This window comes from Diceros bicornis, chromosome 37, assembly GCF_020826845.1.
Source record: "Diceros bicornis minor isolate mBicDic1 chromosome 37, mDicBic1.mat.cur, whole genome shotgun sequence".
NCBI lineage: Eukaryota > Metazoa > Chordata > Mammalia > Perissodactyla > Rhinocerotidae > Diceros > Diceros bicornis.
In genome coordinates, this window is record NC_080776.1 from 29,730,456 (window position 1) to 29,802,544 (window position 72,089).

General features: G+C 44.1%; 1 long non-coding RNA gene across 1 annotated transcript; it reads left to right on the forward strand.

Annotated features, from left to right (window-relative positions):
- The first annotated feature begins 40,089 nt into the window (after positions 1 to 40,089).
- LOC131399212 (uncharacterized) lies at positions 40,090 to 41,251 on the forward strand. Its single transcript, XR_009217074.1, has 3 exons — positions 40,090 to 40,102; positions 40,990 to 41,049; positions 41,221 to 41,251. It is a non-coding gene; the product is annotated as an uncharacterized LOC131399212 (long non-coding RNA).
- The last annotated feature ends 30,838 nt before the right edge of the window (positions 41,252 to 72,089 follow it).

Below are 72,089 nucleotides of genomic sequence, written 5' to 3' on the forward strand. Positions count from 1 at the left end.
GTTTTGTGCTCCCCAGCACCAGAGAGGGCCCTGCCATTTGCACCCACCCCTTCTCTGGCCTACCAACTCCCAAAACCTTTCAAGGCCATATGCGACATGAACCTACACCCTCTTTGATCATAAAATGACTCATTTTCTATCTGGGTTCACACGGCAAGCTCTATTATGGCACCAATCACACTCTACCACAGTCAGATCTTAAGGGTAGAAACTTCCATCTCTTTACTGCCTATCTTAGAGCCTGATGTCCATTCATTCATCAAGCCCTTACAGAGTACCTACTATGTGCGAGGCAGAAGGGACAGAGTGATAAAGGACACCTCTGCTTTCAAGGAGGTCCCACCAGGCCGGGTGGGGGACAGAGATTCGAGGAGCTGGCTCTGACGTGGCATGCTGAGGATGGGAAAGCCGTGGGAGCAGGGGCCACGGAGCACATTCTGGGTTGAGAGTCCCCAGGAGGAGGCATTCAAGCTTGGTAGGATTCCACCAAGCAGGGAGGTGTGGGGGTGGCAGGGGCACTCCAAACAGAAGCCCCAGCTTGTGCAAAGGCCAAGAGGTGCACAGCTCATGACCAGGGAGCACTGGCTGGAGCCCCGAGTGAAGGGGAAGAGGACCCTGGGGAAGAGGCAGTTAGTGAACGAGTGAATGAGTGAGTGAATGATACGTGGACACCCTTGATCATGAAGCCACTAACCTTGTGCTGGTCCCTAGACCTATTCCCTGGTCCCTAACAAGGACTCAGCTTGGTTTCAGGGATATGTGTAGGGCTAGTATAGATCTCAGAATGAACCAGATGGTTTAGACATGGGACAAGTCCCCACCCTAGGAGCCATGTGAGAAGAGGCTACGAGTAGAGTGGGAAGCCTGGCAAGTAGACATGCAGACCTGGGTTCTAGTCCTGGCTCTGTCACCTCCCAGCTGTGTGAGCTTGGGCAGGTGACTTGAGTTCTCTGAGCCTGCTTCCTCGTTCAATCTTATGAGGATGGTTATGGGGACTGACTAAGGAAGCATGTCTGAGAGTGCTTGGCAACAGCACCATAAAGTGGAATTGGCAACTTCAGATCTTTGAACATTCCAGCTGCTCGCTCCCCACACATTGACACCCAAGAACCCATGACCTCGTCTACCCTCTGTCTAGGAGAAAATGGGTTGAGTCAGCCAGGAAGACTCACATCTCACCGAGAGTCACCTTCCACCCTCTGCAGGGGCCTAGCTGTAGGTGCAGTAAGAGTGGGTGCAGTGTACTCCCAATGGTGTCTCAGGGCAGGGCAAGGAAACAATGCCTGGGCACTAGGTGGGTGACTCAGCATGGGCATCTTGCCCACCCCTCATCTAGGTACCAAGTGTATCATAGCACAGAGGTTAGAGGAGGTTGGAGGTTGAAATTTTGGGGTCGCCTCTCTGCCATGGGTGGGTTGGTGGGCTGTGAGAAGGGGAGATCGACTTCCCCGACTCCACCTAGGGCCTTGCATTTTTCCCTTGCATCAGGCCCTACAAATCATGCATCCGACCCTCGTTAGAATCTATTGTTCCATTTTCCCGTCTTCAGCTCAGAGTCCATAGTCCTTGTGTGACGTGGCCAAATGGCTCTGAGCATCTGGTGAGCACTGGTGAGATGAGCGGAGAGAGGCAATCAGATCTTCTGGTGCTGGGGTAGACAGCTGGTGAGGGGCATCTAAGGGACAGAGAGCCAGCGCCTCCCAAGCTTTAATGTAAATGACAATCAACTGGGATGTTCTGAAAGTGCAGATTCTGATTCCGGAGGTCTGGGCAGGGCCTGAGATTCTGCATTTCTAACATGCTCTTGCTTCATGGACCACAGTTTGAGTATTGAAATTCTAGAAGGCTTAACCTAGGAACAGTGTGGCCTCCAGACTGATACTCAGTGGGCCCCAGTAGGAGCTCTTATGACAGGCAGAGGATTGGTTCTGTCCAACTATTGCTTGGAACCGAGCCAGGAGTCCACACTATGATGACCTACCAGGGACTCTGTGTCCCTGGACTCTTCAGCTGATAATGTGGAAACGCTTAGTCAATGTGGTCATCAGCAGAGTAACTAAAGACTACCCGTAAATAACCTCACTCAATCCTCACAACCTTGTTAGGCAAGTATAAAAAAGCTGTTTTCTAGATTAAGGAGTGGAGGCATAGGGGATGGGAGGACATACTGCAGGTTGCAACTGTCAAGTGGCAGAGGTAGGATCTGAACTCAGATCTGACTAAGGCCCTTCTCACTCTGCCAGCATCACTAAATTTAAGTTTGGAGACTGGCCTAGCTGTGGCCGGAAGCTGGTCCCCCTGCACATCATGTGTCCCCCCGATCCTGCAGGAGCCTGGAGTGGAAAGTGTTGGGCCTGTGCCCTGGGCCCCCCGGCCAGCCTCCTCTGCACCCCTAGCCAGCAGTCTTCTCTGCCTTCAGCCGCTCCATATTGATCTCCCCATCCTCAATCTGCTGCCGTTGCTGCTTGGCCACTGTCTTCTCATCTCCACGATCTGCAGCAGGTGCAGGTACTCCTGCATCAGCGCCTCACACTCCCTGGCCAGGGTCTGGTAGCTGTGGACAGACAGTCGTGGTAAGACACTGTCTTCTTGTCCCCCAGAGATCCAAGCAGAAGTGGGGATCCCCCACTGACTGCAATTAGAAGGTCCTGACTCCCAGACATGGTGCACAGGGCCTTGACCTGGCTGCTGTGCTGTTACCGACTGCTCTGGCCCCTTCTCCAACTCCTGTCTCACACTCTGACCTCTGGTTCCTCTAACTGATCCTGTTCTCTCCTCTCTCCCTCCAATCCACCCCCTGGGCCTTTGTACAGGTTCACTCTCTTGTTAGACGTAATGCATCCGGTGACTTTAAGTTAAAGTCAACGCTCAAATGACACAACAAAGCCTGGATGACAGCGCATCTGGTTACAACATGGTTCACTGAATATTTTGAGCCCACTATTGAGATCTACCACTCAGAGAAAGAGATTCCATTCAAAATATAACTGCTCACTGGCAAGTGCTGTGGTTCCCATGGAGAGACTGATGCTGGTGTGTGCCCCCATCCACACACACACACAGAAGTTAGGAAAAGTCCTATGACTCACATAATAGAGGTCTCCAAGGAGAGCAGGGCCAGAATCTCAAGCAGCTCTGAAATGGCTTGAGAGAGCAAGGAAAGAAGCCTGGCCTGGGTTTTTATTGTGGTTGGGAGTTTTAAATAAAAAATATTCAATGACACTTTCAAAGATGGTAAGGCATATTTTATTCAGAACCACTGTGATACGTAGAGACCACCATGATGGGATTCACACCAGGGGAGAAATGAGATTGGGCTAGACTCTGAATGCAGCATAGGCAAGTGGGAATTCACAGCCAGGCAGCATGGTGGAGATTAGGGGATGGAAAATTACTAAGAGAAAAAACAAGTGTTGGGGTTTCTGGCTAACCTGACCTAACAGGAGTCTTACCGAAGACAGGCCAGAGTGATCAGACATCACCTGAGGGATGGTGGAGGAGGAGGAGGAGCCTGAGCAGATCTCGAGGGTGATCAGACATACAGGTGTGGGTTCTGGTTAAACCAATTTAGCAAGGTTCTTTCTAAAACTGGATTCTACAAGGAAGTGGACAGACAGGCCTACAAGAAGATTCAGGAGCATAACTAAAGTTTGGTCAAAGTGAGAAATCTTTGCCTTGAGAGACCAAGGCTAGAGTTCTGCACACAGACAGGAGATTGTGTGGTTGGATCCGAAGCCAATGCCAGAGAAGGGAGCCTCTGGACTTTCTCCTCACCTTGTCCAGGTGTGGACATGAAGGGAAAAGGGAGAGGAGAGGTATAAGCTGTCAGCACACATCAAATTGCGGAGTCTGACCCCTCACTGCAAGGACAAACATGCATAGAAAAATATGCATTCCCAATGGCTTGTTTTAATATAAAGAAACACCAACAGGAAGCTCAAGAATGATGAAAACTGTGTACTGGGGGTGGCTGGAGTAACAACGTTGGAGGGGACCCAGAAATGTTGGCAGTGACTCTTCTGAGGCTAGACCTTTCTATCTTACAGATTTACCTAATATCAACAGAAATTTACACATACTATGTTTTCCAATATAATAGTTTTTTTTTTATTTTAACTTTTTACATAGGAAACCATTCTAAGATTTAATTCCTTTAGCACACTAACGGTTACAAAAGAGTAACCATATGAAATGATATTTTCATATCTCTTGCTAACTAAAAGGACAAGCTACATCCTAGTTTGTCCTTCCACTGTGTCTCACACAGGCAGGATTTTCAGAAATCAGTGGCATATTATAATGCAATAGGGGTTTGGGATTAGCTCCTTAAATGTAGTAGGATTAGTTTGATTAGTTTTCTTGACATCAATTAAAACAGAAATTCCATTGCTTTAGCTTTTTAAATCTCAATGTTCTCTAGGGACACACACACGCAAACACTGATGTAAAAATGAAAACTGCACCTGAAAACTTCAACACCTTCATTTCACATCTTGAGATTCTCTTGCATAAAAAGAACAAAAATTCTATTTAGTTCCACAATTTATATTATATCTTTCCATCAATTCACATTTTTAAGCCCAAGAAACTCAAAATGTTATTTCTCATACAGGAAATAAAATTACAAAGAGCTAAGGGAAACCAGAAGCACAGGACTGCAGTGTTCAGTCGATACAGGAATCCAAAGGAAAGAAACACAAATATTGGGATCAGCACAGATAAGCAGCCTGCTTCCGACAGGACAGAAGGAAAGCCACATGCAGAAAGTTAAACATTCTAAACTATCCTGTGGAGACAGAAGCCCTGGAGTGGGTCAGTCCCTGGTGCAGAAGGGTGGGGACAACTGAACAGCCACAGGAATGGACTCTGGGAGCTCACACACCCTCCTCTGCCTGGGGAGGAAGAGAAGGGCTCCCTCTCTCAGCTTCCACTCTCACAAGTGAGGAGACTCTCAGCAGGATGCAGTTTAAGGTTGTGACTCAAATGAACCCTAAATTCATAAACCCTAATCCAGACACATAACTCCTGACTGTCACAGACTTTCTCAATGTGCACAAGTTACACTCTGCGGGCACCTACACTGTGTGTGCAAAACTCCACCCTGTGTGTAGACATAGGCCCAAGGGGAGCACAGGGATGACCTCAGGAAGGGCAGCAATCCCCACCCCCTGTGCAGGTGCCTTCCCAGCTTTCCAGGGCTCTGTAGCTTCTCTCAGCAGAAAGGTTCCTTCTGCAGTGGGTATGAGCAGGGACGACACCCAGGAAGAATGTGTGGGCCCTCAAGTACTTCCCTATGCAGGGTCAAGGGGGGGTTAGCTTAGAGCCCTGACCCCAGGCCTCTGCTCTCAGTCACGTTGCTTTGGACCACAGTGATCTTGTAAATGGCACAACCCAGTGTTTGAAGAATCCAGCAAATTCACACGAACCTACAGTTTACGTGGAAAGGAGGGAAGAAAGTTGTAACGCATTTTTCTAGTTCAACAAGAAAAGCCACATGTATTTATTACTTTCAGAAAACAATGTTAATTGTTATTTCCATGGCAAGACCCTGTTTTATAAACAATTAATCACAGTTAACACTTGCTGTTCAAGTGTAAGCCCTGGAATTCCATTTGAAAACACTGCATCCCAAAGAAAAGAACAGAACTAACAGTATGGCTACACACGCTCAGGGGAGGCAGAAAGGGAAACAAGAATTTTTTACACATTCAATGTAATACTAGAATCTTTTATTTTTTTCTGAAATTTGCCTATTTCTTGCCTCTTTGGAAATATTTTATACTGCTTTTCAAGCCCACTGATTACATTAACTTTTGAAAACCTGAGGCTCAACTAAGTGAGTAAATCTTTTCAAGGTGACAAACCCAAGGAGGGGCAGTGCTGACAGGCCAGAACACCCAAGAAAGTTTGCACAGAGGAGCCTCCACTCCAAGGCCTTCCCGTAGGATGTCTGTGCCAGGAGAGAGCCTGGGAGGGGCACAGGGACTTCATATGAAGGATTCCAGGTGGCCATTCTCTGCTCTCCTCTCATGGAAAAGAGCCACAGACAAAATATAAATCTCACAGTCAACTCAGCCAAAACCAAACTCCCAACAGCTCCCCACCAAGCAAGACCTCCCCTAGTCTCCCCAGCTGAGTCTCTTATTTCTTAGCTCAGGACATAAACTCAGCACCGACTTCAACTCCTCCCTCCCCAACCCCACCCCTCACCACTTCCCATCTGTACACGGTCCTACTGTCTTGACCTCCAAACACACCCAGAATTCAACCTCCTCTCCCCACCCTGACCTAAGCCTCCAAGTCCTATTGCCTGGCTTCTTGCAACAGCCTCCTAACTGGTCTCCTGCCCTCTGCCCCAGCCCCTCTGTGGTATATCCTCAGCAGAGCAGCCAGATGGAGTCTGCTAAACATATGCCTGGTCATGTTACTCCTCCTTTCAAAACATCCAAAGGGTCAACATCTCATTCGGAGTAAAAAAACGCCTGAGTCCTCAATATGACCAACAAGGCCCCACGATTGGGCCCAAGTCACCACTCTGCCTTCAGCTCCTGCTGCCCTCACCGGCTGTGCCCTGGCCACACTGGCCTCCTTGCTGCTCCCAGAGCAGGCCACTTGCCCTTCCTCCCGCAGTGCTTTTGGGCCTTGTTCAAAACCTACCTCTGTGGTGAGACTTTTCCTGGTCCTCCTGGCTACAACTCCACCCCCCTTCAGCCTGGCACATCACTCTCCCACATGAGCCACACCATTGGTGTCACATCCAGAATGTCACCGAGGGCATGCTTTTTGTGTTTTCTTCACTTCTCTGGCCCCAGGGTTTAGAACAATGCGTGACACAAACCTTGCGCTCAATAAGAAATGCGGCTTAATGAATGGATGACTATAAAAACAACCAGGAACAGCCTAACCCTTGGGCAAGGAAGGCCGAATCTGTAAGAACACCAGGGGTCGGGGAGGCTGGTCCATTAATCAGCTCTAAAAGGACTTACAGCATCATGTTAGAAAGAAAGCTCACCACCACATCCTACAAATACCATACATGTTCTTATCAGCATCAATAGAGACCTTCAACTGCCAACACCTTTTCTACTTTCAAGCAGCCTTCAGTGTCCCATTAACACTCATCACATGCCAACTCCTAACTTGAACATGATGACTTTTACATGTAAGGTAATATGACTGACATTAAACTATGTTTTCTACCTCAACCAAGTCTCTCCTGGGAATAGTCATAGGTATGCAAGTAGTAATAACCTGAGAACAGGTGGAGAAATAAATAATTCTATTCCTCCCCCCACCTTCGGCCCCCAGCAAACAGTACATCACTGTTTGATTCTTTTTCTTTTTTAAACAAACTTCACCAGAAATACATCTGCTGAACATGCTCCTTTGGAAGTCAGGGCTACTGTTTCCTCCAGCCACTTAACACATATAAGTGGCCAGATGACACAAACCATTGAAATATTGCCTACATGTCTACCGTACAGTTCCCAATCTGAAATTTCAGTAAACTTATGTTGCAGCTGCCAGGAAAAGAAAAAGGAGGCAAAAACAATGCCATCCTCAATGACAGGTGGAATTAAACCAAATGAAAGTCTTCCTTTACAGGTACAGAGATACTTGAAAGCAAATCACTCCTTACAAGGAATGAGGGAACTAAAATTGCTGTGGGAAGAAAAAGAGAGCCCATGTACAAATGCTTTCAAAGCAACTTGCAAAATTCCAAAATATCCTGCCAGCAGAAATTAATGAACTGTCTCCTCTGGAGCAGAAGCATGTTAATGATGGTGCTCAGGGCAGGCCACCCCAAGATGCACCACTCTGGTATGTGGATTATTTCAAGCTGAAGACAATAAAGACTCAGAACTCTCAGGAAGAACATTTGAGTTTCCCCTCCCAAACTACCTAAAGAATTTAACATAGAAGACCTGTTTCAGGAAAGATCCCATCTCATATGATGGCTGTAATATAATATAAAATAGATGTTACACTAGCAAAGGTACCAACAAGCCCATTTTATCAAAAGGTCTGTCTCTCCCTGGCCACAGTCTCTATAGCTTGCCCTGAAAAGAGTTGTCAGACAAACATTTGCATTTCTATCTCCATGTGAATTGTCTTCTTCCCCTCTGAAATCCCAAACCACTACTCCTCCAACACCTTCCATGCCTTTATCTACAATACAATACTTAAGCAAGCAGCTTAGACAGAATAACGAGCTGCTCATTTCCGAGTTTCTCCCATGTATACATGTTATTAAACTTGGTATTATTTTCTGCTGCTAACCTGTCTTTTAATTATTTGGGCAGCCATAAGAACCTTAAGGGAAAGGGCAGAGGTGGATTCTCCCTCTTCCCCGACACTAGCATTGACCAAAGCACCAATACCCGACCCCTGCCCCCCAACACATTGTATTAGGACCCCAAGAAGTTAAGACCCGACGAGATGGATTCAGTTTCTCTTTTTCATCACAGAAAAAGAAGCTTGAATGATCTATCAGTCACTGAATAATAGAAAAACATGCCCGTGTTGTGAGCATTGTAGTACGTTCCTCCCCTCCAGCCTGCAACATAACTTCACAGGAGTTACAGAGCTTCCACTGCTTAACTCCTGGAGGGGAAGGAAAAAGCCTCCCAAGAACTGACAACAAAGCCCCGCCAGCACCCCTCCCTCCCCTCCCGGATGCCCTGCTGCCCCTCCCACCCCAGCTGCTGTGGGCCTGCCAGGCCAGTGGCCCAGCCCCTCCAGGCCCCACCTTCCCTCCCTGATGCCCCGCTGCCCCTCCCACTCCAGCAGCCAGACAGGAAAAGCCTCCAGACCTGCAGGGACTGGGCTGTCAGGTGCACCGGTCTCACCATGGGTGCTGCCCCCGTCCACTCTGCCTGAGGGCCCTGCTCCGCCCCACGGCCCTGCCCCAAACTGCACCTGCGAGTCCCCACAGCCGAGGGCTCAGGTGAGTGCAGCCTCCCAGGCCACCCCAGGCGGGCATGCCCTCACCCGCATCCCTCTTCCGGCTGCCCGGGAGAATGAGCGCAATGTCATGGGCAGCCGCCGAGTCCAATCTGGCCGAGCAAAGCAGGCGGGGCTGGAAGTGTGGACCGATGTGCATCGGTCGCCATCTTTGCATATGGAGGGTCCGCTCATGGAGGGCTGGGCTGCACTTTTGGCTCCCCCATGGTCTGGGTCGTTTGCTCTGAACACTGTAGCAGTGACCCATTGGGCAGCAGAACAGAAGTGTTTAGGCAGCGTGACCCCAGGATGCGCATGGCAGCAGGCATTTTGCCAGGCCCGCAGGCGTGGCCATCTGGCTTTACGGAAGACAGGTGGTCACATGCCTCCATCTTGCTGTCCTGCGGGCCACGGGGACCAGTTCCACATCCCATAGAGTGTTGCCCAGAGCTCTACCCTCGTGGTGGTCCCGCTTGGGGGTGGTGAGGAGGGGGACGGAGCCTTGTGGTGCGACAGCCTGAGGCCTGGGATGGTGATCACTGCGCGGCCACGAACTGCTCCCATTGGCCAGACAATGAGGAGAAACCACCGTCTCCTTCCACAGGTAACTGGCCACCACTGCCCAGTCAGCCCCCCGTGAGGTCCAAACCGAGGTGGGCAGCACTTTGTGCTCAGGGCATGTCCAGCAGGTGAGTCAGTGCTGGGCTCTGTGTTGCCTTGGTCTGTGCCACCGTCTCAGCTCAAGGCGCATCGGGCCACCATGGCCACCCCACAGCCACCAGCACCCACCTTATGGCCTCCACCACTCTCTCACCCCCACCCGCAGCCACCCTGCTCTCCATTGATTTGGGCTGGGGCCAACAATGTCAAGTAACAGAATAGCCTGGAAACGCTCTTCCTTAGGTCACTATCTTCTTGGATTTGCTCTGACTTTTCAGCTCTTTTGATGACAGGGAGCCTGCCTTGATCTCTGCGATCAGGAATGTGGCTGAGCAAATGCAGCTTGTACCTGCTGGATGGATACACCTCCCAGATGCTCTGCTGCTAGAAGGTTCCTGGCAGTGCAGGGAAAGGTGGCTCTGCACGTGGAGGTGAGTCCTGGAGAGGCATCTGACAGCATCCTGGGCAGATCTGGGCATAGTGGGTCAAGGCCCACTCCTCACGGGGAGGCTGACCCTGCAGACTGGGCATCTGACAGCATCCTGGGAGAACAGGGCACAGTCCACTCCTCATAGGGAGGCTGACCATGTGGACTCGGACTCTGCATCTGACAGCATCCTGGGTGGAGGAGGGCACGGCCCACTCCTCACTGGGAGGCTTACCTTAGGGACTCGGGGAAGGGGCTTCTCTCTACAGATCTTCCTTGGACTCCCACAGCAGGGTGAGGGGTTTGCCTTCCCCCTGACCTGGCTCCCTTCATGAGGGCTTCTGGAATTCAGCTAGTTCAATGAGTCCTTTCCTGAGGACTCCGCATTGGAGGTCCCAGAACAGTGCACTGAAGACATTCTACTTTGAAAACCTCCCGGCAGATCATTTTGTTTCATGTTGCAGGTTGTTACTGAATTTTGAAAGACCTGAATGCCACTTATTGTCTGTAGTCTTATTGAAGGTTTACAGTGGTTTGTTCTAAGTCAGAAGTTGTTACAATCTATCCAAAGAACTAGTAACATGAGCTTGTTACTGAGGTCAGCCACCATGATTTCTTGACGGTTTCCTTCAGAGCCTGTGTCCCAAAAATTTTGTTACGGTTTTTGAGAATAAGACAAAGCCTTGCAGAGAAGGTTGTTCTTGCCATGTGTCATGGTCTAACATGGTCTGGGGGCAAGGGAGGTGCGGGTCCTTTGGTAACTAGTCACAAAACATTGAGAAAGGTTAGAAGGTCATGTTGCTTGGAACACCCTGAGGACCTAGTATCCACCTGGTCTGGTCCACAGCGGCCTCAGGGTGTTAGATGACCTTAAGTGGAACAGAAAGCCCTCGGGAGAGACCCCCCAACCCCCACGTGCACAGTTTGGTCTAAATAGAGATTTTATCTTAATGAGGAGAAGAGATTATGAAATGTCTTGGTCAGTACCTTGCAGGGGCTGGTTGCTTTGTACAGGGAGCAGCTTTCCTCCTGGTAGTGGGAGGACAGGAGGAATACAGATCCACAGCTCTTGGGGCTGACCTCCCCTTGGTGGTGGTCTCGCATCCTCAGCTGCTTGAGCAGAGCTGGGGCCAGGCAGCCTGCTGAGTGCCTGGGAGGCTCTGCTGGCTGACACCTGGCCTGGCTTTGAAATAGGGGGACCAACCATCCCCGTTTTAGCACCCAAAGTCTTGCATCCCAGGGACAGCAGGAGGGTTGGGCAGCCATGAGCTTCTAGGAACTATTTCCAAGGCTTCCTGTAGCCTTTCCTGTTGTCTTGATGACATCCTGTGCTATCTGCCAGAGCGTCTGTGTCCCTACAGGGCACTTACCACAACCTGGGAGGAGGTCCTCACCTTCCTTCCTTCTCTGCCCTACAGATGGTCACCTCCTTAAGGTAGACAGTGGGTCTTTCATCTTTCTATTCCAGTAATAAGTTGCAAGCAGAAGGTGTTCCTTAAATCTTTACTAAAGGTTTAAATGGGCAAAGTGGCTACAGGTGTGGGTGTTCCCAAAAACACTTGTTTTGTTTTTATAGTTGGTTATTTTAGGGGGAAACATTTAATTCTTTCTTTCTAATTACTTTTTCATTTATCCTTGCAGGCTCCTGCATAAAGAGCTCAAAACGTCTGGTTCAGTGGTTAAAAGCTGTTCACAGGGATGACTGGACCCCACTAACCATTCTTTCATCTGTAGTGAACAGTTCACCAAAAAAACCTCTTGGAAAGGCTGGAGGATCAGTACTAGGTACTCCAGCCATGGCCAGGCCCTCCATCTTCCACCTGACTGATAAGGGGGAGCTGAAGGCCATGGCCACTCCAAGAGAAAGGACACCAGGAAGGCCGCCGGGGGCCTGAGGAACATGCGAGTGAAGCAGATGGGAAAGGAGCTGCAGGTTCATTGTGGTCCTTGAGGGAAAACCTGAGGCACCAGCCGGAGTCCCGCAAGTTGAAGTAAGCTGCTCTGCAGGGTGAACCCACACCCAGTGCCGCCCAGGAAGCTGCCAGTCAGGATTGGGCGCAGAGTCTCTGGAAGGAACTCCAGGAGAGGGTGTGGCCTCCACAGCATAATGCAGCCAGGGAGATGCAAGCACATCTGCTGTAGGTGCTGGCAATGAGAACCCCTCTTCCCAGCCAGGGCCTGCTGGGTAAGAGTGGCATTTCCGTGGGTGACTTTATCTCTCAGAATCTGGGGCGTGCAGATTTATTGGCTGGCTTCCTTCTTACAGTTTCTTCTCAGAGCACACTCGAGAGAGGTCATCTGTCCCTTGAGAGGCTGTTGACCAAAAGAGGCTGAAGAGAGATGTGGAGCCCAGCTGCAGCGGGACCAGCCTGGGGCCGGTTTAGGGCTTGACCCCGAATCCCCAAGTTCATCATTCACAATGATGCCTCAGAAACCCTCCCAGAGCCCCTCCACCCTCCAACAGATGTCACCTTGAAGCCAGCCGCAGAAGCTGTGCGGGGCGAGCACAGCGACACTGGCCCCACGTCCCTCAACAGGGTCATCCTGTCAGCACTGGGGCCCAAGACGTCCTCGACTCGCTGCGCTCCTACTGTTTCTGCTCCCGGGGGAACAGGAGCACGAGTGCCGCCTGCAGGAGCGGGTGGATAGAACGGCGAGCTGAAGATGGGCAGCCGCCGACAGCCAGGTGCACACGCTGCAGGAGGAGCTGCACGAACTGAAGGGAGGGGACTCCCTACCTGAGCAGCCTGCTGCCCCCAGCCGAGGTCAGTCCTGGGGCTCGGGGCTCCCCCACTGCCTGCTCATCATGAGGGGTTCCCTGCTCCGCAGCAGACGGCCCCTGAGCACTTCTGTGTGCAGCATGCCTGCTGCTGTCCTGGGAGAAGGCTCTGCTGGTAGCCGCCCCTCGCACACAGGGAGCCCAGGCTGCAGAGCTCACCCCCCTTGCTCTAGGGTGCTCGAGTGGCAGCGGTAGTTGTCAGGGTTTAGCAGGTGGGGAAGGAGGCATTGCAGGTCAGCTGGGAGAGCCAGACCTACACAATGAATGGTGCCTGGATGGTTGGTTTTGCACTTGAACAGGAGAAAGTCAGCTTCTGTTGCATCCCTCACACAAATGTAAATTCCAATGAGTTAGGATCTAAATGTGAAATAAAATCGACACAGTAAACTATTAGAAAAGTTATAGGAGACTCTTAAAGTCATGGGGGGGTTCTTCCATTCATGTTTTAATGAATATCCTTGAACTGAAGTCATTTTGAACATTTTAATAATTTCTTTAAAATTTGAAACATCTTTTTGAGTAGAATACATTCTCTTTTGTAAAAATTAAAACACTAGAGAAATACATAAGCTAAGAAGTGGTAAAAACTCCTATTTCTCACCTACCTCCCAACTTTTATTCCTTGTCAGTAGTAAAATTTGGTGTGTAATCTCCTCCACTGTTTCCTGTGCTTTACCTACATATTTCTTCACCTGTAGAAATAGGTTGGATATATTTTTGGTGTGTTTATTGGCTATGTTTCTGATTTTCCTGCGTTTTTACAGTTTAGTCCTTGTAAACATTGGTTTCTCTATATTCCTTATGTATTGAGGGTACCATCTTTTGCCTGTTATATACCCATGGAAAACATTTCCCTACCACATTTTTCATTTAATCTGGATCAGTGCTTGTCTTCCCAGATGTCAGTAACACTTCAGGAGGGAAACGGCTTTACGTGACAGGCTGTTCAGGACCTTCTGGACCCCCAGGGCAACAACCATTAAGAAAACACAAAGCAAGAAACACAACCCATCCCGCGTGTTTCCAGATGCATCCTGGGGGAAGGACAGCTCCAGTTGAAGACCGCTGATGTCTTGGTCAGAGTTATCCCCTATGTTCTCCTATCACATTAAAGCTGTTTCTGTAGTTTCTCGTACCTGATGGTACAGTTTGGTGCCTTTGTCTGTTCCTCTTGGTCAGACTGCACAAGGTTTCTCACTGGTACAGGTCTTTCCAGACAGCCAGCCCTTGACTCCATTGCTCAGGTCTACGTTGTTGTTCCTGCCTCGTGAATCCTCACTTCATTCTGCTGTTGTTGGTTTTATTGTGGTGTTGTTCTGGCTCCTGGAGGGAAGTGCTCAGCTTCTTCGTGTACAGGTGATATTCCCTGATACCTGCAGTGGCGGCTGTGTCCCTTCTTCTGTCCCTTTGTCCCCACGCCATAGATTTGCCTCATGCTGCTCTCATTGCTGTTCATTTCTAAAGAGTTTCTCCTGTCTGTCTGGATTCCCTCTTTAACCTGAGAGATATAGAAGCATGTGGATAGATTTTCAAGTGGATATGTTGGGGGAGGGGAACCAATATTTTGTGATTATTTTTTACTTTTATTGCTTTAAGTTCCAGTAATATGGTCACTTAGGGATTTCTGCTTTTTGGACTCTTTAGAGATTTCATTGTGGCTTAGCACACAGTCCTTTGTGATGACTGTTTCATTGTGGTTTGAGGAGAATGTATCCTCTCCACTAGTTGCTTATGTTGTTGTCCCTTGGGCTGAGTCTAGATCTAGCTTTTTTGTGTTCATCAGCAGTTCTGTTTCCTAACTTACTGTATCACTTGACCTGTGGATTTCTAAGAGAGGTAAGGCAGGTTTCCCTGTGATTCTGGAGGTGCCTGTGTCTTCTCGTTTGTCCAGTTTTGCTTTATGTTTCAAGACCATATTGTTAGGTGCATAAGTGTTCCTGACAGTTATCAACACAGAGAACCCCTTTTTTTCCCATTTAAATTCTTATTTCTGGGCCGGCCCCGTGGCTTAGCAGTTAAGTGCGCGCGCTCTGCTGCTGGCAGCCCGGGTTCGGATCCCAGACGCGCACCGATGTACCGTTTCTCCGGCCATGCTGAGGCCGCGTCCCACGTACAGCAACTAGAAGGATATGCAGCAACTAGAAGGATGTGCCTCTATGACATACAACTATCTACTGGGGCTTTGGGGGAAAAAATAAAATTAAAAAAAAATAAAATAAAAAATAAAGTCTTATTTCTTTATCTCCTTATTTTCAACCATATTATATCCCTTTATTTTATAACTATATTTTAACTCAAGAGCCTTCATCTTTTTATAGAGCAATTTGATCCATTTACAGTTGTGATTATTGATAAATTGGAATTTGAGTCTACCATTTAATTTAACTTTTAATTTGTTAGGCTTTCTCATGATTTTCCTATTCTTCTAGTGGGTGTCTTTCAGCTTTTAGGAACAACGATTTCTGCCTCTCTTTCAGTAAATGCTTAGAGTTGATCAGTTCCTGTGTTCTACACTCCTAACTCCTCACCTTCCACTCCCCAGCTCGAGACTGTCTGATCTTAGTTCTGTGTTCTTATTTTCCCCATCAAGCAACGATGGTTGGATGCAAGTATACGTTTTATTGGTTACTTTGTTCACTACTATTTATTGTATCCAAATTTTTCCTCCTTTTTGGAAATATTTGATGCTATTTTGGAACTCATATGACAGTAAAATTTTGAGAGGAATCGAGTCTGAATCACTCCTTAGGTGCTGATGCTGGGAAGCTAGCACCTAACCTCTTAAAGTTGCATCAGTGTGCCTGCAGAGTCAGGATGAGGTCAGAGATGTTTAAAACCATGGAATTGAATGAGGTTTCCTGGAGACACTGCAGCTGTAGAAGAGACCAGGGCCCAGCCTAGGAACAGGCAGTGTTTGCAGAGGTGCAGCTGAAGATGGTCCAGGAAAGTGGACTGAAACGGTGGAGCATGGAGTCGCAGGAGCCATGAGGGGAAAAGGCCATTGCAGAAAGGAAGGGTGCTCAGCTGGGTCGGATACAGCTGTGATCAGAATGGAAAAATGATGGCTGGACTCAGCCACATGGGATCACTGGTGACCTCAGTCTCCTTGAGAGGGTGGAAATGAAGCTGGGTCTAGAGTGGGTGAAGCGGGGCCATGGGAGGGCAGTAGGGATGAGGCATTTTACTTAAAAGGTTTAGCCATGAAGGGGAGTCAGGAAAGTGGACAGTAGCCGAAAAGGAGCATGCGTCCAAGGGAGAGTTTTGTTTGTACGGTGGAGGTGAGCTAGTAGGTGCTGCAGGTAGGACCAATGGAGAGGAGGAGCCTGAGGGCCTGGGAGGAATGTGCTGGGCCCTGAGGAGGTGCAGGCTTGGCTCTGCCGCCTGGGGAGGTGCAGAGAGCAAGAGGACAGATGTGCTGGTGGAAAGGGCGCCCTGTGCCTCTGCTCCTGTATTCCTGGAGAGTGATGTGGGCAGTGGCTGGGAGTGGAGGGGCGATGCAGGAGGTGTTAGGTGAGCGGCAGGGGCAGGAGGAGGAGAGAGAGAGGGCGCCCTGGCTTGGTTTCCATGGCCCACCCGGAGCTCCCCACTGGGGTCCCTGGGCACCAGCTGCTGTCTCTCTTTGATATCTTCCTCAAAATGTCAGCTCTCTTGATGGTTCCCAGGGCTATTATGCATTTGTCCATCAATCAAGGAATCTTTGGGTTATTTTTTAGGGATTTTATGTCAAGGGGGCTCTACATGTGTTTATTCAGTCCATCATCTTTACCCAATACCTTTGGTTTTGGACAGATTCTGTACAACAAAACAGCTGGGACAGTGGCCTGCAAGTTCCAGGGTTCGGGAAGTTTGTCCTCCAGAAAGCCGGACAGGACGTCGTGCTCTGTCCCTGAGGCCACTCTAACTGTGAGTGTCACAATGTTGTAAATCCTCGGGCAGTTCTGTCAGGGCCCATCGTTGGCATTTCTGTGACCAGTGAGGCCAAACATTTTTCCGTGTTCATTATCTGTTACTTCTCTGACTGTGCTGTCGCCTGCCTTGCTCACTGAGCTCCGAACCTTCCTAGTGGAACCAGGCTGTTCACTCTCTATCCAGTGTGATTGCACCTTCCCTCAGTGTGCCCCTTGAGTACTTGCTTCAAAAATATCTGTTTTATTCACATTCTTTGATTCTTTGTACATATAATCTAGATTTAATCTGGAGCTTTAAAAATGTTTTATTGTGGAAAACCTTGAACATTCACAAATTAAACAGAAAAGTGTGATAGCCTCCCATGTCCCTATTACCCAGCTTCAACATTTATTAATATTCTGATATTCTTTTTTCCTCCATATTTCTACCCAATACCTACCTTCCATTGATTATTTTTTAATTAATAGATTGTTTTTTAGGAAAGTTTTAGATGGACAGAGAAATTCAACAGATAGTGCAGAGCATTTCTCCCTCTTCCCCCACAGTTTGCCCTACTGTTAACATCTTGCATGACCACCTGTGTTAGTGTGGTTCATTCCTTACAAGTAAGGAGCTGATGCTGCTGCAGTATTCATAACCAAGTCCTTAGTTTACGTTAAGGTTCACTGTCTCGCTGTCATGTACTTGGATTTTGATAAATGCATAATCTCATGTATCCACCACGACAATATTCTACAGAAGAGTTGGATTGCCCTAAAAGTGCCTGTGGTCTGCCTCTTCATCCCTTGCCTCCCAACTCCTGGAAACACTGATCTTTATACTGTTTCTATAGTTTTGCCTTTTCTAGGACATCGTGTAATTGGAATATATGAAAACTATGGAACAGAGTATATAGCCCTCTCCGGTTGGCTTCTTTCACTTAACAATATGTATTTAAGGGTCCACTATGTCTTTTTGTGGCTTCATAGCTAATTTCTTTTTTTTTTTCTTTTTGTATATTGAGTTAAAATATACATAACAAAAAGTGTGCCATCTTAACCATTTTTAAGTGTACACTTCAGTGGCATTAAATACATTTATGCTGTTGTACAGTCATCACCACCATTCATCCCCATAACTCTTGTAAATCTGAAACTCTATACATATTAAACAATAACTCTCCCTTCTCTCCTGCCCTCAGCCCTTGGCAGCCACCATTCCACTTTCCATCTCTATGATTTTGACTACTCTCAGTTCCTCGTGTTAGTGGAATCATACAGTATTTATCTTTTTGTGACGCTTATTTCTGTTAGCATAATGTCCCCAAGGTTAATCTATGTGTAGCATATTGCAGAATTTGCTTCCTTTTTAACACTGAATGATATTCCATTGTATGGATATATTACATTTTGTGTATCCATTCATGCATCAATGGACACTGGGGTTCCACGTTTTAGCTATTGTGAATAATACTGCTATGAACATGGGTGTACAAATATCTCTTCAAGGCTCTGCTTTCAGATCTCTTGGGTGTATATCCAGAAGTGGAATTGTTGGATCACGTGATAATTCTATTTTTTCAATTTCTTTAAGTTCAATTTTTTGAGGAACATCCATACTGCTTTCCATAGTGGCTGCGCCATTTTACATTCCTATCGACAGTGTACAAGTGTCCCAATTTCGCCACATCCTGGCCAACACTTGTTGTTTTCTATAGCACTCATCTTAGTTGGTGTGAGGTTATGTCACATTGTGGTTTTGATTTGCATTTCGCTAATGATTAGTGGTGTTGAGCATCTTTTCATGTGCTTATATGCCATTCGTAAGTCTTATTTGGAGAACTGTCTCTTCAAGTCCTTTGACCATATTTTAATTGGCTTGTTTTTTAGTTGTTTAGTCTTAGGACTTCTCTGTATATTCCGGATACCATTCTCTTGTCAGAAATATGATTTGCAAATATTTTCTCCCTCTTTTGGGTTGCCTTTTTACTCTGTGGACAGTGCCTCTTGATGTAGCAACTTATAAAATTTTCATGGAGTCCAATTTGTCCATTGTTTTTCTTTCATTACCTGTGTCTTTGGTGTCACATCCCAGAAGTCATTGCCAAGTCCGATGTCATCAAGATTTTGTCCTATGTTTTCTTCTAAGAGTTTTCTTATTTTAGGTCTTACATTTATGTCCTTGAGTTAATTTTTGTATATGGTGTTGGATGAGGGTCCAACTTCATTCTTTTGCATGCAGATATCTAGTTTTCCCAGCACCATTTGTTGAAAAGAAACATTTCTCCATTGTAAGGTCTTGGCACCCTTGTCAAAAATCACTTGACCATATATGTGAGGGTTTGTTTCTGGGATCGCTATTCTATGCCATTGGTCTTTATGTCTGTTTTTATGACAATACCATACTGTTGATTACTGTAGCTTTGTAGTAAGTTTTGAAATCAGGAAGTGTGAGTCCTCCAGTTTTGTTCTTCTTTTGCAGGATTGTTTTGGTTATTCTGTGTCCCTTGAGATTCCATGTGAATTTTAGGATGGGTTTTTCTATTTCTGCAAAAAACGTCATTAGCATTTGAATAGGGATTACATTGAATCAGTAGACTGCTTTGGGTAATATTGACACTTTAACAATAATAAGCCTTCCAATCCATGATCATGGGATCTGTGTCCATTTATGTACGCCTACTTTAATTTCTTTCTGAAATGTTTTGTAGTTTTTATGGAGCAAACCTTTCACCTTCTTAATTCCTAAGCATGTTATTCTTTCTGATACTATTATAAATCTATTGTTTTCGTAATTTCCTTTTCAAAGAGCTCATGGTTCGTGTATAGAAACCCAACTGATTTTTGTGTATTGACTTTGTATCCTGCTACTTTCCTGAATTCATCTGTGAGATCAAACGGCTTTTTTTGTGGAGTCTTTTGGATTTTCTACATATGAGATGATATCATCTTCAAACAGAGACCATTTTACTTATTTCTTTCCAATTTGGATGCCTTTTATTTATTTATTTTTATTGCCTCATGGTTCTGGCTTGAACTTACAGTACTGTGTTGAATAGAAGTGGTGAAAGTGGGCATCCTTACCTTTTTCCTGATCTTAGAGGAAAAGCTTTGTCTTCCATCATTGAGTATTATGTTTGCTATGTATTTTTCATATATGGCTTTTGTTATGTTGAGGCACTTTCCTTCTATTCCTAATTTGTTGAGTGTTTTATCATGAAAGGGTGTTGAATTATGTCAAATGGTTTTTCTGCATCAATTGAGATGGTCATTTTTTTTTCCCTTCATTTTCTTGATGTGGTTTATTACATTGATCGATTTTTGAATGTTGAACTACCCTTGTATATTAGGAATAAATTTCACTTGGTCATAGTGTATAATTCTTTTAATATGCTGTTGAATTCAGTTTGCTAGTATTTTGTTGAGAATTTTTGCATCTATGTTCATCAGGGGTAATGGTCTGTAATTTTGTTTTCTTTTAGTGTCCTCGTCTAGTGTTGGTATCAGGGTAATGCTGGCCTCGTAAAATGAGTTTGGAAGTGTTCCCTCTTTTTCAATATTTGACAGAGTGTAAGAAGTCTTGTTTTTAGTACTTCTTTATATGTTTGGTAGAATTCACCAGTGCAGTCATCTGGTCCTGGATTTTACTGTGTTGAGAGATTTTTTTTTAGATTTCTTTAAATATTAGTGAAAATATTAGAGGCATATAACATATGTAAGTTTTAGGTGTTCAAGATTATGATTTGTGAAAAGATTACCAAAATATGGTGAGTTATCACCTCCATTCCCTCACGTAATTAACTTGTTTTTTCTAATGATCACTTTTAAGATCTACTCTCAACAACTTTCAATTATATAATATAGTATTGTTAATTATGGTCACCATGCTGTACATTAGAGCCCCAGAACTTATTCATTTTACAGCTGGAAATTTGTGCACTTTGACTCACATCTCCCCATTTCCTCCACCCCCGAGGCCCTGGCAAACACCATTCTAGTCTCTATTCCTTTGAGTTGGGCTTTTTTAGATTTCACATATGAGTGAGAATATATAGTATTTGTCTTTCTCTGTCTGACTTGCATCGCTTAGCTTAATGCCTCAATGTCCATCTATGTTGTCGCAAAATGCAGGATTCCATTCTCTTACATGGCTAAATAATATTCCATTATATATTTCATGTATACATATATCTCACATTTTCTTTAGCTATTTATCCATTGATGGACACGTGGATTGTTTCCATGTCCTCAGTTTGTGAATAATGCTGAAATGAACATGGGAGTGCAGATATCCCTTCAGAATAGTGATTTCAATTCTTTTGGATATACAACTAGAAGTGGAATTGTTCATTTATATAGTATTTCCGTTTTTATTTTTTTGAGAAAATTCCAGATTTTTTCCATAGTGCCTGTAGCAATTTACATTCATACCAACAGTGCACAACGTTCTCTTTTCTACACAGCCTCGCCAACACTTATTGTCTGTTTTCTCTTTGAGAATAACCATTCTAGCAGGTGTGAGGTGATATCTCATTGTAGTTTTGATTTCATTTCCCTGATGATGAGTGATTACGAGCATCTTCTCATTTATCTATTGACCATTTTTATGTCTTCTTTGGAAAAGTATCTATTCAGGTCTTTTGACCATTTTCATATTGTTTTGTTGGTTTCTTTGCTGTTGAGTTGTAAGTGTTTCTAATATATTGTGTATATTAACCCCTTTAGTTTGACAATTGTTTCATTTGCTGTGCAGAAGCTTTTTAGATTGATGTCATCCCATCTGTTAAATTTCGCATTTGTTGCTTGCACTTTTGATGTTATATCTAAAAAATTATTGTCAAGACCAGTTTCATGGGGCTTTTTTCTCTATATTTTCTTCTAGTTGTTTTATGTTTGGTGTCTTACATTTAAGTCTTTAATTCAATTTGGGATCATTTTTAGAGTGGTGTAAAATAGAGGTCCAATTTCAGTTTTCTGCATGTGGTTATCCAGTTTTCCTAACACCATTTATTGTAGAAACTATCCGTTCCCCATGGAGTCTTCTTAGCTGACTCGTCAACTGTTAGCGAAGTGTATGTGTGTGGTTTTATTTCTGGGCCCCTGATTCTGTTCTATTGGTCTAGCTGTCTCTTTTTATACCTGTATCATGGTTTTTATTACTATAGATTTGTAATAAAATTTGAAATCAGGATTTGTGATGCCTTCAGGTTTTTATTTCTCAGGGTTTCTTTGGTTATTGGAGTTCTTTTGTAGATCCATATGACTATTAGGATTATTTGTCGTATTTCTGCGGAAAATGCCACGGGAATTTTAATAGGAATTGCATTGAATCTTGAGATGGCATTGGGTAGCATGGACATTTTAACAATATTAATTCTTCTGATCCATGTACATGAGATATCTTTTTATTTCTTTGTGTCTTTGATTTCTTTCATCAATGTCTTATAGTTGTCAGTATCTAGATCTTTCACCTTCTTGGTTAAATTTATTCATGAGTATTTTACTGTTTTTGATGTTATTGTAACTAGGACTTTTTTCTTTATATCTTTTTTAGATAGTTCATTGTTAGTGTACAAAAAGGCAACAGATTTCTGTATGTTAATTTTGTCCCCTGCAGTTTGAGTGAATTTGTTTATTAGTCCTAACAGTTTGGGGAGGAGTCTTTAGGTATTTCTCTATATAAAATCATATCATCTGCAAACAGAGACCACTTTGTATCTTCATTTCCAATTTGGATGCTTTATATTTCTTTCTCTGGCCAAATGTTTCTGGTTAAAACTTGCAGCAGTATGTTGAAGAGTGGTGTTGAGACAGGGCACCCCTGTCTTGTTCTTTGTCTTAGCAAGAAAGCTTTCAACCTTTCACTGTCAAATATGATGTTAGTTGTGGGTTTGTCACGTAAACCTTTTATTATGTTCAGGTATGTTACCTCTGTAACCCTTTATTGAGAATTTTTATCATGAAGGGGTGTTGAATTTTGTCCAACTGCTTTTTCTGCATTGATTGAGATTATTTTATGATTTTTATCTTTCATTCTATTAATGCAGTGTATCACATTCATTGATTGGCATCATGTTGAACTTGATCATGTTGTTTGATCCTTCTTTTGAGTTTAGATAGTTTTGTTATAATGTATCTTGGAGAAGAAAGTTTTACTTTGAAATTTTAGGGTGACAGATCAGCTTCAGGACCTTGGATCTCTACATCTCTCCCCAGATTTGGGAAGGTGTCAGCTGCTATTTTTTTAAGTCAACTTTCCTTTCCTTTCTCCCTGTCTTCTCCTCTGGTACTTTAATAATGCTTATCTATTTCTTTTCATGGTATCCCATAATTCACACTGCCTTTCCCCATTCCTAACCATTCCTTTTATTTTTGCTCCTTTGACTGGCTGATTTCAAATGACACATCTCCTAGTTCAATAATTATTTCTTGTACATGAATCTGATTTCGAAGGTCTCTATTGAATTCTTCAGTTCAGTCATTGTGTTCTTCCACTCTAGGAATTCTGTTTGTTTTTACTTAATGATTTATGTTTCTATGTTGAACTTCTCACTTGCTCATGCACTGTTTCCTTATTTCATTTAGTAGTCTATCTGTGTTTCCTTTTTTGTGTTTTGTGAGGAAGATAGGCTCTGACCTAACATCTGCCAATCCTCTTCTTTTTGCTGAGAAAGACCGGCCATGGGCTAACATCCATGCCCGTCTTCCTCCACTTTACATGGGACGCTGCCACAGCATGGCTTGCCAAGCAGTGCATCGGTGCACACCCGGGATTTGAATTGGCGAACCCTGGGCCGCCACAATGGAGTGCATGCACCTAAAATCTTGCGCCACTGAGCCGGCTCCTATCTGTGTTTCCTTAAAGTTTTATGAATTTCTCAAAGATGCTTGTTTTGAAGTCGTTGTCAGATAGATCCTATATCTCCATTTCTTGGTCGGTCATTGGAGTTTTATTCTTTTTCTTTGGTGGTGTCATGAGTCTTTGATTATTCATGATCCTTGTGGCATTCCATTGGTGTCTGCAAATTTGAGGAAGTAAGCACCTCTTCAACTCTTTACAGACTGGCTTTAGCAAACCAAAGCCTTCACAGTCAGCCCATCTAGGGGTCCTGTGTAGGCCATCTGGTGGTGTCCAGGGTCAGGCTTGCTGCTGGAGTCCTTGGGCAGCCTGGTACTCGGGTGAGTGGAAAGCTTGGGTCCACGGTGTTGTGTCTGGCCTTGGGCACAGCTGGGACCCTGAGTTAATGAGTAGCTCCACTGAAGCCTGGTTTGGCAGGTCCTGATTGAGAGTCTGTGACCACAGGCATCATCCAGGATGATGAGAGTTGGCCAATGCTGGGATGAGCTGAAATCTTGGCTCGTGGGAGCCTGTCAGGAGCCTGGTGCCATGAGAGACAGTTTGTGCTGGAGTAGTCCAGAAATCTGGATTCCTGGGAGCCTGCTGGAAGCCTGGGGCCACAGGAGCTGCCTGAGATTGCAGGAGCCAGCAGGCACTGGGTCAAGATGGAAGCCTGGGTTCATGGGAGCCTGCCGGTGCCTGCTGCCATGGGAGCTGCCTGGGGCCGCCTGAGTCAGCAAGCACCTGGGTGAGCTGGGGTCCTGGTTTTGTAGAAGACTTCCAGGGGTCTGGTTCCATGAGAAATGTCTATGGCTGCTGTAACTGGCAGGTAGTGTGATGAGCCATGTGCTTGAGTTCCTAGTAGCCCCCAGGGGGCCTGGTGCCATGGAATCTACCTGGGGTTGTTGGAGCTGGTAACTGCTGGAGTGACCTGGGGTCCTGGGTTTGTGAGAGCCCACTGGGTGCCCTGCTATGGAAGCTGCCTGTGGCTGTGGGTGCTGCCTGTGGCTGCCTGGAGTAGGCAGAAACTTGGGGGAGCCAGGGTCTGGATTCATCAGAGTCCACCAGGAGCCTGGTGCCAAGGACACCACTTAGGGTCACAGGAGCCAGGTTGGGCTGCTGAAGATGGCAGCTCCTAGGCTGATATGGGGGCCTGTGTTCCCAGGAGCCTGGTGGGAGCCTGGTGTCAAGGATGCTGCTTAGGGCCACCAGAGCTGGCATGCTCCAGGGTGAGCCAGGGGCCTGGATTTGCAGAAGCCTGCAGGGAGCCAGCTAGGTCTACAGGAGTCAGCCTGGCGCTGGGGCAGGCTGGCTCAGGGGTCTGTGGTGAAGTCGGGCATTCACTTTACTCTCTTCTCATTGTGAGATTTTTGATTACTGATCCAGTCTGTTTATTTATTATTGGTCTGTTCAAGATTTCAGTTTCTTCATGATTTAGCCTTCATAGGTTGTTTCTAGGAATTTATCTACTTTGTCTAGGTTACCCAATTTGTGAGTGTACACTAGTTCAGAATAGTCTTTTCTGATCTTTTTCTTTCTGAAACATCAGCTGTAATGCTTTCTCTTTCGTTTCTGATTTACTTTGTTTGAGTCATCTCTCTTTTTTTTCCTAGTCATTCTATCTAAGGGTTTGTCAATTTTATTTTTTCAAAAAATCAACTCCTTAGTATAAGGAAATAAGAGGACTTTAGATAATGGACTATCTCATACACAAGATTTTTTACACAAACCACAAGGTAACCACTAAACAAATAATCATAACAAAATCACATATGGTAAACAAAGAGAAAACTAGAAGAGTCATAAAACAGAATAACCAAACTGAATTGGCAGTCCGAAACAAATGGGACAAGAAACAAAGGAAATGCAAAAGAACCAGAAAATAAGTGACAAAACAGCAACACTAAGTCCTCATATATCAATAATTACCCTAAATGTAAATGGATTGAACTCTCCAATCAAAAGATACAGAGTGGCAGGATGGATTAAAAAGCAAGACCGAACAATATGCTGCCTCCTGGAAACACACCTCAGCTCTCAAGACATGCACAGGCTCAGAGTCAAAGGATGGAAGGCAATACTCCAAGCTAATGGCAAACAAAAGAAAGCAGGTGTTGCCATACTCATATCAGAAAAATTAAACTTCAAGATAAAACAGGTTAAGAGAGAAAAATAAGGGATCTATATAATGATAAAAGGGACACTCTACCAAGAAGACATATCACTTATAAATATATATGCACCCAACTTGGAGCACCAATGTACATAAAACAACTATTAACAAACCTAAAAGTAGACATTAACAACAACACAATAATAGTAGGGGATCTTAATACCCCACTTACATCAATGGATAGATCAACCAGACAAAAAGTCAATAAAGAAATAGTAGACTTGGGCCGACCCCATGGCTTAGCAGTTAAGTGCACGCGCTCCGCTTCTGGCGGCCCAGGTTCGGATCCAGGGTGTGCACCGACGCATCACTTCTCTGGCCATGCTGAGGCCGAGTCCCACATACAGCAACTAAGAAGGATATGCAACTATGACGTTACAACTATCTACTGGGGCTTTGGGGGGAAAAAAGGAGGAGGATTGGCAATAGATGTTAGCTCAGAGCTGGTCTTCCTCAGCAAAAAGAGGAGGATTAGCATGGATGTTAGCTCAGGGCTGATCTTCCTCACACACACACAAAAAAGAAATAGTAGACTTAAATGAAAAACTGGACAAGATGGACCTAGTAGACATATACAGAGCACTCCATCCAAAAACAGCTGACTACACATTCTTCTCAAGAGCACATGGAACATTCTCAAGGATAGACCATATGTTGGGAAACAAAGCAAGCCTTAATGAATTTATGAAGATTGAAATAATAACAAGCATCTTTTCAGACCATAATGCTATGAAACTGGAAATCAACCACAAAAAAAACTGGGAAAGTGACAAAAATGTGGAGATTAAACAACATGCTACTGAACAACCAATTGATCATTGATGAAATTAAAGGAGAAATCAAAAACTATCTGAAAACAAACGAAAATGAAAATATGCTTACCAAACCATATGACATGCAGCAAAAGCTGTCCTGAGAAGAAGCTCATAGAGATACAAGCCCACCTTAACAAACAAGAAAAAGCCCAAATAAGCAACCTCAAATTATACCTAACAGAACTAGAAAAAGAAGAACAAACAAAGGCTAACATCAGCAGAAGGAGAGAATAATAAAAATCAGAGCAGAAATAAATGAAATTGAGACCAAAAAAACAGTAGAAAGGATTAATGAAACAAAGAGTTTGTTCTTTGAGAAGATAAACAAAATCAACAAACCCTTAGCCAGGCTTACTAAGAAAAAAAGAGAAAAGGCTCAAATAAATAAAGTTAGAAATGAAAGAGAAGAAATTACAATGGATACCACAGAAATACAGAGGATTATAAGAGAATACTATGAGAAATTATATGCCAACAAATTGGACAATCCAGAGGAAATAGATAAATTCTTAGACTCATACAACCTCCCAAAACTGAACCAAGAAGAAATAGAGAATCTGAATAGACCAATCACAAGTAAAGAGATTGAAATAGTAATCAAAAATCTCCCAAAAATTAAAAGTCCAGGACCAGATTGCTTCTCTGGTGAATTTTACCAAACATTCAAAGATTTACTACCCATCCTTCTCAAACTATTCCAAAAAAATAGAGGAAGATGGAGCACTTCCTAAATCATTCTGCGAGGCCAACATCACCTTGATACCAAAGCCAGACAAAGACAATACAAAGAAGGAAAATTACAGGCCAATATCGCTGATGAACATAGATGCAAAAATCCTCAACAAAATATTGGCAAACCGAATATAGCAATACATTAAAAAGATCATACACCATGATCAAGTGGGATTTATACCAGGGACACAGGGATGGTTCAACATCTGCAAATCAATCAACGTGATACACCACATCAACAAAACAAAGAAAAAAACCACATGGTCATCTCAATAGATGCAGAGAAGGCATTAGACAAGATACAACATCCACTTATGATAAAAACTCTCAACAAAATGGGAATAGAAGGAAAGTACTTCAACATAATAAAGACTATGAGAAACCCACAGCCAACATCATACTCAACGGAGAAAGACTGAAAGCCATTCCTCTGAGAACAGGAACGAGGCAGGGCTGCCCATTCTCACCACTCTTATTCAATATAGTACTGGAGGTGTTTGCCAGAGAAATTAGTCAAGAAAAAGGAATAAAAGAAATCCAAATAGGTAACGAAGAAGTGAAACTCTCACTATTTGCAGATGACATGATTTTTTTTTGTGTGTGTGTGAGGAATATCGGCCCTGAGCTAACATCCGTGCTAATCCTCCTCATTTTGCTGAGGAAGACTGGCTCTGAGTTAACGTCTATTGCCAATCCTCCTCCTTTTGTTTTCCCCCAAAGCCCCAGTAGATAGTTGTATGTCATAGTTGCACATCCTTCTAGTTGCTGTATGTGGGACACGGCCTCAGCATGGCCGGAGAAGTGGTGCATCGGTGTGCACCCGGGATATGAACCCGGTCCGCCAGTAGCACAGTGTGCGCACTTAACCGCTAAGCCACGGGGCCGGCCCCTGGATGACATGATTTTATATATAGAAAACTCTAAAGAATCCTTTGGAAAGCTATTAGAAATAATCTGCAACTACAGCAAAGTCGCAGGGCACAAAATCAATCTACAAAAATCGGTTGCATTTCTGTATGCTAATAACGAACTAACAGAAAGAGAGCTCATAAAGATAGTACCATTTACAATTTCATCAAAAAGAATAAAGTATCTAGGAATAAATCTTACCAAGGAGGTGAAAGACCTATATAATGAAAACTACAAGACATTATTGAAAGAAATTGATGATGACATAAAGAAATGGAAAAACATCCCATGCACATGGATTGGAAGAATAAACATAGTTAAAATGTCTGTATTACCTAAAGCAATCTACAGATTCAGTGCAATCCCAATCAGAATCCCAATGACATTCTTCACGGAAATAGAACAAAGAATCCTAAAATTCTTATGGGACAACAAAAGACCCCGAATAGCTAAAGCAATCCTAAGAAAAAAGAACAAAGCAGGAGGCATCACAATCCCTGACTTCAAAACATACTACAAAGCAATAGTAATGAAAACAGCATGGTACTGGTACAAAAACAGACACACAGATCAATGGAACAGAACTGAAAGACCAGAAATAAAACCACACATATACGGACAGCTAATTTTCGACAGAGGAGCTAAGAACGTAAAATGGAGAAAGGAAAGTCTCTTCAATAAATGGTGTTGGGAAAACTGGACAGCCACATGCAAAAGAATGAAAGTGAACCAACTGCTATCGCCATTCACAAAAATTAACTCAAAATGGATCAAAGACTTGAAGGTGAGACTTGAAACTATAAAACTCATAGAAGAAAATATAGGCAACACACTATTTGACATTGGTCATAAAGGAATCTTTTCAGATGACATGCCTACCTAGACTAGGGAAACTAAAGAAAAAATAAACAAGTGGGACTTTATCAGATTAAAGAGCTTCTACAAGACAAACGAAACCAGAATAAAGATGAGCAGACAACCCACCAGCTGGGAGAGAATATTTGCAAAACATACATCTGACAAGGGGTTGATCTCCATAATATATAAAAAACTCGTACAACTGAACAACAAAAAAACAAACAACCCCATCAAAAAAATGGGCAGAGGAAATGAACAGACAGTTCTCCAAAGAATATATACAGGTGGCCAATAGGCACATGAAAAGATGTTCAACATCACTAATCATCAGGGAAATGGAAATCAAAATAACACTAAGACATCACCTCACACCCGTTAGAAATGGCTATAATCACCAAGACAAAAAACAACAAATGTTGGAGAGGATGTGGAGAAACAGGTACCCTCATACACAGCTGGTGGGAATGCAAACTGGTGCAGCCTCTATGGAAAACAGTATGGAGATTCCTCAAAGAATTAAAAATAGAGATGCCCTGTGATCCAGCTATCTCACTACTGGGAATCTACCCAACAAACCTGAAATCAACAATCCAAAGAGGCTTATGCACCCCTATGTTCATTGCAGCATTATTCACTATAGCCAAGAAGTGAAAGGAACATAAGTGTCCCTCCACTGATGATTGGATCAAGAAGATGTGGTATATATATACAATGGAACACTACTCAGCCATAAAAAAAGACAAAATCGTGCTATTTGCAACAACATAGATGGGGCTGGAGGGTATTATGTTAAGTGAAGTAAGCCAGAAAGAGAAAGACAAACACTGTATGATCTCACTCATATGTGGAATACAAACCAACACATGGACAGAGAAAACTGTATTGTGGTTACCAGGGGCAATGGGGGTGGGGGTGGGCACAAAGGGGTGAAGGGAGACATATATATGGTAATGGACAAAGAAATATGTACAACCCAAAATTTCACAATGTTAAAAACTATTAAAACATAAAAAAAAATCAACTTTTACTTTTATTGATCTTTCATACTGTCTTTCATTTTTTCCCACTCTCCTCTTGGTGACTTCCATCCTTCTGCTAACTTTGGGTTTCATTTTTTCTTTTTCTATTGCTGTGTAAGTCAGGTTGTTTCTTTGACATCTTTTTTCTCTTATAATGTACAAGTTTATCACTATGAACTTTCCTCTTAGTACTACTTTTGCTGCATCCTATAAGTTTTGGTGTTTTTATTTTTTCTTTTTGTATGTCTTGAGCTATTTTTTAATTTCCCTTTTGATTTCTTCTTTGATCTAGTGGCTGTTTAAGAGTTTGTTGTTGAACTTCCATGTATTATGAATATTCCAGTTTTCCTTCTGTTATTGACTTCTAGTTTCATGCCATTACGTTTGGAAAAGATACTTGGTGTGATTTCAGTCTTCTTAATTTTGTTAAGACTTGTTTTGTGACCTAACACATGATCTGTTCTGGAAAATAGTCCATGTGCCCTTGAGAAGAGAGTGCATTTTGTTGCTGTTCAGTAAAATGATCTGTGTATGTCTGATAGGTCCATTAATGTTTTCATGTCTGCTGTTTCCTGATTTTCTGTCTGGATATTCTATCCATTGTTAAAAGTGAGGTACTGAAGTCTCCTACTATTTGCAAGTTATATAACTGAGAAGGCTCTAGTATTGAGACTATACAAAGATCTCTTAGAACTCAATTATAAAAAACAAAGAAGTCAAGTAAAATGGATAACCAGCTGCAATAGACATGTCTCCAGCAGAAACACAGATGGCCAATAAGCACTAGATAGATGCTTAATATCATAATTTATTAGGAAAATACAAATTCAAAGCATAGTGTGATACTATTTCACACTCAAAATGAAGGCAATACTCAACATAATGGAAAATAACAAGTATTAGTAAAGATGTGGAGAAGGGGAAACCCACATACATTAGTGGTGGGAAGGTAAAATGATGCAGCCACTGTAGAAAATAGTTTGGCATTTTTTAAAATCTTAAACCTAGAATTACCATTGACCAGGAGAGTCACATGGTAGGTATGTCCAAAAGAGCATTGGAAACATATGTTCAAAGAAAAACTTGCCCATGGACATTCAAAGCAACATTATTCACAGTGGTCCAAAAGTGGAACAAAAGCAAATTTCTATCCAGTTATGACTGCATAAACCAAATGTGGCCTATTCATAATATAGGATATTGTAGAGCCATAAAAAGGAATAAGCTACTGCTACATGCTCGGCCATGGATGAACCTTGAAACATGTGTGCTCACTGAAGCCGTCCACAAAGGCCGCAGATAGCATGATGTCATTTGAATGAACCATCCAGAATAGGCAAATCCATAGGGGGGAGAAAACAGGTGAGTTGTTTCCATGGGCTTGGGTTAGGAGAGAATGGAGTGTGAACGAGTATGCGTTTGTTTGGGAGTGTTGAAAATGTCCTGGAATTAGATAGTGGTGATAACCACACGACATAATCATTGTACTAAAAGCCACTGAACTGTGTACTTTAAAGTGCTTACAGCGGTGTATTCTGTGTTAGGCAGATTCTCCTCCATAAAAATTCTGTATTTTTTAAATTAATCAAGTTATTGATTAATTTTGATTTAGTTAATTTTATATTGGTTGGAATATTTAATAAGGGTAATTAATGGATTTATTGGGGGGTAGGGCACATTGCATCCGATGAGGGATATAGTAACAAATCCTATAATTGTACAAGCAACAGTCTAAAATCCAGTCCGTTTCCCTTATTCCCAACTTTGAGAGACCAGCCATGAAAGTAGGTCAGTGATCTCGGGGGCCTTGGGTGTCTATTCAAATATTTGGGTAATATTATACAATATTTTAACCTCTTGGGCCATCTGTGGAGGTAGGTTTGACCTTGTGAGTTGATGTATATTCAGCAAGTGGTTCTAGGAAAGGCACAAACCCTTCCTTCCTTGGCCGGTATAGACAGTCTAGGGCCAGGCCATTTTCTAAACCCATTTAGGCAAGAGACTCATGAGACTGTTGCACAAGAGCCAGGATAGGGTCTTACGGAGTTGTTGTCCATGTTGTGTTAAGGTTTTTGATACTTCTTGGTTGCCTCAGTTAACTAATTTTGTGTGGGTAGGGCCACCGCACCTGTGCCCAGTCCAGTCAGTCAGTCCTAGTAGAACTGAACACCCAGTCTTATAGGACTGACAGTGTCTCTATGGGTTGGTGGTAGCCAGTCAGGGCAGGAAACTCAGGGGACCTGCGACCTGAGGGAAGCAGGCTGAGAGAGAGACAATGATGCATTGCAGAATATAGCCTGGAGCAAGCTGCTCAGAGGGCTGGGGAAGAGAGACGCTCAGTGGGTGAGAGCCTTGTGATATCAGCCTACAGTAAAACCCAAAAGTGGATGCTCCTGGTGTAAAATATTCATTAGGGGTCTTGAAGGTAAAACCAGTTATTTGCACCCATTCACTGGTTACCTGTGCTATATGATTTCAGGGGGTATGGTTAAAGTGTTTGTGGGCCAAGAGGTGTTTGGGCCTGGGCACAAAATCACCAAGGTGGCCTCGAAGGCTACCTCAAAATGACCCCTCAAGAAGCAGTTGGGGCAGAAAGTGGGTGGAGCATTTTGAAGGAAGCCTGGGGCACGGATGATGTTATTCGATGGAGTTGGCTACAACTGAGTCTCTCTGCAGGGTAAGCCCTTCAGCTGGCGTACAATAGGGGATGGGATGGCAAGTGACAGACCCTGCGACTCCTGATTCCCAGTTCATGGGCAGCCCTCTCAGCCCAGTGGACATAAATGGGAGTGGTATTTGTGAAGCATCTTGCTGGCAGTGTGGAAAGTATAGGGGACATGTGGTGGGAGACGTCATGATAGTGTCAGGGGGAGGTGTGTGTGAGATTATGATGTTGAGGGGGCAGGACTGGAGGCAGGTGCAGTGGGTGTGTGACCAACAATGGTCAGTAAAGGGACAGTCAGGGTGTAACTGGAGATAGCAGGGACCAGCAGAAGTCATGTGTTTAAAACAAGACACCAGGACCAAATGGAGCCACTTAGGCTAAGCCCCACGTCAGCAAGCTGAGACTTAATTAGACTTTTTGCCCTCCCAGGAATGGAATCTTAAACCAGTCAATCAGGAATCACCTGATGCGCAGCAGGTAGGTCATCTTGCTGATAGAGCCCTGCCATCTCCTAAAGGAAGGTAACCTTGTAGTAACCAACTGGCTTTTTTGTCTAGTGTAACTTCCTTGTTCCTGCTCCCTTCTGCCTATAAAAGTCCTTCATTTTGTACAGCTCCTTGGAGCTCCTTTCTCTCTGCTAGAGAGGAAGCCACCTGATTCATGAACTGTTGAATAAAGCCAATAAGATGTTTAAAATTTACTCAGTTTTATTTTGTTTTGTACCAGTTTGGTGGCAGCAGTGAGATCCAAAGGAGAAATCTGATGGCTTAGGGGATGAGAAACACAGGCATTGGTACCCGCAAAACCTTTGAGTTCTCCATCTTTTTCGCTGTTTCCAGGGCTGTGGGTAAGTTCCTCTCGGATCTGAGATCCACCGTCTTTGCATTGAGCTCCCGATCTAACTTGCTTTCCAGTCCAGGGTCAATGGGTCAGTCTGGACCGACAAGATGCTCTAAGAGAGCATCAGTCTTAGCCTTTGGTTAGTCATCAGTGCCAGGCAAAGGCTTAGCAGGTCAGCTTGAGTTGCCTGATGGTTCCTTGGCCCTTGGTTAGTCCATAGTCCCCATTCGTTGGGGTCTGCTGGTTGAGTCTGCAGTCCCCACGAGCTAGGGTCTGCCGCTTCGGTCTGTGGTTCTTTCTCATGGAGAGGAGTGGAAGAAACGTGTGCTCCATGCACACCCAGTCCATGAAAACTTCCCACATGCATTTTACATGCATTTTGCCCTCTGTTGACTGCCAACGGTTCTAAGGAAATGGTGAAGGCCCAGTGAAGAGGAATTGTGGGTTTCTGCGTGACTACCTCGAAGAGTGCTGCCCCCCCAACCTGAACAGGCACCCAGCACTACTAGAAATGAAAGACATCCCATCACCATGGATTGGAAGACTCCTTATTGTGATGATATTAACATTATCCAAAGAGATCAACAAATGCAGTGCAGTCCTTATCAAAATCCCAAGGATGTTTTGTGCTGAAATAGAAAAAAACCCATCCTAAGATTCCTATGGAATCTCCAGTAAGCCCAGATACCCAAAACAATCTTGAAAGGAGGTACTAAGTTGGAGGACTGATTCTTCCTGATTGAAAACTTACTACAAATCTACAATATCAAAACAGCACTGTCATGGCATAAAGACAGACATATTGACCAATGGAAACAGAATTGAGAGCCCAGAAATTAACCCTCACCCATGTGATCAAATGATGTTTGACAATGGTGCCAAGATTATTCAATGGGGATAAGTCTTTTCAACAAGTTGTGCTGGAAAAAGTGGATATCTACATGCAAAAGAATCAACTTGGAGATTTACCTAACACTGTATACAAAACTTGATTGTCAATGAATCAAAGACCTAAATGTAAGAGCTAATGCTATAATACCCTTAGAAGAAAACATAAGATAAAACTTGACAAAATAGAATTTGGTAATGATTTCATGGATATGACACCCAAGCAGCAGCCAATAAAATAAGAAAATACATGTGCTGGACATCATGAACATTAAAAAGTTTGGTGTCTCAAAAGACATTATCAACAGAGTAAAAGCACAGCCCACAGGTTGGGAGACCATATTTGCAAACCATGTATCTGACAAGGCGTTAATATCCAGAATAGAAAGAGAACTCCTAAACTCAACAACAAAAAACAAAGAAACTAAATCAAATTTGAATAAAGTACATGAGTAGACATTTCATCACAGAAGATCTGCAAATGACCAATAAGCATATGAAAAGATGGTCAACATCTGTAATCAGTAGGGAAATGCAAAACAGAAACAGTGAGAGACCACCTCACATTCATTAAGATGGAATCTATCAAAAAAAAAAAAAGAAGAAGAAAAAGACTAGAACCAGTGTTGGCCAAGATGCGGAGAATTTGGAACCCTTGTGCACTGTGGTGGGAATACATAATATATAGTTGCTGTAGAAATCAGTATAATAATTCCTAAAAAAAATTAAAAATAAAATTATATAGGACCCAGCAATTCCATTTCTGGGTATATACCCCCCGAAAGAGTTGAAAGCATGTTCTCAAAGACATATTTCAACACCCATGTTCATAGCATCATTATTCATAATAGCTAAAACATGGAAGCCACCCAAGTATTATAATCAAGGAAGGGCTAGCTGCCCAATGCACCCCTTAATCCAAACGGGATACCTGCTCTTGTAGAAGGGAAAAAGCTTTATTACGAGGTTGGCCAGCAAAGAGACAGAAGACAAAATTTAAATCTTTCTCCTTGATGGGCTGTTGAAAAGGGTTTTTTAAGGGCAAAGGAGCAGGTGCAGGAAAGTTTGGGGCAGTCCTAGGCATTTTTTGCAAGTGCAGATTTTCATGTTCTGTCATACATCCCACGTTCAAAAGACGGTGTTCTTAACGTGATCGGCAAGGGAGTTCTTGGTACCCCAGGTCATCCTCCAGTCACTTGTGCAGTTGCAGTTTGAGTCTTGCCAGTTGTCTTGTAGTGTCACTGGCTCAAAGCAGTTGAAATTTGCTCAAGGAGGACAAAGGGAGTTTCTGAAAAACAACTCACGGCCCAAGATTAGATCCTTAGTAAATAGCATATGGAACATTACATAAGAAAGTAGTCTCCAGGGGACTGTTGATAAAAATCTGGCTGGGGCCTCCTGTTATTTTGGGCTTGGTGTTGGGCCTGGCTATGGTATCTGTCCAGGAATGTATGGATGAGCAAAATGTGGAACATACATACAATGGCATATTATTCATCCTTAAAAAAGGAAGGAAATTGTAAGATACAGCACACCTTGGATGAACCTTCAGGATATTACTCTAAATGAAATAAGCCAGTCACAAAAATACAACTTGTGTGATTTCCCTTCTATGTGGTTCCTGAAATCACCAAATTCAGAGAGACAGAAAGTAGATTGGTGTTTGCCAGGGACTGGGAGGAGGAGGAATGGGGAGTTATTCATGAATGGGTATAGAGTTTCAGTTTTGCAAGATGAGAAGAGTTCTGAAGATGGATCGTGGTAATGATTGCACAGCAATATTAAGGTCTTCAATACACTTAAAATTTTATTTATTTTTTTTCCCCCAAAGCCCCAGTAGATAGTTGTATGTCATAGCTGCACATCCTTCTAGTTGCTCTATGTGGGACATGGCCTCAGCATGGCCAGAGAAGCGATGCATCGGTGCACGCCCAGGATCTGAACCCGGGCCGCCAGCAGCGGAGCGTGCACACTTAACCGCTAAGCCACGGGGCTGGCCCTGTGTCTTCAATACACTTAAAACGTACTTAATGTATCCATGGGGCCTGATGACTTGTCCTGGCCGAGCACATGCTTGTGCTGTTGCACATCTTACCCCTCATTGTACAGTTGGGAAACTGGCCTAGAAAGAGGCAAGTACTGGCCCAGACCACAGGAGGTGGTCTGAGTCCTGAAGACTAGACAGAGCTCCAGCTTCCTCGGCCAAGACTCTGCCCCTTCCCTCACGTTTCTTTTGGCAATGAGAGGCGTTAATATCCTAGGGGATTGCTGCCCACCTCTCTCCATATGGAATCATTTTCCTCTCCTCATCATCACATGTGCACAGGCACACCCACTCACACTGACTTCTCATGTGGGGACCACGGAGATGCAGTGAAGAAAGAGCTGACACTGGGGAAGTGACAAGAGGCAAGAGGGAGAGAGGTTGGAGGCAGCTCTCCCACGGGGCAGTAGCATCCGTTCTCCTAGATACATGCCCAAGGGCCCAGAGATAGGAAGAGGAATCCCTAAGGCTCCTAGGTTTCTACCTGTTGCAGACCCATCCCTGGCTGAACCTGGGGATCCCAGGACTAGGGTCCTGCAGTCCACCTCTGTGGGCACCCAGAACTGTGATGAGCCCATCCTCCCCTTGTGTAGACATTGGGAACAGGAGAGAAGACCTCAGTGAGGGTCCTTCTGTATAAAGTGGAGTGCATCCAGAGGGTGACTCCAAGTCTTCCATGTGCTTGCAACGTGTCTATTGGACTGGGTTCTCTTTCAATGACCTACTGTGCTCTGAAACCCTGAGTAAATGCTTTCCAGCCCCTGGAAATCCTTTAGAACTGGGTAGGCTTGGGGGCTTGGGTAGATGAAACTGAAGATAAGGAAGAAGAGGCCAGAACACTGGACACCAAGTCAAGAGTCAAGGGAGAAGACTAATCCTTGTTGGACCCTTGCGGTCCTCATCTGGATGTAGGGGGAATCAACCGCATCATGGCTGCGGTTAGGATGCCTTAGGAGTGAAGAGGACACCAGGTGGAGAACAGCAAGGGGGGGGAAGGTACAATCTCGAGATTCCTCCTACTCCCTCGAAGCCTACAGGTCCTGCTCCTTTAACCCTGGGACCCTGGAGAGCCTCTGCCTTGAGGACATCTGAAGAAAAGTTCCTTTCTGTTTGGTGGAGTTCCTGCCTGGGTTGCAGTGCTAGAGCTGGCCACCAGGGGGCGGGCAATTTCTTGTGTCAGTGGTGGCCAAAAAATTTTTGTTTTTATTTTTTTTTCAGTTGTATTGAGATATACTTGATATACAGCACTGTGTAAGTTAACACTGCTGTGTGCTATATTTGAAAGCTGCTAAGAGAGGAGATCTTAAAACTTCTCATCATCAGGAAAAAATTTTTATTTCTGTTTCGTGATTGGTGTTAACTAAACTTATTTTGGTAACCATTACATAATATATATATATATCAAGTCATTCTACTGTAAACGTGGAATTTACTTGGTGTCCACTGAACTTTGCTTGAGCTCCTGGAGCAGCGAAGAGTCAAGCAGAGGTTTTTCTGGCTGTCCCCCTGCCTCAGAAACAACTTGTACCTCCTATTACTAGAGTTCATCTCCACAATGAAAGTTGGTCAGAAGCAGGGTGAGGGGTGAAAGATCTTCCCAGGTACTCATTCAGCAGCTGTGCACTGAGCACTCACCCTGTGCCAGGTGCCCTGGTGGGCCAAAGTGCAGGATGAAAATGACCAAGTGGTCCCTACCTGCCAGGAGCTCACAGTCTAGAGGGGAAATGGACAAAAACAAAGACATGAGCAAGAAAAGAGCAAGTGCTGTAGAGAAACACAGCAGGGGGCTGTGAGGGAGGGCTGGGCGTCACTGGGTAGGAGAGTCTGAAAGGCCTCACTAGGGTGACATTTGCTGGGACCAGAATGACAAGAGGGAGCCAGCCCTGCATGAGTCTGTGAGCAGTGTGTCAGGGCGATGGCACCACTGGCCCTGAGTCTCACAGGCGGAAATGAGTTTGGCCAGAGGAGGTTAGAAAGATGGCCAGTGCAGCTAGAGGGAGGCTGGGAGGAGAGAACAGGAGCTGGGGTGGAAGGTAGGGGCAAGGCCTGTTAGGCTGTGTCAGTTACCTTTCCCTCTCTGACTTCATTGCCCCTAACCTTGCATTTCAAAACTACAAATGTTGACTATCTCGCAATGTGTGTGGATCAGCAATCAGGCACATTTTAGCTGGGTGCCTCTGCCTCAGTGAGTTTAACAGGTTGGGGCTGTGGCCTCAACTGAGGGTCGACTAGGGGAGGACTGGCCCACAAGTTCACTCTCAGTCTTCAGGACTGAGTTTGGACTGAGAGCCTGAGTTCCTTTCTGTCTGTTGGCCTGGGCACTCCCGTGCTTCTCCCCTCTATAGGCCTCCACATGGGCAGCCCCAATACACCGGTATTTGATTCTTCAGTTCCAGGGATTTGACAGAGTGAGAGAGTGAAAGAGATGGCACCTTAGAGAGGGAGTAAGAGGAAGTGGAAGACTTTTTTAGTTAAAGTTTAGACAAGATATCCCATCACTTTGGCTGTTATTATGTTCAGAAGCCAGTTATTAACCACTTAGTGGTTCCACGGGGATGGCTATACCATGGGTGGGGCTTACTGGGTACCATTGTGGAGGCTGCCCACCTCATAGGCCAAGATGAGGCACTTGGGTCTCATTCTCCATAAAACAGGAAACAATTGAATGGTTTTATGCCACAGGATGGCAATATCTGAATTTCCGTTAGTTGCAAACCCCTCATGATGCTGACCTGAAAATGAGGCCAAGTAGGAAGTGACTGTCCCAATATCACATTCCTGGAATCCGGGCCTGTTTTGAGTGGTGTTCTATACTACATCCCACCCCTCCTTGTTATTCTTCCACCTCTAAGTTTATGCCTTAGGTACATGTGACACTAGCCCACAGGGGTAATAGATATTATCTCATATACAGTGGGTGACGTCCCTAGGAAGTAGATTCTAGCCTGATCCTCATGGTGCAGGTTTGGAGACTGGGGAGGACCTGAGAGGCACAAGGACTTTCCCAGGATGCAGAACTGGTAAGAAAAGGGAGGTCTGCATTCATCTCTGTCTCCTCAAAGCTAGGTCCCTAGTTAGGTTTCCAGGGAGCTGTGGCTAGGGCTGTGTGGGCTCATTGTGTACAGTTCAGGAGATGACGTGGGGTCATAGACCTCAACAGATCTTAGAACTCTGGTATACAGCCACCCACAGCCCTCATCCAGCTCATTTGATTGGAGACAGTCAACAGGCAAAGATGTTTTGTTGTTGTTTCCCAACTTTTGGAGTATTTGGGCTCAAAAAATCCCAGAAAGAGAATCTTTTTGGTAGTTGCCGACGTTGGCTCAGCCCTCATCCCCAACGCCTCTGGGCATCTGGCAGGGGGCAGTGAAAGGTAACATGGGGCAGCACAGGAAAGGCTAGTGCAGGCCAGGACACAACTGTGATCTCACCTGATCAGCCACACCACTCCTTGCCCCACTTTGTGTGTGTGTGTGTGTGTGTGTATGTGTGTGTGTGTGTTTGGAGGGGGGAAGGCATGGCATGAGGGGTGGGTGATTCCTAGGCAGGAGCTTGTTGTTAGGTGTCGGAAGCCTGGTGAATCTGTCATGGTCATTCCCCAGGTCATGGCTGGAAGCATGAGAAGGTGAGCTCCTCTACTCATATGTTACTGAGCCCTAGAGATTTCATCTCCTTCCCTTCCTGACCAGAGATCTTTGCAGGGATGTCCCTCTGTGCATGAACTGAGGAGCAGACTTTCTCTTTGGGGTTGGCCCCAGTGGCAGTGTGCAGGTAGCCGCTGATTCCTTCTGGCATAGCTCCCGGGCAGTCTTTGCAGGACTCCACTCAGGAGGTCGTCGAGGAGCTGCCCAATGGTTTCAACTGTACCAACTCATTAGACAAGAGGCAGGTGCATGAGGCCACAAACACCATCCAGTGCTGCTTTGAGATGAGAGCAGGAGCAGAGGGTCTCCACACTCAGGACCTTGAGAGGACCGGGTTGGACCAGAACTAGGGCGGGACCAGACAGGAGCTGTCCCTTTTTCAAGCTAAAGGGGATGTACATGCAGGTAACCTTGACTGGTTGGGAGCTGAGCTGCCTTGACCCTCTTACTCTTGCCCGGTGTGAGCTTCTGGAGGCCACTGAAGCAGAGTAGAGGGTAAGGGGTACTGCAGGTTGGGTATTCCTGGAAGGGAAGTGGGATCTTTCCTGTGTTTAGAAGGACACGTGGAAAGTCAGCTATGTGCGTGAACCTTTCTCCTTATCCCACTCCAGCGCCAGCTGCAGAGCTCCAGCCAGCGGCAGAAGCAGAGAAGTGGGCAGTGGTGGAGGTAGAGCTGGCTCCAGCTCCATTTACACCACCCCCTCTAGAGCTGGACCCAGCGTCCCCTCCAGTAGCAGTGTTGGAGCTGGAGAAATGGCCGACATCGGCTCCAGCAGGAGTGGGAGCTGTTGAGCTGGAGTCACCTGGACCATCATTTCTAGTGGGAAGTCCATCTCCATTTGTGGCTGTTAAGGAGCGTGAGAAGAAGCCTAACCTCACGGCCTTCCCTCCTAAGCTGGTGGTGGAGCAGTTGACAGTGATGGATGCGGTGAGCAGCTGGGCTTTCAGGGCAGGGTGGGGTAGGCTTTCCCTCTGCCATCGTTGCCCCAGGCCTGACCCGGACTCCTATGATCTTGGTCCAAATCCCGGCTGCATCCCTTACCAAGCGTATGACATGAGCAACTTTCTGAATCCCCAAGCCTTTGCTGTCCACCTGCAGACCGTAGAGGTGGACACTAACAGGACCTGCTGCACAGAATGGTTGTGCTGACTCCATGAAGTAGAAGAGATGGAAAGCTGGGTGGGGCCTGGCCCATCAGTGTGTGGGGGTGTGTTCACTATGTACAACCAGGTCCCTGGTGGCCCAACCGGCTGCTCAGGAGGCTCAAGAGCCTCAGGACTTATTAGACACCTGATGTGTATTTCACTACAAGGGAGACAGACGAGGCCCATGGTTGTAGCTGCCAGGGGGGAATGTGCATCAGAATGCAGAGTGAGACCAGAGGGGCGATCAGGGTGGTGGAAGATGCCCCCCTGGGATGAGCCGAATTGAGCCACTATCTGGAGCTTGGAGTTAGCCAGGATGGGCTGGGTGCAAATGTCCCTCTCCCTTCCCTGCCAGTATTGGGTCCTGGGTCATCCTGTGCTGGGAGCCCGCAGTGGACAGAGAAGAAAAGCCAGGGACTCTCACAAGGCTCAGGCTACATCCTGAGCTTCCTGAGCTCCAGCTCTAAATTGTGACTCCTGTGTGGGACTTTGGGGGCTGTGGACACAGAGTTCGGGTGTGGCAGGGCTGGGTGACACTTCCCCTGTTCTCCAGGTGCTCTTCTGGATGGTGGTGCCCTCTCAGTGCCTGGGCTCCACCTGGGGCAAGAGGAACAAGCCCAGCAATGAGCACCTGGCACCCACCGTCGGAGCCACCATCGAACACTTCAGAAGGGTGGCCAGCCTCGTCATCACCACCTGCCTCAGGGACCCGAGCATGACGGCCCAAGACAAGGTAAGGGTGGTGGAGCACTGGATCCAGGTGGCCCAGGTGTGCTGCAGGAGGCCCAGTGGAGCCCCTCTCTGGAGCCTTGGGCACTGCCTCCACCTTTATCAGCTCCCAGGATTGCAGTGTGTAGTCTAAGCCCCTGCACAGTCCCTAGGCCCTTCCTGCCAGGGGCACGCTGACCTGACTCCAGGTCCCACTGGAAGGATGTTCACTTCCTACCTGGCTCCTTCCCTGGGTTGAGCTAAAATCCTCCTCCCTGTGAGTGTTACTCTTTGGGTCCTAAATGTGCCCTTCTGGGGCTCCCTGAGCATCTGACTCATCCAGGAGGGGAGATTTAAATAGAAGGGGACTGAAGCTAGAGCAAGCGGGGCTCAAGTGCCCCACCTCACAGCTCATTCTCTTCCCTTCCCCGAGTGCGAGGTCCAGAAGAACTTCTCCTCGCCCCGCACTGTCATCTCTGCTCTGCAGAAAACCTCCATAAGCCACCTGAAGAACACATGGGGGAAGTTTCCCGGTGGGTAGGCCTCTCTCCATAGGAGGACCACGGTGGATGGAGATCTCCCGTATGTCTACCATTGCCCCCTCAGTCAGCTGGGAACTCCTGGGAGGCAGCAAATGCTGGGGACAGGGCCTGGGCCTCTGTGGGTGGTCTGTAAGCTTCCCGGGGTCCTTAGTGCACCAGTTCTGCTTCACAACTCAGTTTCCCTAAATGAGTTGAGCCACATAGGAGATTTTCAAGTGTTTACAATAACAGAACTCTAAGCCCAGTTGAAACTCAAAGCAGTCAACACAGAGCTGCTCTGTAGAGCTGGGGAGTGGAGACCCCAGTGACCAACAGGAGAGCCCCCTCCCAGTCCCACGAGACCTTAGAACTCAGAGGATCCCAGTGAGAGCACTCCTCCAGGCAGTTTGAATCTCTCAGGTTGTCAAAGAAAAGGGATTTGCACTCAGTCCCCTCACATTATTACTAAATTTATTCCTCTTTCTTTCCCCTCCCCTCAGTGAGAGCTCTGAAAAACATAAGGAGCATTATAGCCAAGACAAGTCCTTGAGCAGAGAACTGATGACCAATGTAGAGTGGAGGAGCGGTGTCTGGAAAAAGAGGAGGGGTGGAGGATTTGGACTGGGCAGGCTGTGGTTTTGATAGTTTCTCACTTGAGCTTTCTCTGAATCGTTCCCATCTATCTTGTCCAGATTAACAAGCAGAGGGATCTGTTTGGCCCATGGGCAGGTGGAGTGCCACTTGTGGGCAGGAGGCCGTGGTCATGGGACACAGTGGTGTTGGCTGGGCTGTTCCAGGAAAAGTTGCTGAGCTGGCTCTATCAGCAGGTCACTGGCTTCCATGTACGTCCATCCTGCTGGATGTAGCTCCTTCCAGGCTGTTGGGTGGTTAAAGTGAGTTTAGCTCTCAGCATAAACCTGTCCTCAGGAATCCAGGGCACTGTTGCTTCTTCTCTCTTCACCACGTCTCCAAGGAGGGGCACCCTGCCTGCCCCAGGGACATGCACGGCAGAGAATTCCCATGTTCCAGGTGGACAAAAAGACTGCTTATCCTTGTGTCTGAATGGCTGGAACAGAGACAGATGTGTGTGCGTTCTGGCACTCCCCACTGGACCCCTAGAGCCGTCACTAGAGTCAACCACAGGAGTCTCACCTGAGTGCCTGGTTGGCAATGACACATGCCCCAGGTGGCTTATCAGAAGCGTCTAGGCAACTGATGGATTCTTAGCGGATCCTGCTGAAAGGACGTTAGGAGCTTCATGTAAATGGGGAAGCAAAGCGTCCTGGTCACCCCCTTCCGTGTTGATCAGAGGTGGCACGTTGGGGGTCCAGTTCCTGAGTGGATAAAGAAAGAGTTCAATGTACGGGAATGTCCTGAGGGGTTGCTTGTCTGTCTCAGCCTGGGGGCCAGACACTCCACAGCTCTGGGGTAGGCAGGAGCCACTCAACCGGACTCCCAAGACACCCCGTCCTCTCCGTCCACGGCTCGGCCCAGGACCACACTTTGAGAGCACAGGGGACAGGACTGTTGTCAGTGGTGGGTCTGAGAGTTACGTGAGGATGTTGGAACAAGGCCTCTGGCTGGGAGGGGCAAGCGACCTCTCCTCTGTGGGCATCTGAGCAACTCACTGCCCCTGTTTGGACCTCTGTCTCCTCATCAGGGTAATTGAGGGGTGGTGATCGTTGGTGCAGGCCTCACAGGGGTGTGATGAGGTAAGAGGGAGGAAAGGAATGTGGGAGATTTCTGCCTGCTCCACCTGGAGGGGTGAGGACCTGAACAATGATGACAGTCATGTGACACTGAGTCCTCAGGAGAACCTGTGAGGTAGCTGGAGTTCTCACTCTTTCCTGATGAGGAAACAGGCTTTGGGACACCAGGCCACAAACCCAAGCTCACATCCAGAGTGAGAGTTGGACCTGGGCTTGTTCTGGAATCACAAGACCTTGGAGGATGGAGTGGCATTGGTACCAGTTGACTTGAATCAGATGTCCAGGGTCAGAGGCCAGTGGTGCTGGAGAGGAATGAGGTGAGGGGAGTATGGCCCGCTGACACTGTCCTGGACCCTCACAGGAGGGGCCCTCCACGTTTGCCCCCCCGGAGATCAGCACCCAGAGAGAGCAGGAGAAGCACCAGTAGCAGCAGGTGAGTGTGCCTGTGGGGGAGGGGCTCTGCGCTCCCAGCTGGAGGCCTCAAATCAAGAGAGGAGGTCCCTTCCTCCTGGTGCCACAGTGTCTGAATCCCCCAGTAGAAGTGACCGGGAGGGGGGCCTGGAAGAGCTGGTGCAGGATGGGTTTGTTGTGGGAAGGGCCAGGGACCGCACACCCTGTGATTTGCCAGAAGCCGGCCCTGGGAGGTGAGGAGGAAGAGTGTGGTGTTCTTGGGGTGTGAAGGGAGGAGGAATTGAGGGGAGGCTGCTAAGGGTCCTAGGCGGCTCCCCGTGGGAACCCTGGGGTGGGCCAGGAGGCTGAGGGTGACGACTTTTCAGGGGAGGGTCTGCAGGGGGTTGACTTGACAACAAGCACTCATCCCACCCGCACTCGATGTCACAGGGTGTTGTCCCCTACCTTGGCACTTTCCTTGGTGACCTGCTGATGCTGCACCTGGCGATGGGTGATTATCTCGAGGTGGGTGAACCTGAGGACCAGGAAGGGAGGACCAGGATCCTGAGCCTTGCGATACAGAAGGCCCCAAACTGAGCTCTGAGCTCTCAGCAATTGACACAGCTCCTCTAATGAGAGCCTCGCAGCCGCCCCTGGGATCTGGGGCATCAGGCCCATCTTAGGGATGAGTGAACAGAGGCTCTGCCTGAGACACACATTCCGGTTCCCCAGGCTGGAGAAGCTCAGAGCTGCCTGATGGCACAGCTGCATAAGGTTTTATCTGAGCTGGACTCACCTTCTCCCTCCCATGCTGCTCATGGAGGGAGAGAGAAGTTGGGAACCCCAAGTCAGGCAGCACATAAGTTGGTGAGCAGTCCCCTCTGCCTGAGGCCTCAGCCTCCAAGTCTGTCATCAGAGAGGGTTGTGCTGCCAGGTCCCTCAGCCTCACCCTCATGTCCTCCTTCTCTAGAGCCCAGAGCCTAGCCTAGGTCAAAATCCAGTTTTCTCTGCATGCCCGGCCCCCTCTGGGGACCTGGCAGTAGTGCAACATGAGAAGAGGTGGGCCTAGGGTGCTAGTCAGGTTACGGGGCTCTGTCTGATGGACTCTGGCTGTCTGCCTTTCAGGGGAATGAGATCAACCTTGAGAAAAGGACTGAGATGAGCAACTGTGGCACTCCCTGCAGGGGAGGGGAAGGAGGTGGAAATCAGAAACCCTCTGGGCAGAACAGTCCCTGGCTCCACCCCCTGTATCTTACATTAGTGGAGGAGTTTGATAACAGAAAAGTGGGAGACCCAGCCAATTGGCGGGTAGGTTGAGGGGAGGATGGCATCAAGGATAACATCCTGGAGGAGGGGCTGATTATTCCCATTCTGTGAACAGGTAGAGCCTGGATGGAACTGGAGGGAAGGAGGGTTCCCAGCCCCACTCCTCACCCCCCACCAAGGCTTCTGCAGTATCCCCCACCCAGGCCCTGTCTGCATCCTCTCCTTCCCTCTGGTCCCAGTAATACAGAGTCATGAGGGAGATCCTGCTGCTCCAGGTAGCTGCAAAGAATTACAACCATAGACTGAGGAGCAATTTGCGGCCTGGTTCCAGGACATGGAGCTGCTCAACGAGAATGAAAGGTGAGGCCGGGCAGGAGTTGGGTGAGGGCAAGGGCGGACTGTCCTTGTTGGCCAGTCCAGAGAGCCTGTCTCCGTGGCCCCCTGGTCAGCCCAAGCCTTATTGCATGGCGACTTCTGGGACACTCAGACTCCAGCTGCTGGGCAGGCAGTGGGGGGACACCTGAAGTGTGGCTCCTGGTAGGCTCACAGGTGCCTCTCTGTCATGTAGCTACAGCCTGTCCTGCCAGCTGGAGCCCCAGACCTAGTTGGCCAGCAGAATATTCAAGGCCAAGAGGAATCGTCCATCATCAAGGTCAGGGGTGAGTGAGTGTCTGGGCTGGGGTGACTGACTCCTAGGTGTTCAGTAAAGCTTTGGGCTAAGCGTGGCCTTGGGGAGTCGGATAGCTGGCACTGGGATCCCAGATCCACTACTGAGCAGTCCTGTGACTGGGGTGACTCTCTTCAGCCTCCTGAGACTCCGTTTCCTCCTCTGTGAAATAGGTGATACTGAATGATACTGAATGCCACGCTCGCGTGGCAGGGACAAACGGGGTACTGGTGGCTGACAGCACTGAGCACAGGGTCTGGAGCACCCAGTGCAGTGGGGACAGGGTGGGGGACCATGATTCTCAGGGAGGCCCCCCAAGATAACCCGACTCTTCTACTCAGCCCCCAGGCCCCAACACTGAGCCCCATACCAGTGGCTGATCACAGCCCCATACTCAGCAGCGGGGACACAGCTGGGAGGTTTGCATTGCACTGGGTCAGCTCCTTCCACCTGATGGGAAGGAGAGCATTGTAAGCTGATTCCTGGGGCCCCCTGAAGCCCAAGAGAGAGGAGACGACCCCACCCCAGCTACCTGACATCTCTACCCCAGCACCTATTCACCCATTGAGGAGGGACAGTAGTTATTTGTTGTAAATAATAAATGTCATATTTGAATATTATATTCAAGTCCTGTTCCCTTTACAGCCTGGGAGTTGTGTGGTTCTCTTGTTTTCTGTAGCTATGTAAGTGAGACACAGAATCTCACATTTCTCCTTGAATCAAGAACTCTTCCGAGTCATCAGTTTTATTGTATGTGGGAGAAGTAGAAAGGCCAGCCCCTTCCCTGGCTAGTGGGGACACACCCAAGTCCCCCTAACTCAGAAGACTAGTTCATTTCAGTATCACTCAGCTCCTCCAGGGGCGGACACTGCCCCCCGCCCATTCCCTTGGGATTTAAAGGTTGAAGGTTCTTTCACAGGCAGAGCAACAACCACTGAAATGTGGGTGTCTTTAAAAGAGCACTACCCAGGACCATGTCATGCCACAGGCAGGGGATGTCTTTCTACGTTCTGGAGGAACAGGGAATGTATCCTACTTCTCTTGTTGAGGTTTCTTCTGACCAAATTTTAGGAACTTGTAGTTTTCTAGTTCAATCTCTGGAATTGCATCAGCTATAAGTGGGGAAAACAATGTAAAAACATCAAAACGTGCATGTGGAGAGGACAAGGCCTGAGGAAGGTCATTTGCAAATGCACTAAAGGCAGGAAAGACTTTTCCTCCTGAGGCCTCTCTAGGGCCTCTGTGTTCACCCCTGACATAGATATGAATCCTGCTGGGATCCTTGTCCAGGACTCTGAATTCCTTTTCCTGCTTGTTTTGTATCCAAGGGTAAAGATTTTTGACGCAGCTTTAAGGCTACCACTGGGCCTCATTCCATAAACATGACTGCTCTCTGTGAACTAGTATTTTCAGCACCCCTGCCTTCTTTATGCAATTCACTTGAGGGCAGAAATTCCATAGAAGGCCCACCGCCTCTCTCTCAGGTTCACCCTGGCTCCTCCTCCCTGGCTTGGCCTGATGGATCCCGGGTGAGCTCTGCTTTGAAAGGATAAGGGACCATAATCCTGGCCAGTGTGTGACCCTACACTCTCCTTTGCTGTCCAGGGTGACTTCTGAGCTCATGTTATTCTGAGGTTCATGGTCTTGGACAACCCTCCAGTTTACACACTCAGTGTTGGTGTTACCAACTTATTCAAATGGGGCAATTGGGCCCGAGCTCTTAAAGTGTGTTGTCCCTGGTTGGCTGTGTTTTTTTCCCCAGTCCTGTGCTGTGGTTACATCAAAACCACCTGTTGGGATGTGAACCCTGTTTGGAGCTTTGAAAGACAAGGCGTGACAGGAGTGTGTGGGGATCCAACAGGGAATGCCACGGAACTGATGGTCCATGGACGTGAATGAACACAGCCTTACCAAATAAAATACTGAAATGCTTCGCATCTGGTTGTGAACAAACACTGCTCTGAGCTCACAACGAGAACCCACCCCATGACTAGGAGTTTTCAAAGGGTTACCACATGGCATTTTGAACCTCATCCTTTGGGAACACCCTGTAAGACAAGGGCTAGATGAATCGCTTGGCATCTGTGAGTTATCCCCTCCTTTCTGATGACTGCAAGTGTCACCCAGACGCACAGGCTGGACTCTGCCAGGGAAGCCTTCTCAGGACAGGCAGAAGCTGAGGATGAATCCTGGTTCCCGGCATCCCAGGCCCCTCCCGACACAACACAGCCATCCAGTAAAGTGATTTGGTAATGGAAAGACTGGGAAGGCCGTACTTTTCCTTGAAAGAGAAAGAGAAGTGCCAAAGCAAAAGCTGATCCCTCAAATAGACAATTAAATCCCAACAAGCAGTGGGTTCTTGTCAGATTACTGATGCTGAAAAGATCTCTTTTGATAATAACACGATCCCCCAACTGCCATGTCCATCTTCATGAATCAAATTTGCAACACATATGGATCTAAAAAACTGAGGGAAATCTGGTATTGCCTTAGGTGCAACTCTGAATTAGCATGCAACAAAGAACATAAAAATGGAGATCTAGAAGTAAATATCTAATTTGAGAACATAGACATAAAAGTGCTTTTGAAATAATATTTCGGAATCTATTGGAATATTACACAAAAAGAATAATCCACTTTAAGTAGGTTTTATTGTGACTTTGAAGGGAAAAACTGAATCATCCCGTGACGTTGATAACTCGCTGCTGATTTTAAAGTACAAATAAATAATGTACATAGTAATGGCAAATGAGAGAATGGCATGAAAAAGGAAGATCTCCTTGTTCTCTTCAACTGAAACCCAACCTCTCACCTCAGAAAGAAACTGCTGTCTATATTTTCTATGTCATGCAGTGGAGTTTAATAAAAGAAAAGTATTTGTATGTTTTAAAGTTTCAAGAGCTCAAAGCAAGGAAACATTAGGGATGCTGCCAAAACAACTCACTGAGGTGCCTGCTCCATTTCCTCTGCTGTCAGGACGTCCTTCTTGACCCTTCACTTTCTCTGCCTCGCTAGCAAGTCTGTCCGCCATCAGTGCTATCACCAGTCTCTCTCCTGTGCTCTTCACTACCCTTTCCTCCTTCCTGATACCTTCCTCAGTCGCCAGAAATTGTTGGCTGTGGAGCTGTGGAATGCCCAGATCAGCTCCTGGAATTATCTCTGCCAAATCTGAAGACCGGCAGGAGTGGGCATGGGACCTGGAGTGCAGACCACCTGCAAGCACACCTGGCAGGGATTCACCTGTGTGACTAGGTGCAAATTTTTGCAACGCTTTGGCAAGATTGAAAGGACTTACCAGTTGTCCTGCACTGCTGCAGGCCTGGAGTCCTTGTCGTCTCTCTGGCCAGTAGACCTGGTGGGGTTGGTCCAAGGTGTCCTCCCAGAGACCTTTCATTGCCAGGATGGGATGGGATTCTAGTAACCAGCCTCTTGAATATGTCACTGGACATCCCCAAAGGGATGAAGATGCTTAAGCCAGGCTTTGGTCTGGACTGGTTCCCACAGTCACGCTGCTTCCTCTGTGAAGACGTAACTGTCATCCTTTTCTTCTTACTCTACAAAAATAAATCAAGAAATTGCGTCAAATGATAAAGGAAGCCTGCCTTTTTAGGGCAATTATCCTGGCTGTTTTGTATTTCCACCCTCCCTTTATCATCTGGGGATAGATCTGACCTGTTTCCTGGGATGTCATCAGGCAGATTTGCATCAAGAACAGAAAGCTCAAGGTCAAACTCAAGGCTACTCCAGATCATTTCTCCTCCTCCATCCTGTTAACTCCTTCTTTTAGTGTGTTTCTATTCTCTTCTTGTCCTTGTCACTCTCAACCGCACAAGTCCTGGCACTCCCTCTCAGGACAGTCGGTCCCCAGTCTTTTACTAAATGCCAAATCCTACCATTTCTGTGTTTTCTGACTACTCATTTGCTTAATCCATTGATCATTTGGTGTTTTCAGAAAACATTCACCCACACAAATTCCTGATCTCTAATATTTTTATTCAAACACTCATACAGTAGATACCTGTCCCTCAAGATCAGAAGTAATGCCAGATCACCGATCCTCACCTTAATTTCCTCCTACACCTATCAACCCTAGATTCCATGGACTATGATCTCAATAATTTCCTTGGAATAATAAAAAACTCCTTATCACTCATTTATGTTGTAAACCTCCAAACCCAGAGGATCCCGATTATCTGCCATGCTGTAGCTGCTGTTGGTCTTATAACAAGCTGAAGAAAAAGCACGAAACATGGTCTTTTGGTACCACTGTAAATACAAAACCATCTGCATCAACTGGGAAGCACCCATAATGCCTGGACATTTTGTTCATTTTTTTTGTGTTGGCTGAATAGCAAGAAGACAAATCCATTTTAAAAATGGGCAAGGGACCAGAATAGATTTCTTCTAATGAAGACATACAAGTGGCCAACAGGTGTATGAAAAGGTGTTCGGCATCACTGATCATCAGGGAATGCAAATCAAAACCACAATGAGCTATCACTTCACACCTGTTAAGATGGCGATTATCAAAAAAAACTAAAGATGGCAAATGTTGGTGAGGATGTGGAGAAAAGGAACCCATGTGGGAATGTAAACTAGTACAGCCACTATGGAAAACAGTATGGAGCTTACTCCAAAAATGAAAACTAGCATATGATTCAGCAATCCCACTTCTGGATATATCCACAGGAATTGAAATCTGGGTCTCAAAGAGAGTACCTGCACTCTAATGTTCATTACAGCTAATTCACAATAGCCAAGATACAGAAGTAACCTAAACATCACTGATGGATAAATGGATAAAGAAATGGAATATTAGTCAATTTTGAAAAAAGAAGGAATTCCTGCCATTTTTGACAACATGGATGGACCTAGAAGACATTATACTAAGTGAAATAAGGCAGACAGAGAAAGGCAAATACTCGCTTATATGTGGAATCTAAAATAGTCAAACTCATAGAAGCAGAGGTTAGAATAGTGGTTGCCAGGGGCTGGGGGCATGGAGAAATGGGGAGCTGATGGTCAAAGGATACAAAGTTTCAGTTATCAAGATAAATAAATTTTGGAGATCTAGGATACGACATAGTGCCTACAGCTGACAAAACTGTATTGCATACGTCACATTTGCTAATAGAGTAGATATTACGTTGTGTTCTTACCACAGAATAATAGTACAAAATGAGATGAGAGAAAACTTTGGGAGGTGATGGATATGTTTGTGGCCTTGATGGTGGTGACAGTCTCAAGGGTGTATACTGATGTCCAACTTCATCAAGCTGTGTATGGAAAAGTATGACATCATCATTGATTCTTCTGCACCTTGAAACACGCCATGTCCTCGTCACAAGAGAAAAAAATTTGTAACTATGTACGGGGACGGATGTTAACTGGGCTTATTGTGGTGATCATTTCAACATATATATAAATATTGAATAATTACGTTGTACCCCTGAAACTAATATAATGTTGTATGTCAACTTTACCTCAATTAAAAAAACACAACAGACAAAACCATTTCATTTTATTTATTTATGTATTTTTTGAAGATTCTTTTTTTCTTTTTTTTTTATAATTTTATTTATTTATTTTTCCCCCAAAGCTCCAGTAGATAGTTGTATGTTATAACTGCACATCCTTCTAGTTGCTGTACGTGGGATCCGGCCTCAGCATGGCCAGAGAAATGGTGCGTCGGTGTGCGCCCGGGATCCGAACCCGGGCCACTAGTAGCAGAGCGCGCACTTAACCGATAAGACAAGGGGCCGGCCCCAAAACCATTTTAATATTGTAAATGAGTTCAGTGAATCCCTGAAACTGTCCCATTCCCATATGAGAGTTACAGGAAGCAGAGAGGATGAAGTAAGATGGAAGAAATTTGTACAAAACAGTATTCAAATTCAAATCATTTAAGTTGCTATCAGCTCCTTGTGGCAAAGATCTATGAGCAATGATCTTTCACATTTTTCGTGGAAAAGCATACCTTCAGATCCAACCCATAATAGTTTCCTCATTTGCTCTAATAAGAAAATTTCAACTTAATAAATAAAACCAAAAGCATCCCTTATGTATGAATAAAGTTAGTGAACTTTACAGAGAAAAGAGCATATTTGCACAATCTCAATAAAGCAAACAGAAGAACTGAATGATGATTGAGTCTCATTCGAGCTTATCTTTGAAAGCCAGTAAAACCAGGTTATCTTTTCAAGGATGTGTGTAGAGCTGTCAACCTTGGAAGATAGAAATAGTTGCCTCCTCTGGAGCAGAAGGCAGGCTTGCTTACTGCCCAGGATAATAAAAATAACACACACCCCCGAGGCAAACGTCAGAAGACTTTCTGCCCATTATCAAAGATTTGCGTTCCTTAAGCTCTGAGGTCTTGCAACCCTCTGTGTCTCACCTGGCCCACTGTGTATCACCCTGTAGGAAGTGGGATTTAGTGAACTGGTGCAAATGCTGATACTCTGGTCACTGCTATTGCTGTGTCATTAAGTCCTTTGTCTGTGACCCATGGGTCTCTTGTCTTTTGTCAGCATCTGTAAGACCATGGTAGGCTAACATTGGTTTGCAGGTAAGGTAAAATATCAGACCTTTTACACTTCCTGACAAACCCTTAAAGTAACTAGTAGTCTTAGGAACAGAGAGCTATCCAGAACATTATGCATGGATGGTCTTCATAGAAGACGTTACAAGTCTCCAAAACTTCAGTTAGCCTCTCGGACATCTTTTATTTCTACCCCAGGTAGAAGGAGAGTGTCAGGGGAAGAGGAAAAATCTCCCTCTGCGCTTTCCCTTAAGGTTCTTATGGCTGGCCAAATAATTAACAAGACAGGTTAGCAGGAGAAAATAATACCAAGTTTAATAACATGTATACATGGGAGAAAGCAGGGACACTGCGTTTCTCAACACAATAGCAGAAATTCTCGTCTTAAATACCATGTTCAGCCAACGACAAAGGAGGATGTTGGGGGTGGGGGGAGTCAGTTACAGGAGATTACCACTAAAGCACAGTAAACAAGAGTAAGGTTATTATGCAGATTTAAGGCTTCACCTTTCACATTGATAAGCCCCTAGAAATGAGGCCATCCCCCCCTCTTCCCAAAACAAAGAGGGAGATACCTTTATAAATAGAGATTTCCCTTATAAATGTAAATGATTGTCTGGCAACTCCTCGCAGGGTCATCCAGAGAATGTGGCCAGAGAGACAGAACTTCCGATAAGATGGGCTTGTTGGTGCCTTTCCTATTGTAACATTTATCCTACATTATCTTTACAGCCATCATGATAGATCTGTTCCAGGAAGGAGCCACCATGTCAAATTATTTAGGCAGTTAGTGGGGGAGGTCAAATGTCCCTAGAGAAAACAACCAAGGTAAAGAGACAGATTTCAGGGTGGCCAAATCTTGATCTTCAAGAGGCACCAAGCTATTATAGACCTAGGGCTTGTGCAAGCCACCTGGAGACCTAGTGACCATAAGCTTCCCATGGGGAACAAAGACAGATGGGCATATTTCCAAAATGGACCCATGTGCCTCCCGGTCATCAAGAACACAGTACATTATCTTAATTTATGATGATTTGATCCATTAAAATCTTGGGATGGGCCAAAGATACACTTCTAAGAGGAGTGAGGCACATGGCAGTTTTAAGCAGATTAACACATTTGGTGAATATCAAACTCTGAACTAAACTTATTGTTCTAATCAATTAAAGGGTACAACAAATTTAATTAGGTCAATTAAATGATATTTAGTGGTATACCTGATTATTACTCTGCAATAATGAACAAGCAGCTCATATAAATAGCTATAATTGGTCTTTAAAATATGATAGTCAAGATTGAGATAAGCTGGAGAGAAGGAAGGGGAGAAATAGATAAAAGTTAGCTGCTCTGAAGCCACTCTCAAGACCCCTGGATCTACATGTAACCCAGGAGATTGAGGCAGATGGCTGTGTGCCTAGATCCTCCTGCACTGTGGTTCTCAGGGATGTCACAGAGCTGAAGCAGCTTCCTTAATCGTGTTTACACGTCCATGTGTACAATACTCCTGACCATGGAGATGAACCACCATTCAATCATCTCTTACACCTCTCTAATTAACTATTAGATTTCAGAATCATTGTATCATTACATGATAATTTATTCCTCAAACCTGTAGGATGCCGAGCTAAAAGATAATCAAATTTCAGTGGCTTATTTTCTTTGAAGGACCAAGATGTTCTTTCAAACTTGGAATCCGGATTAGAGGATAAATCCATCAAATCAATGGAAACAAGTTAAGAAATGGACAGAGGGATATTTCATTCATATGTGCACAGTTTGCACTGTGGCAAAAATAGAGTTATATTTTTAAAAATTAGAAGTTTTTTAAATTTTATAGATATTAAAGACTTTGTTCTGCTTATACTGTCTTTGGTTTACCAAATCAAACGCATTCTTTAACAGGCATTTCTAGCATTGAGCACTAATAACAGCAGCTTTTTTAAATTCTTATTTTTCCCAGATCAAAGACCGAGGGCAGAGGTAGTTGAGAGGTCAAGTCTAATCTACCTACGGATGTGGCAGCCTTAACTATGGATGTTCAAAACAAACATTGCCAGCAGAGCCACATCTCGTCACACACAGGTGAGTTTTTACTAGTAATCACAGATACTTGAGGCTATCAAAGGAAATTCTTTATTAAGAACCAAAGTTATAGATTCCTATCTTGGGTTCATTACTTTGAATTTTTGACCCAAATCATATACATCGATTAGACCATGTTCAATTCTATGGTCTTTAGAAGATGCAGTCTACAGCTGAAGAGAAACAGATACAACAGCAATATCTTATCCTCTCTGAAGCCCAACTGAGAGCCCCTGGAGTCAAAAGTTTTCAAGACAAGAGAAAGTCATCCTTCTTCTGAGCAGAGAGAGTAGAGGCTAGTCAAACATTCAACTTTAAATTGTTAACATGGGGGCCGGCCCCGTGGCTTAGGGGTTAAGTGTGCACCCTCCACTACTGGTGGCCCAGGTTCAGATCCCGGGCGTGCACCAATGCACCACTACCCCGGCCATGCTGAGGCCAAGTCCCACATACAGCAACTAGAAGGATGTGCAACTATGACATACAACTATCTACTGGGGCTTTGGGGGAATAAAAGGAGGAGGATTGGCAATAGATGTTATCTCAGAGCTGGTCTTCCTCATCAAAAAGAGGAGGATTAGCATAGATGTTAACTCAGGGCTGATCTTCCTCACAAAAATAATAAATAAATAAATAAATAAATAAATAAATAAATAAATAAATAAATAGTTAACATGACTTGTTAGAATGTGATGGAGCAAGCATAATACTTTCTAAGTTTCATGATTTTTCTCCAGAATACTGAGATGGATGACCTTGAAGGCCAGTTTCCCCATAAATGTCTTCATTCAGTGATAAAATTAATTTCCCTATAAATTAATTCTCATAAAAATGTTGAAAACATCATAGTCTCTGACTAAAAGGAAACAAAGCAGATTGAGCAGTTGAATAGCCGTGTAACAAATTCCATACAAGGATCTTACTGCAGCGTTATGTATAATAGTGAAACTGGATGTAATCCCAACTCTATCAAAGAAGAAATAAACGGATCATGGTATTCCTGTTCTTTGGAATACCTCTAAAACATCTAAAAAGCTAAGTTAGAGTGACGTGCACTGATAAGGAGAGACGTCTATGATATGTGGTTTGAGAAACAGCAAATTGCAAAACGATGTAGTTATGTAATTTATTTTAAAAAAACTTTGTGTATTTATAAATTCATAGGAAATTTCCAGAAGAATAAGCTGCAACCTCTTAATAATAGTTCCTTCTGAGTAGGGGAGTGAGTTTGCAGGGAAGGGGATGGAAGGGGAAGGTTTCACTTTACTCTACATAGATCTGTGTAATTTGACTTTTTTTACAGTATGTATTTCTTTCGTAATTAGAAAAATGAGTGATGTGATCGCTTGGTGCAGGGCAACAGTATTCTGTTCACCAGTCTCTGTACTGTATGTTACTGCACAGCACGGACTGTAAGAGAAAGCCCAGAGGAGCAATGAAGACAAAGAAGACATGACACCTGCAAAAAGTCAGTGGAATATTTCTACATAACAATCCTTCCAGGTGAGTGACGGTCAGTATCTTCCACTGCTCCAGCTTTCGCAATAAACCTAGAACATGCCCAGAGTAAGCCTGAGAACCACGCCCCACTAGTCCACTCCCCTCCCTGGGCCTGTTTGTGCAGGGTGACTTGCATCAAGGAGACAATGGACTCAGGATGGGGCGTGTGCCTTTGGCGAGGCTGGCAGAGAGGCGCAAAGTGGAACATCAGCTAAGTGCACACACCTGAGAGGCGGAGATCCAGGTGAGGCTCAAAATGTACCAAGAAACTGTGTGAAGTGAAGGAAGCTACTTGACCTCTCACAGCCTCAGTGTCCTCCCCTGTAAAATGGGGGTCACAGGCCTACTTCACAGAGCTGTTGGGGAAGATACATAAAAGTGCCTGTGTCAGCCAGTGTCCACATTATTAACAAAGTCATATCCAACTTCAAAATAATCGATGAAAAGAATAATGTTAATGTGCCCAAAGACGAGATGCCCAGCTTCATAACAGCCCCAGCACCATGAGAATGAGAGGAGCTCCGAGTAAGCAGGGTTCTTCACAGCTCCACTGGAGACGATGAACAGGGGCTACAACAGTGTAAGTGGGTGTTGTGTAGTGACTCGTTTAGAGATCATGGGTCCCTAAAGACACTGAAATACAGTTACTCACATTGGCTCCTAGGAGACAACTACAAAGCAACAGATAGGAATGGGAAGGGGCCAAGCAGATGAGGGTCAGAGCCACAAAATCTGATGGAAGACACTGAACTACGACGAGTGCCGAGCTCTGCCAACAGCTGCTGTGGTTGTGCCAGGAGATCAAATGTCTGAGACAGCTATTGTGGGGACTGCTGGGAGCACAGTTGTCACTGCAGCCACACCCCAACAACAGTGCATCGGAGCACACAGACCCTGAGAATTTCCTCTCCATTAATCCTTGTTTCAAGAAGATGAATATCCTCATGTTACAATGTCTTTTTCCAACCTTTGTGGATGAGTGTCATCAGAACCCCCTGAAGAGGGCACAGGCCAGAGTAGGATGGAACACCGGGGGCTGGGGGAGCGGCACTGCACCTGACCACACGGACTATCACCTGGGCCTATTGAACACGAGAGAAGAACCCGAGGATGTGGTCTAACGAGACTTCCCTGTCTTGCCACATTCAGAGACACTACAGTTTCTCATCCTTTCTCTACAAAAGTGTTAAAGAATTCATGTGTCATTAATTCATACAGAAACAAATTCTTGACAAAGTGACAGGGTCCAGTTTCCGTGACCAGGTTTTTCAGTTGTTTTGATAATAGCCCACATTCAAGAATTGGAAAGGTAACCTATTGGGATGTGTAATATAAAGAAGGACTTTTCTTCATGTAGATTGAAGCCCAGATTTTTAGGGATGACATAAATCATGAAAGCTGCTAACCATTCCTCCACAGGTTTCAATAAGACTTTTAACTTAATTTACTAATCTCAGGAAAAGAGAATTTGGCAATTCAAGTTTTTTGTTTCTGCATTCAAGTGTACGGTACAGGCAAGAGAATGAGCAGAAAAAAATTAACAGGAAGGTCTTGCTTGCATTTTATCTTTTGCAAATAAGCAGGATATTTTATGCTCTGTTCCTTTCACTACTCTAATCAATTTTTAAAGAATACCGTACATCTGACTATCCCTAGGCGTGTTTATCTGGGAACTTTGCCAGAATCCAAAGCAGAGATGTTAAAGCTGATGGGTTTCAAATGCTGCCCAAGTGCTGTCTACCTTGAACATCCCTCTCCCAAAGCTGGACCACCGTTCTCTTCCTGAGGGATCAGAGTCACCACCCGTGTCCCTGAGAGACTTGCCGTCCACTCAGGCCTGAGCTGAGATTGGGCGATCAATCTAAAGGGCAAAATACTTAAGCTATTCTCATCTTAAGGATGCTGTTTCGGAGGCCTCTGCACTGAAATGGGTTGGTGAAAATGACCTACTAGATACTTGTCTGGGAATTGGGTGGTTCTCCTCTGCTGTTAGCGGATCCTGGGGAAACCAATGATTAACCTCACAGATGCCTCAACTTCCACATCTGCAAAAAAAGCAAGCAACAGCCAATGTTACTACCCTGCAAAGCAGTTACGTAGTACTTGCAAGAGAGGCCACAAGGGCGAATGTCTCCCAAAAGCTGATGAAATGATGGCTCTTTGGCTGGAGAAGGCAGAGGGCAGCAGGCAAAGTGGAAAGTTTCTGGGATGTCAAACCAGTTCCCATAGCAGTTTAGAGAAGCACCTGGCCCTGGACTAGGTAGGAGGCTGTGGAAAGACCCACAGGCACGCAGGTGGGAGGAGGAATCAAGCAACGGAGGGAGGCGGTGGGGAAGAGGCGCGAGTCTGGCTTCAATTTTGGACAAAAGCAGTTGCATGCTGTAGACCCGTGGCTGCCCGTGCAGCCGCCACACCCTCCTAACGCCGTGGTCCCTCTCACCCCATCACATCCCTCTGGGACTCAGTCCACATGGACTGATGCTCTGGTGCAGGACCAGAGTCCAGAGTCAATGGCGGTTTGGTCCTCGGCCAAGCTCACACCGCCCTGCTCCTCCCCCCAGGGCTAGGCACCAACCAGTGCCCAGAGCATCCTTTGAGTTGTAGTCCTGCAGTCCTGCAGGCTGCCGGCTGGGAGCGGTTAAGAAACAAAAGCTCCCAGCATGCACAGCTAGGGGTCTCAAGTCCCCCCTTGTCCCTCTGCCCCTGGGCCCCGCACCTCTGCTTCTCCACCCCACCCTCTACCCCACCTCTTCTCTATACCACACTCACCCTCCATGCCCTGCCCCCCTGGAGTATGCGCAGTGTGGTTGGGCTGCATCCCTGAGGCTGGTACTCAGGTCAGAGTGGGGCCCACCAGCCTGGCTATTGCTGAGGATGCTTGCAGCCCTCCTTGAAGCTCCCTGGCCAGTACTTGAAATGTAAATTCAATATCTAAAATGGAAATACCGGGTGCCTGGGATCCTGGAATTTGCCTTTTCAAGGCCACCTGTCCTACCATCCCCTCCATCCCTCCAAGCTGCCATGATCCTCCCTCTGGACCACGTGGTCGGGGTCACTGCAGAGATCCTCCATTTGGACCCCGCCCACCTGAAGGGCCCATACCTCCGTCTGGCATCTTAGAAGGACTGCCCTGAGCCATGTCCTAAAAAGGAGAAAACATCACAGTGGACAGCCCCAATTCCTGCATTATACAGACAGGAAACTCAGGTGCACTGGTACGTGACCCCTAAGCCACTTCAGGGGACCACACGCACACCCCTTCTCCGATGCTGCACAAAGGCTTGTTCACTGGACTTCCTTATCCCAGTGTGGACCTCTTGGCCTCATTAACACAGGCAACAGCACTGAAACTTCCTGTTCTTCCTTCCCAGTGTCAGGCAAGTTTGTCTAGGAATGTAATATGCAATTTCTGCTCTACTATAGGGCTGGCTCCTGGGAACCAGTTTTAATATCCCTTTTTAAGTATACCCTCAGAATCACAAAATAATGAAGCAAAATAATTTGTTGCTGTGGGGGGTTACGGTGATAACTCTCTGAAGTCATTTTTGCATTTAGCTTCTCTGATTGACTCCAAATACTACAGCACCACACGCTTCTCAGACTGGTGGATGCACAGCTCCGCTTCTTTGCAGGGAGGATGCACAACAGCAGAATATCCATGGCCCAACTTTCTGGAGCATCAGTATTACTACAAGATTTAGAAGAAGCAAAGTTAGGTCATTTCCAAGGTAAGGAATTAAAAACTTAAAACTAATGAATGAAGTGGGAAATGAAAAAATGAAAAAAATGAAAAAAATGAAGTGGGAAAGTCATATGCCGTTAATAATTGTCAGTAATCTGTGCCTGACATGTCAGACTTTCTCTGAGAAAGAACTCTGAGACCCTATTTCCCATTGTTTTAAATAGGAAAAATTAGAAGTCATAGCAAATCTATCAAAAAACGCTACCAATTTCCTAAGTCATGATATGGCACCTAGACATAAGTTATGAACATCATTGCCCTTCATTTTCTTCCTCATTCAACCCAGTCCCACAGGTCTTGAGTGCATGCTGTGAACATGGCACTGTGCTGGGTGTCGAGGCCTTGGTGAGTATCATCATGGGGGTGGGCCTTGCTGGAGAAAGATGGCATCATAAAAACTCAAAGCCATGCCACTTGCCAAATTGAGGCAAAAATGGAAAGACCCAGGGAGCCACACAAGGGTGAGGGCATTAATAGATACTTGGGAGTATGAAAATCCATCTGATGATGTCATGAGTGAACGTGTTCCACTTTAAAACAAAACACTGCTGTTATTCTGAGATAATGAGTTAGTATCTTTGTGCAAATATGCAGGATTTAAAGTGTTTATTGATGCATAACATGCATACAGAAATATAGGCAGAAGTCATCCATGTAAACCTCAAAGAGTTATTACAAAGTGAACACACTTGTGTTACCAAGAACTAGCACCAGCTTCATCCAGGCCCTGACAATCCCTTTCTCCCTCTTTCCTCCCCAAAGATAACCAGTATCTCACCAGGGAACACTGTATATCAAGTTTGTCTTCTTACACAAGTGTTTTATTACAGAACAATTTAAACAATATACAAAATAAACAAAATAGCATACTAGGCTCGTCACCCAGCTTCAACAGCTACTAATCATCTGCCATTTTTGTTTCATCCATGCTCCGTCCCATTCCCACCTCACTTTACTATTCTTTTAGCCCTTTGTCTATGTGTCTGTGGGGGGTAAGATGTACGCACACTGAAAGGCAGAAATATCAACCGTACAGTTTGGCAAATAAACATGCTCATATAACCTTCACCCCTTTAAGAATAGAATATTTCCATCACCCTCAGAAAACTCCTTCCTGTTCCTTCCCAGACAATTCTTTCCTTCTCCTGAAACAACAACTGTTCTGGTTTTTTCACCATAGGTTCATCTTGGCTGAAATCATCCCAAGTGTATTGTTTTCTGTCCAGCTTGCCTCCCTCGGCACGAGGTTGGTGAGACTCACCCAGCATGTGTGTGTCAGTGTTTGCTCCTCAGCACGGCTGAGGGCATTCTGCTCTGAGGATGCCCCGCAGTGGGCTCATCTTCCTCCTGGGGCCTTGCAGGTCATCTCCTGCGAACATTCTTGTATAAACACTTTTTGTATGCTGTTTAATTCCTTTATTAGCATTTAAGTGACACACCTTTGCAGGTTTTAGTGGTTGATCCAGATTACAATATGCATCTTTAACATATCACAGCCTACCTAGACTTAATAGTGCACCAGTTTATTTAATGTAAAATATGGAAGCCTTGCTACAGAACAGTTGCATTTACCTCTGTCTGTCCTTTGTGCTACTGTTGTCATAAATTTTACACCTACCCATGTTATAAATCCCACAGTACAGTGTTATAATTTTTGCTTTAAATAGTCATAAGTCTTTTAAAAAAATTAAGAGAAAAAAGTTAAGTATTTGGAAGGAGATGCTTTGAGGCTCTGCAAAGGTACTGTTTCTTCTTAAGTTTCACCCACAGTTTTTGCATTCATCAGTAAGTCTTGCCCACAGTAATTATTACTGTGGTGTTCTAGTGGCGATTTTCTATTTCATGCTGTCCAGTCACATTTATTATTTGGAATTCTGTGAGGAAGATTCCCCTCTTCCTTCTCCCTTCCTTCTTCCTTTCTTTCTCTCTTTCTCTCATTATTTTTTCCCCTTTTTTTCTTTCTTTCTTCCTTTCTTATTTAATCTTTTTTATATCAGTATAGACTCATGGATATTTATTTTATTCTCTGGGTAATAATCCAATGCTATCGTTATTTATTTTGTTGCTCACAGTTTTCTAGCTTGAGCCACTGGTATGTCTTCCTGATTGATTCCTTTTGACAAATCTCATCATTTTCTGTGTTTTTTTTAAAGCACTTTCCTACTTTCTGGCACTACAAGGTGCTCCAGGCTCACCTTGTATTTTCCATCTCCAGCCATAGAATCAGCCATCTCTCCAAGAAAACCTGGTTCTTTATATTGGAGAATGATATTTCGAAACCAAGATCTGGGAGCTAGGTGTGCTCATTGATACTAGAGTGTCACTGCTTCTAGACCATCTCAGCAGAGCTTGGAAATGTATGTATGACTATAAACTCAGGTAGACACATCTATCTATAGATCTTTCAATCTATCTATCAATCTATCTATCTATTTGGATAGATATATTAAAAGAGACATGGATTCATACTGATACTTCCAACTCCAATCCAGCACCACAGAATTTATTCTAGCATTCTCCTTTTGTTTATTTGTAACTTCTTTCACCAACAGTGAGAAACTTAACTCCAGTTATCTACAATATATTTACTAATGTGTCAACTAGTTTCAGAATTACTAATCCATACCCTTATGAATAACAAATTTACCACCTAGGGTACAGTGTTTGTGTCCTGTACTTTAATTCTACAGTATCCCATCAAAACACTGTCTTCCAAAGTTACTTAGGTCAGGACCTTCCATCCCCAGCCCTTCAGTGTCTTTACGTCACATGCTTGTAATACAGTGAGATTCATTTGTCTCTGCATTCCATCTGAGTTCCTCAGCATCCTGATTGATTTTTAAAATTTGCAGAGTAAAATTCACTCTTTGTGATGTACAGTTTTACGGGTTTTGACAACATTATGGTCGTGTATCCACCTCCACAGTACCATACAGAGCTGTTTTTTTCACCCCCCAAATTCTCTCATATTCTCTCTTTGTAGTCAACCCCTTCCCCCACTCCATCCCTTGGCAACCACTGATGATTTTCCATCCCTGTAATTCTGCCTTTTCTAGAAAGTCCTATAAATGGAATCATAGTACATAGCCTTTTGAATCTGTCTTCCTTCACTTAGAGAAATGCATCCAAGATTCATCCATGTAGTTGTGTGAATCAAGAGTTTATCCTTTTTATTGCCAAGTAGTATTCTAATGTCCTAATGCACCATAGTTTCTTTCTCCATTCACCTGATGAAGGACATTTAGTTTATTTCCAGCTTTTGGCAATTATGAATAAAATGGTTATGAAGATTCACACAAAGATTTTTGTTTAAACATTAGTTTTCAACTTGCTTCAGTAAATCCCTAAGAGTGGGATATCTGAGTCACATAATAAGGGCATGTTTAACTTTATAAGAACCTGCTAAACTGTTTTTGGAATGCAACTATTGTGTTGCATTCCCTGTTCTAGTTGTTCCTAGTCCTCACCAGCACTTGGTATTTGCAATTTTATTGGTATTTGCAATTTTATTTTTTATTTTAGCCACCTAATAGGTGTGCGGTATCTTATTGTGGTTTCTGCTTCCTTTTTGAAAGTGAGTTCTGCTAAATATAGTATCCTGTGTTGACTTTTGGGTTTTCTTTCTGCACTTGAAAGATGTCATTTTGTTGTTGAATTGTCTCTTTTGTTTTTGATAATATATCATCCACCATTCACGTTATTTCTCCCTGTATGTAATGTCTTCCCCAGTATTTCCTTGACTGCTTTCAAGTTTTTCTTTTTATCTTTGGATTTTAGCAGCTTGACTATCATGTGCCTATGTATGGTTTTATTTTATATTATATTTTGTGTGTTTGCTGACTTTCTTAGATCTAAAATTTTAGATTTTCTACCAAATTTTGGAAGTTTTATGCTATTACTTATTGATTTGTCTTTCTGCCTCATTTAATTTTTCTGTCATTCCTCTCTCTGCTGGGGTCTCAATCATCTCACAGGTCATAAGGCTCTCTTCATTTTTCTTCAAAATTTTTACATTCTTTTCTTCAGGCTGGATAATTTCTATTGCTGTATCTTCATGTTTCTTCTACTGTTTCTAATCTACCGGTAAACTCAAAAGTATTTTTTTATTTCATCTTCCTATTTGGTTCCTTTTTATAATTCCCATTTCTCTGCTGAGATTCCACATCTGTTCGTTCATTATGAGAATATTTTTCTTTACCACCATGATCATCTTTATAATAGCTGCTTTCTTATCCTTGTCTGCTAATTCCAACACCTTTGGGATAGTTTCTACTGCCTGCTTTTGGTCATATATGGATTACATTTTCCTATTTCTTCAAATCTCATGACTTTTTAAATTGTGTACTGGAAACCATGAATGATAGTTATAGAGACTCTGGATTCTATTATATTCCTTTGAAGAGTGTTGTTTATTTCTAGCAGGGAGTTAACTTGGCTGGACTGAAACTCCAATCCTATCTCCTTTACAGTGGGCATAGCTGAAATCCTCATTCATTTCTTTCATCTTCCAACTGCTGTTTTTACACTAGGCCCTCTGGGGCCTACCCTGCATGTGTGTTGTTCAAAGATCTGACAATTTGGTGTGCGTGTGGGGGAGGCTTACACACATATTTTGAGATTTTCCTCTTTGTGGCTCGCTCCCTTCCAGAATTTCTTCCCTAACTTTCCAGCTACTCTGTCAGCCCCAAAATACGTCCTCTAACTTTACAAGTAAGACTGTAGTTTTTCCCCTGTCTGGGCCATGTACAGATTTTGGAATGCTTTGAGGAAAAAGAGTCAAGATTGCAAATATCTCCTGGTGCAATTCTCATCGTTCAAGGGAAGACTCCTTCTTAGTTCTGCTTGCTTTTGGAAGATATTTATACATACACACATATACACATTTATTGTATCTATATTACATACAGATACATGATGCTATGTAAATATATATAATATTTTATGCAGATTTTATCATTGTTATCTGTGAGAGTGTTAGTTCAACAAGCTACTCAACCATTATTGGAAGCCAGAACCTCAGTTTTGTTTCTTTTTTGGATTTTATATAAATGGAATTATAAAATATATAGCCTTTTGAATATAATTTCTTTTATGCAACATTATGGTTGTGATATTCACCCATGGTGTTGAATGTAGCTAGTGTTTGTTCATTTGTTGAAAATAATATTTTTAATGGTCATAAAATATGCATAACATAAAATTGACCATTTTAACCATTTTTAAGTGTACAGTTCAGTGACATTCAGTACATTCACATTATTGTGTAACCACAACCTCCAACCATCCACAGAATTATTTTCATCTTGCACTGAAACTCTGTGCCCATTAAGCAACAACTCCTTGTTGTCCCTCCCTCTTGCTCCTGGGAACCACCAGTCTCCTTTCTATTCCTATAAATTTGACTACTCTATGTACCTTATATGAGTGGAATCACAATATTTTTCCTTTTGTGTCTGGCTTTATTTCACTTAGCATAAAGTCCTCAAGGTTCATCCATGTCATAGCATGTGTCAGAATTCCTTCCTTTTTAAGGGTGAATGGTATTCCACTGTCTGTATACACCACATTTTTTTCTGTCAATTCATCCATTGATGGACACCTGGCTTGCTTCCAACTTCTGGTTATTTTGAATAACGCTGTTAAGAACACGGGTTTACATATATGTCTTTCTACCTCTCTCTTCAATTCTTTTGGGTGTATACCCATAAATGGTGTTCTGAGTTTCATTTTTTCACATGTGGGAGGGTTCTGCACACTTCCAACAAGCAATTCTTGGAATGCCAGCTGGTCATCAGATAATTCAACTCAATTTGATGTTGTCTACCCAGAGATACTTCCGATTCCAGAAGTTGAGGGCTCAGTCCTATAAGACTGCGCACCCACCCAACCTCACCTCAACTTCAAGTGCCAGTTACAAACCCAGGCTGTTACCTGTACTTCCGACTGACTGGCTATAAACCAGAGGTTCCCACAACCTCCTCCTTGGGTTTGATTAATCTGTTAGAGTGGCTCACAAAACTCAGAGAAACATTAACTAGATCACCAGTTTATTATAAAAGGGTATAACTCAAGAACAGCTTGATGGAAGTGGTGCATAGGGAAATGTATGTGAGAAGGGGCACAGAGCATTCATGCCATCTCCAGGTTCAGCACTCTCCAAACACTCCTTGTCATGACCAACCTAGAAGCTCTGTGAACTTCCTTCTATTGGGGTTTTTATGAAGGCTCCCTCACATAGGCATGATCAATTATTAACTCAGTTTCTAGCCCCTCTCCCCTCTCTGGCGGATAAGGGGTAAGGCTAAAAATTTCAACCTTTTAATCAGGGCTTGGTCTGTCTGGTGGCCAGGCCCCATCCAGGAGCCATCCAGGAGCCCACTCAGAGTTGCCTCAATAGAACAAATGATTCTCCTAGTGTTCTTATCACTTAGGAAATTACAAGGGTTTTAGGAGCTCCATGTCAGGGATGGGGTCAAAGACAAATATTAGAACAAGAGATGCTCCTGGTGTTCTTATCATTTAGGAAATTACAAGGGTTTTAGGAGCTCTGTACCAGGAACTGGAGGCAGAGACCAATAAATATATTTTCTATTATTTCAGAACCCATAAGTGGAATTGCTAGATCATATGGTAATTCTATTTTTAATTTTTGAAGGAATTGTCATACTGTTTTCCACAGTTTTATATTCTCACCATCAAAACACAAGGGTTCCAATTTCTCAACATCCTTGTCAATCCTTGTTATTTTCTGATTTTGTGATAGTAATCATCCTAATGGGTGTGAAGAGGTATCTCATTGTGGTTTTATTTTGCATTTTCCTGATACTTGATGTTGAGCATCTTTCCAGGTGTTTACTGGTCATTTTACATCTTCTTTGGAGAAATGTCTATTCAAGTCCTTTTTGCATTTTTAAATTGTGTTGTTTTTTTATTGTTGGGTTGTAGGAGTTCTTTGTATATTCTAGCTATTAATCCCTTATCAGATATGTGATTTGCAAATATTTTCAACTGTTCTGTGGGTGGCCTTTTTACTCTGTTGATAGTATCTTGTGATAGAGAAAACTTCTGCATTTTTATGAAGTCCAATTTGTTGTTTTGTTGTTGTTGTTGCTTATGTCTTTGGTGTCAGATGAAAGAAATCATTGTTGGCAATGGCATTTGGACCCAATGACATGCAGTTTATACCCTGTGTTTTCTTCTAAGGATTTTATAGCTTCAACTGTAACATTGAGATCTTTGATCCATTTTGAGTTAATTTTTGTATATGGTGTAGGGTAAGAGTCCAACCTCATTCTTTTGCATGTGGGTATCCAGTTTTCCCAGCACCATTTTTGGAAAAACTTATCCTTTCTCCAATGCACCCTTGTCAAAAATCATTTGACCATATATGCAAAGGTTTATTTCAGGGCTCTCTGTACTATTTCATTAGTATATTGTGTGTATTTATGTCAGTACTGCACTGTTTTGTTTACTTTGTAGTAAGTTTTGAAATCAGAAAGTGTGAGTTCTCCAACTTTGTTCTTCTTTTTCTAGATTGTTTTGACTATTCAGGGTCCCTTGAGAGTTCGTATGAATTTTAGGATAGATTTTTCTGTTTTTGCAAAAAACATCATTGGAATTTTTACCTCCTTGAGTAAGTTGGTTCTTAAGTATTTTACTCTTTTTGATGCTATTGTAAATAAAACTGCAAAGTTTTTAAATTTCTTTTCAGATTACTTATTATTAATGTATAGAAGAACAATTAATTTTTGCATATTGATTTTGTGTGCCACTACTCTGCAGCATTTATTAGATCTAACAATTGTTTTGTGGAATTTTTAAAGGTTTCAACATATAAGATATTATGTGTGAAGAAATACAATATTATTTCTTCCTTTCCAATTTGGATGCTATTTCTTTCTTTTTCTTGCCTAATTGCTTTGACTAGAACTTCTAATACCATGTTGAATAGAAGTGGTTAAAGTGGACCTTCTTGCCTTGTTCCTGATCTTAGAGGAAATGCTTTCACTCTTTCACACTTGAATACTATGTTCTCTGTGGATTTCTATATATGGCTTTTATTATGTTGAAGAAGTTTCCTTTTACTATGAGAGTTTTTTGGTGTTTTTAACATGAAAGCATGTTTACTTTTGTCAATTGCTTTTTCTGCATCCATCGAGATGATCATGTGTTTTTTTCCTTCATTCTGTTAATGTGGTTTTTTACATTGATTCATTTTCATATATTGAAACATCCTTGCATTCCAGGAATAAATCCCACTTAAAAATGGGCCGGCCCCATGGCTTAGTGGTTAAGTGCGTGTGCTTCGCTGCTGGCGGCCTGGGTTTGGATCCCGGGCGTGCGCCGAAGCACCGCTTCTCTGGCCATGCTGAGGCCACGTCCCACATACAGCAACTAGAAGGATGTGCAGCCATGACATACAACTATCTACTGGGGCTTTGGGGGATTAAATTAAGTAAATAAATAAAATTATTTAAAAAATGATGTATAATCCTTTTAATATGGTGCTTAATTTGGTTTATTACTATTTTATTGAGGATTTTTATACCACTATTCATCAAAGATATTGACCTGTAGTTGTCTTTTCTTTTAGTGGCTTTGGCTTTGATATCAGGGTAGTTCTAACCCCATAGGATGACTTTAGAAGTATTCTCTCCTCTTCAAGTTTTTGAAAGAGCTTGAAAAGAATTGGTGTTAGTTAATTAAAAAAAAGTCTTTGGGCCCAGGAATAAATTCAGCATAAAATAAATACAAGTAAATATTTTTTAAAAATGTGAAAATGTTTTTTCCAATAAAATTAAAAATTAAGCACGTATATCACTTATCACTGTATTTCTAAAAAGTTTTTTAACCTAATAGTAAGCATAAACAAATTCTTAGAATTAAAATGACTCAAGTGTTAATTTTCTTCATTGCAAATTTTCTGACAGAGGTATATGATGTCATCATGTATGACATCTTTTATGTAAAAATGGTCATTTTTTGTAGTATTTGAGCACATTATGAATTTTCCCAGTGGCATCTGACAATACTCTGATATGCAAAGTTATCTTTTCAACATATATGTCTTTACCAAATTAACAAACTCTGTCAGGTGCTAATTAATCAACTACTTTTCATATGATTCAGGTTCTCCACCATCAACTTCGTTAATCATCAGAAAATTCTACAAATTCTGCAAGATTAACAATTTTACTTTACTCTTTATCTCATGTGGTTTAAAACATCCAAAAATCATTGATAAACTGACCCTGCCCAAACTAAATCATGGAGAATTATAAAAGATGGTCTCTGTTAAGTGGGAAGGGATTTCAGGTTGAACTTAATTTTATAAGTGGTCAATTTACTACAGTGTATTGTTCTGTTATGTATTTCACTTCTTTTTTAAAAAAGTGATAGTTGAGGGCACTTAGATAATTAAAAGTTGGAAAATAAGGAACTGATATACTCTGTAAGCTTCAAATGTTTTGAAGCATAAGATACAATAAGAGCTAAAACTAAGAAATGGCAGAGGAAATAGAGACAAGAGGATGAAATTGCAAACCTGAATCTATAATAATATCTCAGTGGTTAGAGTTGTGGTGCCAAGAAGGTGGTGAAGTCAAAGAATTCGTAAAGATGATAATAAAGAGATTGCAAAGAAAAAAGACTGAAATTTTTACAGAGATAAATTTACAGTGATATTACAAATAGAGAACAGGGAAGAGAAGTTGGAGTGAGAGACTATCTGCTGCTTAAATTATTTCCACTATAGAGAACAAAAAACCAATTTGCTGAAATCTTTATTCCCTTCTATGACCCTATCTTTACCTGCAAAATCTCATCCCTAAACCTCCTTTTCCATACTTGGGGAACAGAGCAATTAAGCTTATCTGAAACCTCAACTGCCCAGCCTGTGAAATAAGGCCGGCCATCCATTCTCACAGAGGAGCCAGCTGGAGGTAGTATTTTTGGTTCTGAATTCAGCTAAACATCTTCAAAGAATTGTATCTGACCTTCCTTATCCAGGGCTATCGGTGAAGGGCTGGCTGGCTTTCAGAGAAGACCAATTCACAGTCAGCTGAGACATTTTCTGTTGAGCTTTCTAGAGAAGGCTGTGGGGCTTGTCGGTAAGAGTTGATTTCTTCGGGTCACATTTTTTAATTTTATTTAGAGATTTATAAAGAAATTTACATTGTAAATATTACTTATTATCAAAAAAAAACGTTGTCTATTCTCTGGTCATTTAAGCAAAATCCTCCTTTCAGGCCCCACCCATGGACAAATCCCAGATTTAATCTCCAAGCTTCTGCCAGGTACTCTGTGGTCCGTGGGAAGCCCTCAAGCTGGCAGTCTGTTCCTTTGTGTCCTGTGCTGGTACTTAATCTTCCATCTCTTCAGAGTACAACTAGACAGAGGCTCAAAGGACTTGACATTGGAGAAATGTACTATTCATTATCTTTAGACTTCTACACTTTTCCAAAAGACTCTCAGCATTTCCAATAATTGTGCAGCAATTTACCCAACACTAAGGTTCTAACTATTAAAAATTAAAATAGATAAATTTTGAAAAGGAAAAAAGTGATCTTTGCAATTTTGTACAGAATCTATATAATGGGTGCATCCTTATAAATGGAGGAAAGATAACAAATTTAACTGTTTTGGTTAGTTAACACAGTAAGTAATATATTTTATATATTACTAATTTTGAGATTATTTGTATTTAAAAATACTGCTTCAAACCCCTAAATCATTGTAAGTGGTACAGTCTGCCATCTGCTTTGGCTGAATATACAATAAGTCAGCCAAAATTCTTCCATTCCTGTATAATCTTATATGTGGGTGGTAATGGTTAGTTCTTACAGATTATTTGAACACGTGCATATCACAAAATACAAGTGGCGATTAAAAATTAAAATGTTCACCAAATACAAGATCATCTGATTCCCAGAAAAAGAAAACGTTAATGTAACATTAAGGCTAAAACTCTCAGAAAGGAAACCAAGATACACTCAAGTCAAGCTTTTGCTGAAAAGTTAATTGGCTCATCTTTGAAACTTTATCATGTTTATTATGTAAGCAAGATACTTTCAGAGCCTAGAATATGGAAAGTGCTTATTGGTAAGTTAACATTCTGATCATTTATTTTGTAAATGTTAATATGAGAGATGTAAGTCATTTTCTACTATATTCAGATTTTCAAGTTCTGCTAAATCTAAGGCCACATTACTGGCAAGTTGGGATACCTCTAGACATCTGAAAAATATGAGTCCTACACAGAAGCTTATACATTTTCTATTCATCAGGTTCTAAATTCTAAAACATTCTAAGGTTTTGGAACAAACCAATGGCATTCCAAATTGACAGTAAGGCTGTATGTGCCATACACGATCCTATAGGAAGAGAAATCCAGATTTTAAATAGAGGAGATTGTGCACAAAAATAAAGTACGTATTCAAGTCTGAAAGGGGATTTCAAGAAAGAAGGGACTCTCAGAACATGTGTTAAGTGGTAAATAACTTACCAAGGGTTCTCTAAAGGAGAACATATTGTGGACAAAAGAACTTCACAGGCAGAGAGCTAAAATGGCATCTCTGGAATCCTTATGATGAAACAGACGCTGAACTACTTTTTCCTAAAATTTAAAATCCATCTTATCCTCCTAACAAATACCACCTCCCTGCCTTGCAGCTTACCTGGGCATAGTGATGTGTTGGAAT